The sequence below is a fragment of the Callithrix jacchus genome, chromosome 5, assembly GCF_049354715.1.
Source record: "Callithrix jacchus isolate 240 chromosome 5, calJac240_pri, whole genome shotgun sequence".
Taxonomy (NCBI): domain Eukaryota; kingdom Metazoa; phylum Chordata; class Mammalia; order Primates; family Cebidae; genus Callithrix; species Callithrix jacchus.
In genome coordinates this window covers 6046262-6116406 of record NC_133506.1, presented here as the reverse complement: position 1 = coordinate 6116406, position 70145 = coordinate 6046262, and the positions used below count along the sequence as shown (strand labels likewise).

General features: G+C 47.4%; 4 protein-coding genes across 6 annotated transcripts in view; all 4 read left to right on the top strand.

Annotated features, from left to right (window-relative positions):
* The window catches only part of BPIFA2 (BPI fold containing family A member 2), a 12248-nt gene extending 6277 nt beyond the window's left edge, over positions 1-5971 (top strand). Inside the window, exons 4-8 of the mRNA XM_054255130.2 lie at positions 25-177; positions 2631-2712; positions 4304-4367; positions 5089-5166; positions 5788-5971. Of these exons, the coding sequence (XP_054111105.1) occupies positions 25-177; positions 2631-2712; positions 4304-4367; positions 5089-5129 (340 nt within the window). The 3' untranslated portion in view covers positions 5130-5166; positions 5788-5971. The remainder of the gene's footprint in view (positions 1-24; positions 178-2630; positions 2713-4303; positions 4368-5088; positions 5167-5787) is intronic.
* Positions 5972-16059: 10088 nt separating this feature from the next.
* LOC100407292 (putative BPIFA4P protein) lies at positions 16060-26605 on the top strand. The gene is made up of 7 exons (XM_035303453.3): positions 16060-16156; positions 17164-17311; positions 19831-19935; positions 21123-21272; positions 24014-24095; positions 24700-24763; positions 26565-26605. The coding sequence occupies exons 1-7, from the start codon at positions 16060-16062 to the stop codon at positions 26603-26605; spliced, it is 687 nt and encodes a 228-aa protein (XP_035159344.3).
* Positions 26606-36022: 9417 nt separating this feature from the next.
* Positions 36023-47588, top strand: BPIFA3 (BPI fold containing family A member 3). Of its 2 annotated transcripts, XM_035298090.3 has the most exons (8): positions 36023-36060; positions 36165-36384; positions 43265-43415; positions 43794-43901; positions 44533-44682; positions 45936-46020; positions 46763-46883; positions 47378-47588. In XM_035298090.3, the coding sequence occupies exons 2-7, from the start codon at positions 36258-36260 to the stop codon at positions 46859-46861; spliced, it is 720 nt and encodes a 239-aa protein (XP_035153981.2). In that variant the 5' UTR covers positions 36023-36060; positions 36165-36257; the 3' UTR covers positions 46862-46883; positions 47378-47588. The 2 variants fall into 2 exon arrangements, with proteins under 2 accessions (XP_035153981.2, XP_035153982.2); XM_035298091.3 differs by lacking the exons at positions 45936-46020; positions 46763-46883; positions 47378-47588 and adding an exon at positions 45434-45602.
* A 9224-nt stretch (positions 47589-56812) lies between these two features.
* On the top strand, positions 56813-63969 carry BPIFA1 (BPI fold containing family A member 1). Of its 2 annotated transcripts, none has more exons than XM_002747277.6 (9): positions 56813-56867; positions 58498-58672; positions 58849-59005; positions 60566-60673; positions 60996-61148; positions 62119-62203; positions 62794-62857; positions 63208-63283; positions 63821-63969. In XM_002747277.6, the coding sequence occupies exons 2-8, from the start codon at positions 58513-58515 to the stop codon at positions 63246-63248; spliced, it is 768 nt and encodes a 255-aa protein (XP_002747323.2). In that variant the 5' UTR covers positions 56813-56867; positions 58498-58512; the 3' UTR covers positions 63249-63283; positions 63821-63969. The 2 variants fall into 2 exon arrangements, with proteins under 2 accessions (XP_002747323.2, XP_017827329.2); XM_017971840.4 differs by having other exon boundaries at positions 63783-63969.
* The last annotated feature ends 6176 nt before the right edge of the window (positions 63970-70145 follow it).

Sequence of the window (70145 nt, the reverse complement as noted above, 5' to 3'; positions counted from 1 at the left end):
CACGGTGCATCTTATTTCCTGCAGGCCCATCATTGGCCAGGTTGTCAAGCTGAATGCCTCCTTGGACCTCCTGACTGCAGTCAAAATTGAAATTGACCCCCAGACCCACAAGCCTGTTGCTGTCCTGGGAGAATGTGCCAATGACCCAACCAGCATCTCACTTTCCTTGCTGAACGCGTAAGGTCCCATTCATCTTAGCAGAGCTGGGCTCTAAGGAAACCTGGGGACCCCTCATTTCAGCTCTAGTCCTACACTAGGAGGAGGCCTAGTGGTGAAAGTGTTCCAGCTCTGGAGTCAGGTTGGCCTTGGTTCAAACGTCAGCTCTGCCACTAACTTGTAAGTTTATCAGCAACTTGATTTCTCTAAGCCTGTTTTCGCATCTGTAAACTAGGGGTGTTAATAATAACTACTCATAGGCTTCTAAGATGACCAGATGAGAAAATACAAATATTTAGCTTACAGCCTGGAACACGCTGCCTCTCTGCCTCCTGGTTCTCTCTGTTACTGTGACTGCAGTGTTGAGCTCGCCCACCATAATCATGAATTTGCTCATTTCGCCTTTTGACTCTGTCAGTTTCTGCTTCATACCTTTTGAAGATCTGTTGTTAGGTGCATGCACGTTAGGCTTGCTGTGACTTCTTGGAGAACTGACCCCTTTATTGTTACTTAATGTCCCTCAATAATAATAATAACGATATAATTACATTTACCTTCATGCCTCCAGCTGGGAGGGAGAGGGGAGAGTAAGTGCCTGCCATGGGCTCTAATTTCAGATCGTCCCCAGATCATCCTCCACCCAGTGGAAATTTCTGGAAAGGAGATCTTGAAAACTTAATCCTCTCCATTTAAATCATTCATCTCTTTTAATCCACAAAATCTACATCTTAAGCTCTGTGTTTGAAAGAATAGGTTTGACTCAGGCCAGAGGGTGGAGGGAGAAAGAGTGACGCTGGCTGCTGGCTGGGGGAAGATGAGTGATCCAGGTGCCAAGGGCTGGGGCTGCTCGGCCTTTGGCCAGGAACAAGGCTGGGTCCTCAGCTCTCAGCCCCGTTGGCCATGAGCAGAGGACGCTCCCCTCACCCTGCACTGAGGGAGCTGAACACAGGTTTCCCAAAGACCCCTGAAAACCAAAGAAAAGCTCTGTGGTCAGATGTGAGTTGCGAAGGCCAGGATGTAAATTCAGAGCCCGGAGCCTGCTGGGTGCTGTCTTCCCAAGCAGCCTCAGGGACTCCATCCTGCGGCTCTGGGTCCATGCCCACATCTGTGAGAGGGCACCACTCTGTGGCTCCAGATACTTCCAGGGCCTTTCTTTGCACTTGTGGTCCAGCCCCAAGTGCTCCTCCCCATGGTCGTGTAGGCTCTGTTTGATCTGGCCCACCCTTGTATCCCCGCACCCTCCCCTCACTCACTGTGCCCAGATACAGTGGCCTTTGTTCTATGCCTCAAATACGCTCTTTCCCAGCTCAAGACCTTTGCGTGGGTGGCTCTGGCTACCTAGAGCTCCTTCTTCTCACTGCACCATGGTAGATTTCTGCATCTTTCAGGGTCTTCACAGGGCTCCTCCTATTCTCTCTCCTACATGTCTACTCTCTTGCCTTTTAAACACTTTCACAAGTTCTCAATATATGTTTAACTGTATGTTCATTTCATTCATGCTTTCAGCCAAAAATGTGTTGAGGCCAGGCACGGTGGCTCACACCTGTAATCCCAGCACTTTGGGAAGCTGAGGTGGGCAGATCACTTGAGGTCAGGAGTTCAAGACCAGCTTGGCCAACATGGCGAAAGCCCGTCTCTACTAAAAATACAAAAATTAGCCAGGGATGATGGTGGATGCCTGTAATCCCAGCTACTCAGAAGGCTGAGGCAGGAGAATCGCTTTAACTGAGGAGGCAGAGGTTGCAGCCGAGATTGTGCCATTGCTCTCCAGCCTGGGTGACAGAGCAAGATCTTGTCTAAAAACAAACAAATGGTGTATTGAGCATCTGCTATGTGCCAGGCAGGCACCGTTCTGGGCTCTGGAGAACTAATTGCTGATGGCACACAAGGAACCTGTTCTCGTGGAGCTTACCTAAGGGAAAGCTAAGCTGCCCTGGATCTGCGTTCACATCTGTGAGCATTACCTTTAATGGGGCACTGGGATAGCAAAGCTCTTAGCTAAGTAGTCAGGAAGGGCTGCCCTGAGGAGGTGGCAATTATGCTGAAAGCTGAAGGTGGGAGGAGCCAACCTTGGCAAGATTTGTTTAGGTCCCACATTAAGGTATGTTTGGACCCTTAATGTTTAGGTACCAGGTTAGGGGATGTTTGTATTTTGCTCATTCGGCATCCTCAGGGCCCAGCTAGGTTTCTGGTGCATAGCTAGTACTCTGTAAATATGGGTTGAATGAATAAATGAATGAATGAATGAATGAATGAAAAGGTCTCTGTGCTGAGACTCTCATGAGGCACTGGGCGAACCACTGTCAGATGTGGGATTCTAAGGGATGATCCATGTGGATGGGAGGCACTGTCTGTAGTTAGAAAGGCATCTCCATGTCCCTGGCGTTTACCTGACTCTGACTCCCCAGCTTCTTGCCAGTCCCCCTGCCTCTTGCCCACTTGACCAGGCTTTAACAATTCCCTGTGTTTTCCAGGCAAAGCCAAGTCATCAACAGGTTAGTGAACACTGTGATCAACACGGTGAAAAGCACTGTGTCCCTCCTGCTGCTGAAGGAGGTGAGTCTCCCCCTCCTTGGGGTCCAGATCCAGGCCTGGCGGGGCAGGTGGGGGAATTTGCAGGCCTGGCTGTATCCTTTGGGCACTCTTCCTTTGGAGGTGAAAACTTCTCCTTGGGAGGTCAGCTGGATCCTCCTCCTCTACTAATCAGCCTGGTGGGTAGCCGGGGAGGGCAGAGGCCTGACATTGGCTGAAATTGCCAGGTCCCAAACTTGGACCAGTCACCATATCCATGTACTACCAATATGTTTTTGTAGCTAACATCTTCAACACAATTGTACTTAAATATGTTTCCTTAGAAGCACTTATTTTTAAAATAAACTTTATATCTCCATCATAAATAGAAAATTAATAACACATATCATATAATCAATGAAAAAAATTAACCCAGAGTACCATGTGCAGGATTCCTAGGCCCAAAGTTCCAGAGACTCTAACTCAGTCATTGTGGAAGAGTACCCAGGAATGTGGGTTTATAAAAGAAGAAATCCTCCAGGTGGATCTGTGACCCACTGAACCGGAGGTTAGTTATATTCCACGTGCGGTCCTCCACCAGCTTCAGCCTCACCTGGGCGCTTGATAGGAATCTCAGACCCTACCCCAGACCTGCTGAATTGCAATCTGCAGGGAACCGTGTACACACAAGAGCATGAGATATTTGACCCTTTAGATTCCAGGGTTCCAAAGTTCAAGGTTTCTAAGCATATGGGGATGTTAACACTAGATTGTAGATTTTTGAGGTCCTAGAGTTCTAGTGTTCTAAAGTTTTGGGATTCTAACACACTAGCATTTCCAGATTTAAGACTGCTGGGATCCCGTTGTTCTAAAATCCTAAGGTTCAGGTCAGGTATGGTGGCTCATACCTGTTATCTCAGCTCTTTGAGAGGTTGAGGTGGGCAGATCACTTGAGGTCAGGAGTTCGAGATCACCCTGGACAGCATGGTTAAAACCCTGACTCTACTAAAAATACAAAAATTAGCCAGGCGTGGTGGCACGTGCCTGTAACCCCAGTTTCTTGAGAGGCCAAGGCAGAAGAATCACTTGAACCTGGGAGAGATTGAGCAGAGATTGCACCACTGCACTCCAGCCTTGGCAACAGAGTGAGATTCTGTCTCAAAAAAAAAAAAAAAAAAAAAGGCCAAGGATGGTGGCTCATGCCTGTAATCCCAGCACTTTGGGAAGCTGAGGCAGGTAAATCATGAGGTCAGGAGACTGAGACCATCCTGGCCAACATGGTGAAACCCCATCTACTAAAAATGCAAAAATTAGCTGGGTATGGTGGCATGTGCCTGTAATCCCAGCTACTCAGGAGGCTGAGGCAGGAGAATCACTTGAGCCTGGGAGGCGGAGGTTGCAGTGAGCTGAGATTGCACCACGCACTCCAGCCTGGAGACAGAGCAAGACTCCGTCTCAAAAAAAAAAAAAAAGAAAAAGAAAAAGAAAAAATACAATACAATACAATCCTAAGGTGCAAAGGTTTTAAGATTCCTAGAAATGAGCCTCTCTGTGAGTGGCAAACAATTTGTTCCCAGCTGAGGAGAATGATCTGTTCGTCCTCCTTCTCCTGACCGTCCTCTTCCTCCTCTCTCAGATATGCCCACTCATCCACATCTTCCTCCACAGCCTGGATGTAAATTTCATTCAGCAAGTCATTGGTAAGTCACAACCTGGGGAAGTGGGGGTCTTCTGAGGCAGGCATGGAGCTCTGTGCCCACCCCATAAGCAGTTCTCATCAGGGGACCCTGGAGAAGTAGAAGGACCCACCGTCCTAAGCAAATTGGGAGCTGTGGCTTCCCCTCCACAGACATCTGGGGGTTCTCTTTGGTTTTGGGGTCTCCAGGCATGGCTGGGGTTGCTGGGGCAAAATGGGATAAGTAAAGGTGTCGAGACCCTGGAGGTGACCCTTCTATGAAAATAGCCACAAGTCAGCCAGGCATTCACACCTATAATCCCAGCACTTTGCGGGGCTGAGGTGGGCAGATCACTTGAGTTCAGGAGTTTGAAACCAGCCTAGGTGACATGGTGAAACCCCATCTCAAAAAAAAAAAAAAAAAAAAAGGAGAAGAAGAAAGAAAATAGCCACAACTCTAAAAGAAGAAAGAAAATAGCCACAACTCTAGTCCCTAGTCCTTCAGGCAGTCACCCTGCGCTATGTGCACGCTCTCACTGGATCCTTCCAACAGCCCTGTAGGGGGGGTACTGTCATTGTACCCACTTTCCAGAAGAACAAACTGAAGCTCAGAGAGGTGGAGTGACATCCCTGGGGTCCCACAACTGTCAGGTGACCTGCTGGAGAGTGGCAGCTATTGGAGTCTGGTCTCGATTCAATTTTTCAGCGGCAGAGACTAAGGACTCCTACTGATTTTGTTTCTTTAGATAAACTTCAGCAGGAAACCCAGCTGCAAACCCACCTCTGAAGAGGATGAATGATGAGGACCACTGTGATGCTTGCTGGTGAGGAGCGAGGCTCTGTGCCCCAATGCGCTGGGGCCTATGGTGAAGCAAAAGCCAGGCATGGCTTCCCTTCTTTCTGTGTTAGCAGACTGCGCCTTCATCTCAGTCATAGACTGAGCCCTGGCCCCAGTCCCAGGCTAGGCCCTGACTCTGGTCACACTCTGAACACTGAGCCTTTATCACTGAACTCTGATTCTGGCCACTGACTGAGCCTGGACCCTAGTCACAGACTGAGCTTTGTTGCCAGTTATTGACTGAGCCTTAATCTTGGTCACAGACTGAGCCCCAACCTTGGTGTCAAATGGATCCATGATTCTGATCACATATTGAGCCCTGAACCTGGCTCCAGTGGTGGCCTCCAATCAATCCTTTTACATCTGCCATTGTTCCGAAGGAAGGTGAGGGGAGTGAAGATGGGTCAGTGCCAGGTGCCAATGAAAGACCCCAAACCACAGGTGCCAGTTCCTCCTTCCAGGACTTAAACGACATGGGATATTGTGGGAAAGAGCTGGGACTCTGGATCCAGGTCAACTTGGGTCTCATCAAGCGCCCCGTGGATGCTAGCTGTGTGTAAGGGTAGCCTGGCTGCGAACGTCCTAACCTCCTGTGGTCTCATTCTAGATTGGTTCCCAGTGGTTTGCCCCACCCCCTTATAGCATCTACCTCTGGGAAGCTGCTGCCACCATCCAACCAGCATGAAAGCCTGAGTCCCGCAAGAAGGACCTTCCCAGATGCCCCTTCTCCTCTCAGTCAGAACAGCAGCCTCTACACATGTTCTCCTGCCCTTGGCAATAAAGGCCCATTTCTGCACCCTTCTGTGTGGCTTCTTGCCTTCCCTCCATTTGGGATTTGTTGGTGGGAATTGGGGAGGGAGGTTGGGGGCTGCAACTGGGGTAGGAGAGACCTGGATCAAGAGCTAGAAGCCTCAGTGGGAATATCCAGCCCCATCTCCTGGTTCTATTAATGGGACCACTGAGACACAGAGAGGGCAAGAAACTAGCCCAAGTCACATAGCCAGTCTGTGGCAATAGAGACCCCTGATCTATCCCTTCACACATTCAACAGGTATGTAGTGAGCACCTACTCTGTGCCAGACAGGCAGTGGGAACTGGAAAGTCACATTCTGAGGACAGCCCCACCAGCACTTTCTTCCATTCCTCTCCAGGTGCCCTGAGGATTCTTGGAGAATTAGGAGACACCAAGCATAACTGGAGTCAGGAGTATAAGGCAGAGCAACACAGGGTTGGAGGTCTGTTAGCCGCCCCCGCTGCCCTCTAGGGGTCCCACTGAGCTGAGATGTCTTTTTCCAGGTGGTGCTGAGAGCCCTCGGTTTGTAGCACCCAGGATTCACCCACCTCTCCCATCGCCTGAGAGCCTGTGCACCCACCTGCCAGCCTCCCTAGTGAGGCTGAGGACCCTGGAATGCTCACCTATCCTATGGAGATCAGCTTCTCCCTCCACCCAAAGCCCCTCCATCCACACTCCAGAATGCAACTCGGCCCATACTGTACCAGGCTATGGCAGAGAGAGCATCACACCGCTCATGGCAACACATCATAGGGGCTGCCATGCACGACACGTGGGCTCCACTGATTCCTTATCACATCCATGCACCAGAAGAGCCATTATCATACTCATTTGACAGAGGAGGACTCTGAGGCTGATGGAAGCAAAGTGACTCCGCCAGGTCACACAGTGAGCAAGGGGCAGAGCTGGGCTTGGAATCCACAGCTGTAGGGCCCCTGAATTTACTACAAATGGGGACACTGAAGCACAAAGAGGGCCCAGGCTCAGAAAGGTGACATCCTGGCTTCCAGGCACTTTGGCCGCTACTCTCGCCAGCCTCCAGCAGGCTTCACTTTCCTGGCCCAGGACAGATGAGGTGCTCTGGGTGCTGTTCTTCTCCCCCATGTGTGGACCCTTGGCTCTCCCTTTGCTGCAGAAGGGGCAAGTCACTGCCCATTCCCTGCAATCGCGTTGGCCTCAATGCATGCCGTCGCCTCATGGTCCCAGCAGCCCCTCCTTTCCAGAAGGGACACCGGCACCAGGAACCTTTGCCAACTTTGCCAAGCAGCCATCTCATTATTGTGCACAACCCTGTGAGGGAGGGACTGCTCTTGTCCCCAAGAAAACTCATACTCGGAGAGACCAAGGCCACACAGAAGACTGAACCCAGCTGCTGATTCACTCGAGGGCCTCCTCTCTGATGAAGGCAGCCTCACAGAGTCAGGTGACCGACAGGGGCCCTTTGATTCCCTGGAGTGACCTAGAGACCTTGGACCAGCAAGCTGAATCCTCTCCTGAGCCCCTCTGCTGAAGACCTCATCTCTGTTGGTGACTGTGAGTTGCTTGGCACAGGGTGAAACTGAGGACTTGGGCAGATCTGAGCTCGACTAGTCCCTGCCACTTCCTAGCAGTGTGATCTCGGGCAAGTTACTTAACCTCAGCTTTCCCACCTGTCAAATGGAATTAGTAGTAAAGTCTCCCTCACTGGGCTTGTGAGGAGTAAATGAGGAGTCAGTGAGTGGAAAGTGTTTAACCAGGGTCTCAAACGTTGGCCTCTACACACTGAAACTACTGTTATGACTGCCATGCTCAGGTTTGTTGACTGACTGATAAAAACACTAATATGGTAGAAGAATCTTGGTCCAAGGAGATCTTGAGTTTCTACCTTGTCTCTATGAGGGAGGACTACTAACTAACTCCCAATATGCATTCTTCTCTCCCCAAGTTTTGGCAGGACACATGGCCCCCAGCCAGAGACCACATCTCCCAGCCTCCCTGGCAGTTAACTGTGGCCATGTGACTAAGGTCTGGCCAATGGCATATAAGCAAAACTGATCACGCAAATTTCACTCCGTGCTTTAAAAGGAAGGGGATTCCCTCCACTTGCTTCTAGCATTCCTCCTTCTCTGCAGTTAGAAATGGAAACAACTGGAGCAACTGCCCTGGACCCAGAGGTGGAAGCCCTGTGTTGAGAACAGCACAGCTGCTCCAGGAGCCCCAGACCACTCACCCCTGGTGTGTGAAGGGAGAAAGGAATGAACTTGCTTATTTAAACCACGATGTTGGGGTCTTTTTGCTAAGTTGGCTTTGCATGTCTGGCAAACCTGCAGGAGCTCCGACAGGATGGTACTGGGGAAATACGCTCGTGGAGCCAGAGATACATGAAAAGATGCACCAGAAGAAACGCTCTTGATTAGAGATAGCTCTTATTCAGACAAACAATATCTGTTAAAACACCAGCTGGACTAGCTAATCTTCCAATCAAATACCAAGATGGGAAATTCAGATTGCATTGTGTCTTGTGTCAAATGTGGCTTCATCTGATTGACTGCTATGTTCAGATGTGCAAGGACAAGCAGCCAGGTGGGACAGCCCAGAACGGTACTGCTCACCTTTACCTGACCAAAGCACTCTGCCCATCAGCACTGATGAGGCAGGAAAACAGGGTCTGGAGGCAGGGAACAGAAGTTTCGCCATGTTGGCCAGGCTGGTCTTGAACTCCTGACCTCAAGTGATCCGCCTGCCTTGGCCTCCCAAAGTGCTGGGATTATAGCCACGAGCCACTGTGTCTGGCCATGTTTCTCTTTTTCTAAACATGCCTCATGTAGAGTATCTCTGAATGCAGCTATGTAAAAGAGAACCAAACTTGAGTGACTTCTCCAAATAACTATGTGGAATTTTTTGTAAGAAAAGCTGAAATCAATCTGATTTAAATGTGCGAAGAGGCAGCTACGTGTTTAGAGTTCCCCCAGATATTTTCACCTAACTGATGCTTTCCTTCCTAAGGTTGACCAAGGCCAGTTGATTCTTTTAAATTAAAAATAAAGGCCAGGTGCAGTGGCTCACGCTTGTAATCCCAGCACTTTGGGAGGCCGAGGCGGGCAGATCACGAGGTCAGGAGGTCGAGACCATCCTGGCTAATACAGTGAAACCCCATCTCTACTAAAAATACAAACAATTAGCCAGGTATGGTGGCACTGCCTGCAGCCCCAGCTACTCGGGAGGCTGAGGCAGGAGAATTGCTTGAACCCAGGAGGCAGAGGTTCCAGTGAGCCAAGATCACACTGTTGCACTCCAGCCCAGGTGACAGAGCGAGACTTTATCTAAAAAAAATAAATAAATAATAATAATAATAAATAAAATGTCCCATGTAAAGGATGGAGGAGTGTTTTATCAGCTGCCTTGCCTTTCTGAGGTTCCTTGCTATGAGGTTGAAGATCTAGGCTCCAGTAGGAGAGAAAGACCGCCTCATAGGAAAGCTGAAGAGATGGCAGGAACCAAGCCAACCCCAGGCTTCACTGCAATTTTACGTGCCTGTTGATCAGTCTCTTTTAGGGCATTCTATATTTTGCGTTCTGATGAACCTAGAAGTTAAAACAGTTGTTAAACAGATCACGCTTGTGAGTATTTATCTCTCATTTTGTACAATTAACCAAAGAAACAAAGAAACAAAAAACACCATGAAGTCCTGTGTTTGTCTTTTTAATAGACAGATGAACTCTGTCATATGAATAAGTACTGAACTAATCCATTTAAAGGGAGTCTTACATTGGAAATATTTCAAATTGGTGCAGATGGAAAAGACTTTTTTTCTTTTAAGGCCAAAGACAAGAATGTCATGCTATCCAGGTACAATTTGCTCTCTGTTCAAAAAAACCAACATAGATATAGACATTTTACCCTTCTAAGTAGCTGTGTCTCAACCCGTTGCCATTGATTTCTTTGGAAATGGCTTTAGAAATTTCCAAGTTGCGCTGGGCGCCATGGCTCACGCCTGTAATCCCAGTACTTTGGGAGGCTGAGGCAGGCAGATCACTTGAGGCCAGTAGTTTGAGACCAGCCTAGCCAACATGGTGAAACTCCAACTCTACTAAAAATACAAAAACTAGCCAGGTGTGGCAGTGTGTGCCTGTAACGGCAGCTACTTGGGAGGCTGAGGCAGGAGGACCGCTGGAACCCTGGAGGTGGAGGTTGCAGTGAGCTGAGATTGTGCCACTGCACTCCAGCCTGGGTGACAGACTGAGACTATGTCTCAAAAATAAAAGAAAAGAAAGAAATTTTCAAGATGTCCTTGAGTTGTCTAACCATGGACATCAGCAGTTGTCTCCCCTCTACCATGTAGAATACCTGACCTTAATAATCTTCCAGATACAGGAGGATACTTGCTTGTTTTTCAAAGTGTTTATTTACTGCTGCTGCTGTTTGATTAGAATGTATTACATTTTAAAATCTGCTGGAGTGGTGGGGGAGCGGGGAGAAATCCTGTAATGGACCTCATACACATTTATCTCGTTGAATTCAGATTTTCACTGAGTGATGCAGTGAATGAGTCTTTGGATAGGTGTGGCAACTGAGGGTCCGAAAGGTGACATGACTTGCCTGAGGTCGCATGGCTGGTCAGAGGCAAAATTGGATTTAATCCGAAGTTCATCTCCTCCATAGCTTTCCCTGGTAGCCAAAGATGAATGAGAATTTTCCTTGCTGACTGTATTTTGTGGCAATCCCACCTCCCACAGAAAATACACAAAGAGGTACTCAAAATTCAGGGTTTCTTTTGGGCAGTAACTAACTTGGGTCGGTGCCAAGCCTTAGTCCATGCTGTTCCAACCACCTAGGACACCTTTCCTTCTCCCTCACCTGTTGGTTAAATCCTCCTCAGCCTTCCAGACTCTCTGCTCAGGAGTCACTTCCCAGGTGAGTGGGGACTGCTCCTTAATGTTTCCAAAAAAGAGTCACTGTATTTCTCAACTTGAAGGTCTAATCGAGCTTGCTGTCACCAGCGTCCAATGCAGAGAGGACACTCAAAAAGCATCAGATCTCAATGGCATGGCTTCCAGTCTCCTCATTCACCTCTCTGCCCCTTTGCCTCAAGGCAGGTGCTTCACATTCAGCAGCCCCAGTGCCCAGCAAAGGCACAAGCAAATAATCCATGATGAATTCATGAATTAGCGAACAAATGAATGAAACTCTTTTTGACTGTACACAGACCCCATCTCTGGGGTAGCTGAATGGGTGAATAAGCAGGAAAATCCTAGCAAACGAGGATTAGGGGGTATAGGATACCTGCATTATTTTCTGTTAACCAGAGACAGATAATGGAGGACAAAATTGATGGATTATGACCAAATGCATGGCTCCTAGGTGCACGATGCCAGGCTGGGGGGGGCAGGGCCAAGGCCACCAGGCCCCACTGGTGACTGATATGGCCAATGAGGGGGGTTCCCCTCTGTGAGCCTCTCTGGGACCAGCTCTGGCTTCTTTCTCACCAAGCCCAGACCTTAAAGTAGGGGTGTGGTGAGGGCTTCCTGGAGGTAGTGGTGTTCCATGAAGGAGGCTTTGGGGAGGAGGAGGATGCTTTGAGAGGTTGAGGGTCATCTGCCATCAGGGGATATGTGAGAAGAATGAAGGCAAAATCTAACTAGACATGAAGTTATCCAGAGAGTAAAGCACTCAGCTCTCATGCAGCCTCTTTTGAAGCCTTTATTTCATCAAATCAATGCTGCCCATTCATATGGACCTTTTCAATGTTTGCATGATTTATACAGGATAATATCTCTGGATCCAAATTGCTGACTCTATGCCTTGGAACATTGTATGACCCCAGGAACATATCATGGAATATTTACCGAACTGGATCTTTCTGTTTACACTACGATGACAGAGTGTACATATTTCACTCCATCTTTGTCAGCAAATGGAAATTTTTATTTTAAATATTTGCTCTGTGAATGGGAGTAGAATAAATTTCATCACACTGGAAAAGCCAAAGTCCTCAAATTTGGGGAGCCCATTGTTACGCCAACTCGACAGACTGTTTTCTGAGCATTTTTTTTTTTAAACTGAAAAATAACTGTAGTTTCCAGCTGGGTGGAAATACAGATCTAAGAATTTGCTCAGCTAGAATCACAATGATGCAAAAAAGTGGAACTGAGAAAAAAGCTGAAAAAGGATGTCAAAATTTGATAGATGTTTATTTGTTAGACGTGACTCTTATTTCTGTGCTAGCACATGCAAGAAATAAAATGCATTTTCAAAGAAATAGGAAGGTTGTTGAGTATCTAACTGAGCCAAGCGTGTGTGGGGCAATTCAGAGGTGACCTAAGCAGTACCTCTCCCACCTCAGCATGCAAGGAATGTGCTCCTGCTACACCTGTTGTAGGAGATGGAGGGACTGAGAGGGGAAGAGGGCATGACCTGTCCCTGCCGTCAAGAAGGTACACAATCTCCTGTGGAGTATGAGTTTATGAAGAGTCAATCCGGTGCTGAGAAAAAGCACTTAGAGGAGGGGCTTCTGTCCCAGTCTGGAGGTGTTGTCCTTGCTGTTTGAGACTGGACAGCTCCCAAGCCCCTTTTGGGTCTCTCTCTCTCCATCTGTGATAATAGTAGCTCACTCTCACCAACAGTGTAAAAGGGTTCCTATTTCTCCACATCAAAATGTGACACATGTACACCATGGAATACTATGCAGCCATAAAAAGGGATGAGTTCATGTCCTCTGCAGGGACATGGATGAAGCTGGAAACCATCATTCTCAGCAAACTGACACCTTTTATGGCTGCATAGTATTCAGAGCAGGCCTGAATGTGAATGTGACAGCTGCCCACCGTCTTCCCACTTGCAGCCCCTCTCGGTCCTCCCCACGCTCTCTGCACCTCTCCATCTGATGCCATTCGTGATGTACAGACTCAAATATGTTGTTGACATTCCCCCAGAGCCTTCCAGGCAGGAGTGTTTGCTTTGAATGTATTGGATAGATGTGGTAAAATCAAGGGCTTTCCATCAGCTTCCTAGCTGTCTATCACCCAGTGCCACGTCTCCCCCAGCAATGCGATCACTTGCCATTTATAGAGTCTGCCCTTCTACAGAGTCATCGGGAATGAACCGAGAGAGGCCAGAGGGTCTTGACAGCACACCAGAGAAATCCAGGTAAGCACAAGGCAAGGACACCCTCCCTCCTGCCTTTTCATCAGATGCTGAGCCAGACTAAAGCTTCTGATACATGTCACCAGTTACAAATTGTGTTTGGTTCTAGCATAGAACATGAAAAATAGTGGCTTCATCTCCTTCTTCAGCCACCCCTAGGCTGTGGCTTTCGTCTTCCTGCTAGTAATACAACTACTGGTCTCCAGTCATCACGTCTTCTATGTGATCAGGAAAAAGCAGGAGAACTTTTTAAGAAGCCCTGACCTACAATTTCCATTTACATCTTATTGACCATGCCTGGTTGCAAAAAAAGTTTGGAAAAGAAAATTTCTTTGTTAAGCACATTTCCTCCCTCAAAAATAAAAGGATTCTGTAAATAAAGAGGGAAGAATGGGCATATGCCCTCAGCTCTCCAAGCTTCCGTTTCCTGCTCCGTAAAGGAAGCATGTCAATATCTGTCTCATGGAATTGGGATGTTGTAAGGAATTGGGGCATTCCCCCAGCACCCAGCAGGAAAGATGCTCCCCGGCCACCCTCCCCTCCTTCAGACTGTCCATCTGTGAGTCTTCCAAGGTTACTTACTCTCAAAACCAGGGAATGATAAATAGAAACTTTAATTTTCAAATCCAAAATTAACTTTCATTTAGTGGCACCAAGCTAAACAATTTTCAGAATGCTTGCTGAATTCTCCTAGTGACCTTTTTGAGTGAGATGCAGAGTAAAGCATATAAAACTAAGAGGTGGGAGAGCCAGGTGCTGGTCACTAACTACAGCCGGCCTTGGGAACCCTAACCCTGATAAAAGGTGGGAGAGCCAGGTGCTGGTCACTAACTACAGCCGGCCTTGGGAACCCTAACCCTGATAAAAGGTGGGAGAGCCAGGTGCTGGTCACTAACTACAGCCGGCCTTGGGAAAACCTTAACCCTATCCGAGACTCAGTGTCCCAACTGTAAAATGAGTGTTGGGCCAGGTGCGGTGCTTCACACCTTTAATCCCAGCACTTTGGGAGTCCGAGGTGGGTGGATCACAAGGTCAGGAGTTCGAGACCAGCCTGGCCAACATGGTGAAACCCCATCTCTACTAAAACACAGAAATTAGCTGGGCATGGTGTTGCACATTTGTAATTCCAGCTCCTTGGGAGGCTGAGGCAGGAGAATCGCTTGAACCCAGGAGGCAGAAGTTGCAGTGAGCCGAGATCAAGCCGCTGACTCCAGCCTGGGCAACAGAAGGAGACTCTGTCTAAAAAAAAAAAAAAAAAAATGGGTGTTGGGTGTGTAGGAATGAGTCCAAATGATCCTTTACTTCCCCCCGAATCTTCCTTAGCTCCATAGAAATCGTCTCAGAGTCACCCTGAGGCTGACTCTACTTACCCGGTAGCCGGAGGGTACTGCCCGAAGATGCTGAAGGGCTAGGCCTCCTCATCCTCTATTGGCTTCTTGCCCTGTTGTCTACTCAATATTTGAATATTTGACCTGCCTGTGTGTTTATTATGTTGCATATTTTAATTTCTTGGCCTTTAGTCCCTTGGTCATTTTTTAAGCAGGAATCATAGGGTTTCAAATTGTACCTGTTCAGTTGCTCATGGATGTCCTTCTTTATTTTTATAGATTTCTATCTTTTATAGTTGACTTTAGTTGGGAGGGTTAGTCTGACGCAGGATACTCTCATGATCAAAACCAGAACTCTGCAGATGGAACTTGAGCTTAGATTCCACAAGGACTGTGCAACCACTCATTTGGGGTTCGGGGATAGGGTGAGAAGGGTGAACACAGAGAATGCTTTCATACTTAGAAAACATCCCAGGCACGGTGGCTCATGCCTGTAATCTCAGCACTTCGGGAGGCTGAAGTGGGTAGATTGCCTGCGCTCAGGAGTTCACCACCAACCTAGGCAACACAGCGAAACCCCATCTCCCCTAAAATAAAAATTAAAAGCAACAATTAACTGGGTGTGGTGGTGGGCGCCTGTAGTCCCAGCTAGTTGGGAGGCAGAGGCAGAATTGCTTGAACCAGGGAGGTGGAGGTTGCCGTGAGCAAAGATTGCACCACTGCACTTCACACTTCAGCCTGGATGACAGAGCACAAATCAGTCTAAAAAAAAAAAAAAAAAGCCAGACCTTCAGGACTGGTTATTCCCAGAAAACGTTTCATGGGTCATAATGTGGCGGGTAAGTGCAGAAAAACACCTAAGGATATTCCTGCTGCCGGAAATAAATGTCAGGTGAAAATCTTGATCATGATGATCATGATTCTCATGATCATAAAGATGCATCAACACAGTGGTGACCATTTGTGGAGCACTTACAATGTGCAAGGTGCTGTGCTAAGTGCTTACCACAAAGGCGAGAGGAAGGTGTGAGTCTGTATCCTTTGCATTTTCCAGATGAAGAAAGCAAGGCGCCAGGAGTCTGGGTTGCCTACGGTATCCAACAAGTAGATGGCAGAGCTGAGATTCCATCCCAGGTCTGTCTGCTCTGAAGCCAGGACATACCGCTACCACCATTTTGCTGTAAAATGAGGGTAGTGTATCCTGCATCACATTGTGTGGTGAAGCAACTTGCCCTAAATCCCAGAACCCCACAGCTGGCAACAGGTGGGGGACTTCAGAGACCTTCATCATAACTCTAACGTTATGCAGCCTCTTGCAGCAGCCGTGGGCAGCCCTGCTGGGGAAGGCCATGTCCCTGCGAAAAAAAACTGTGTTCAGCTTTTGGGCCTAAATACAGGTTGTGTGGCCTTGGGCAAGTGACTTCATCTCTTGGACCCTCCATTTCTTGCTCTAAACTATAAGGAAAAGCATGTCCTTCTCTGAGCCTCAGTAGACCCATCTGTAAAATGGACATAGGTGAACAGATCCACATGAGTTCTGTGGCCACCTCAGACATAAGCTCTGGGCAGACTCTTTCAGAAAGTGTCCTCGCAACTGACCTCTTTGCCCTGATCCCCCGCAGGGACCTGACCCAAGATGCTGAATATCTTCAGCCTCTTCATTCTCTGTGGGTTGCTTGCCTCATCCTCTGCCCAGGAGGTCCTGCCTGGAGTTTCTTCCCAGCTCCTTAATGGTGAGACTATCCTACCTCGGGTCATGCAGTGCCCTGAGCCAATGCCAATTAAGCTCTCGTTAGCATAGTGCCTGGGACACAATTAACACCATGAATTGTTAGCTGTCCTACTGTAACATCATTTAATCCTCATTTCCTGAGAGCCCCCTCTCTCCCATCTCCTTGCTGTGCTTTATCTATTAAGACCCACCATCAAAGCACCCAGCTCTGCAAGGACTGGTCCCTGTCCCAGCCTTTGCACCTGCTGTTCCCTCTCCCTACCTGTCAACATGGCTGCCACTCTTCCTTCAGATCTCTGCTCAAATGTCACCTTTACAGAAAGCCCTTCCTTGACCTCCCTGCATAAATTAATCCCTCACCCTGCCTTTTATTTTACCCTCATAGGCTGAACGGTTATTCAGTGGCACAGTCAAAGTGGTTAAAACATTGAAATTTGGGGGTATACTATTTGGGAAATGTTTCCTGCTCAGAGAATCTCCAGGTGCCCCCATTACCCCAAACCACCCCAGCTTCACCCCCAGAATTCTAACTTCCCCATGAACCAAACAACTATGGAGTGAACACCTGGCACAGCCCAGCGAGCCCAGGACTGGCTCCAGAGCTCTGGCTGCTGTCCTTCCTGATTGGCCAGTGCCCCTGCTGAGCTCGCTGCTAAATACTTTGAAACTAACCCCTTCAGAGCACTTGTTTACGCTTGAATTCTGCCTGTCCCTTTATTCTCCGCTTTTTCATCTGTCTCTCCTCAGCCCCATGAGAATGCCAGCTCCATCAGGGTGGTGCCCATGGTGAACAGACTGGGTGCACGGCCTGGGTGCATGGTAGGCCCCTGTGAATATTCGCTGGATGATTATGTCTGGAATGAACTTGGCCCAGAGCCCAGCAAGCCAGAAATAGCTGAACGACAAGTCAGAGCCACATATAGGACATGCTTAGAGGTCAAGGTTGTGTCTGAGGATCTTTAGCATCTGAATGTCTGCGTGGGTTTGGGGGTGGGGCATTCTTTACAGATTTAACTCAAGGACTCCTCAGGGCAGACTTTCTTCCCAGCCTGCAGACAATTGGCCTCCAGAAATCATTGAGTAGTGCCTTCGACGGCATATCAGGCCTCCTGGGCATCTTGGGGACTCCACTCACCAGTGAGATCGGCACTGTTAGGTGAGTGGCCTCTGATCACCAACCGCCCCTAGTCCAGACTGTCCTTGTCCTCTGTGGATTGTTAGAGCTCTCCCCACATTTCCTGACCTCGCAGAGGCCCTTCCCTTGCAAAGAGCCCTTCTAGCTCTGATGGCCTGAGATCTCCTGGTTGAAAGAAACTCCCACTGAGCGGGGAGGCAGGAGGCTCAGGCAGGGAACAAGGACACAGGGGTTCAGTCCCCTTGTCTGGGAAGAGGATGGCTGCTCACCAGCTGTAAGCATCTCCAATCTTCCCCTTTCTCTGAGCCTCAATATCTGCCATGTTCAATGGGGAATAATTGCATCTATCCTCATGGGGCTGTTGTGAGCATTGAATGAAATAATAAGTGTAAAATGGGTCCAAAGGGGCTCTGGCCTGATGTCGTGGCGCTTGCGAAGGCGAGGTCATGAGTTCAAGGCTAACCTGAGCAAACTTACAAGCTCACACTGATTGGCAAAAAAAAAAAAAAAAAAAAAAAAAACCTATAAAATGTTTGCACAGCTCCCTGTCCTCAGTAAGCGTCCAATCACAGGTAATAAACAACAACAAGAATATGGTCATCATAATACTAGATGATGCTGGTTTTAGGGTTAGACTGGCCACTGCAGTGTAGAAGACCTGGGTCCCTTGTCTCACAAGCATCTTCAACTCAACAAGTCCAAAAACTCATCTGATGACTCCCACCCTAATCCCCTGCCCCAACCTGTGCCTCCCTGCCCAGCCCATCTCACCTAATGATGACTCCAACCATCCAGTTGCTCTGGCCAAAAATTGTGATGTCCTCCCTGGCTCCTCTGTCTCCCTTGTACCTGCTTCCAGCCTGTCGCCAAAGTATCCTTCCTTCAAATCATACCCAGGCAGCATCTCACTTCTTTTTTATGTTTATTTTATTCTTTTTTTCGAGACAGAGTCTTGTTCTGTCACCAGGCTGGAGTGCAATGGCGTGATCTCGGCTCACTGCAACCTCCGCCTCCTGGGTTCAAGTGATTCCCTTGCCTCAGCCTGTACTCCCTCCCTTAGCTGGGACTACAGGCATGCACCACAACACCCAGCTAATTTTTTGTATTTTAGTAGAGACAGGGTTTCACCATGTTGGCCAGGAGGGTCGTGATCTCCTGACCTTGTGATCTGCCTGCCTCGGCCTCCCATAGTGCTAGGATTACAGGCATGAGTCACCACTCCAGGCCCTCACCACAATTTTTCCACCTCCAACTATCTGAGCCATCATCTCCTCCCTTGACTTATAGCCCCAGTTTCCCCCATTTTCACCCACCAACCCTCATCTCCTCCATTCTGTTCTGCCAGTATCCAGAGAAATCTTTCTAAGAAGTGGAGCCAACCCTGTAACTCCCTTGTCCAAACCCTCCAATGTCTTCTCTTAGCCCTCAGAACCAAACCCAAAGTTCTTACCACTGGCCCTCAAGGCTCCATGCAATCTGGCCCTGACTACCTCTCCCACCTCTTTTGCTATTCACACCTCACTCACTGCTTGCCTGCCAGCCACTCGCAGCCTGTTGCCGTTCCTCATACACCAGCCACATTTAAGCCTCAGGGCCTTTGCACTTGCTCTGTCTTCTTTATTACTTTTATTATTATTATTAGTTTGAAATAGGGTCTCAGTCTGTCTCCCAGGCTTGAGTTCAGTGAGTGGTGTGACCACAGCTCACTGTAGCTTCAACCTCCTGGGCTCAAGTCATCCTCCTACCTCAGCCTTCTGAGTAGCTAGGACCGCAGACACTTGCCACCATGCCCAGCTAATTTTTTGTTTGGTTGGTTGATTTTTCGTTTTGCTTTGTTTTGTCTTTGAGACAGGGTCTTGCTCTGTCACCCAGACTGGAGTGCAGTGGCACAATCATGGCTCACTGCAGCCTTGACTTCTCAGGCTCAATTGATCCTCCTGCCTTGGCTTCCCAAAGTGCTGGGATTACAAGCATGAGCCACAGCACCCAGCCTTGCTCTGTCTTAGGCCTGTCCCTTTCTTCTCCTGCCTATCTGCATGGTTCATTCTCACTCCATTCATGACTCTGCCCAAATATCACCTCCTATGATAAAGCTTCCCTGACTACCCTGTCTAAAATTCCACTCTTCCCAATATTACCTTCCATATTCCTGATCCTGTAGGGCCTTCTCTTCACTGTGCCTACCACTTTCTGTATGTATTCATTTACTGGATTTATGCTCTTACACATACATACCTTCCCCAAGCATCTGCTATATATGGCTTTCAGTCTTACTGATTCCAGCCTGCTTGGTGCTGGCCAAAGTGCTGAACGTGCTTATTCTGAGATACATTAAGGTAAGAGCTTCTTTTTGCTCAGGGATGTATTCCCAGTGCTTGTAACACATAGTAGCTGTGCAATAAACTACCTGGTTGATGAATGAGTAGCCATCTTTGCATGTATTCAGCTTCTTCTCTGCAAGGGACCTGCCACTGCACAAAGTGAGGTCCACCTGCAGCAGAAGCCACAGCATCCCTGTGTTGTGCTGTTTCTTCACCCAGGATACAGGTGAAAAATCCTCAACTCTTCCAAGTCTCCATCGAGAGCACCCCTCAAAGAAATGAGGCCACTGTACGAATACCATTCACATCTGAGTTGATTGTGCAGTAAGTAACATCTCTGAGTCCCACAGGCCCCATTGGCTTTTGCACAGGAATGGGGAGATGTGGGAAGGGGCCCTAAGCAAAAGTCTCAGCAACAGACTCGAGTCATCCCATGTGTAGAATGAGAAGCCTGTAGAATACTTGAGTGCTCCCAGCTTGGGGCCTCTCTGGGGAAAGCAGGAATGTTGAGATGATTTCCTCTCTGTACCTCCTCCAGACAGCCCCCACCTTCACGTATTTGGATTTCATGAGTCCACTTAGTTCTGATTGAATGTAACTGAAGACACGAACACAGAATCACCTCTGGACCCCAATTCATTGGCACCATTGCCTAGAGATCACCCCACGGGCTGCGTCTGGCCCACTGGTATATTTTGTCTGGTTTGCATGGTGCATCTGCAGAGGCCAGGCATTCCCCAGTTCACCACAGCCTTTACCACTCCCTGTGAAACTAACTGCCCGTCTACTTCATTCATTTCCATTTCAAGCCTGGCCATCAAGGCAATGGAGTCTGAGACCTAGACCTCTAGAAGAGGACTTTCTGACGTCAGGTGCAGTTTCTCAGTTTTGATAAGATGCCAAACTTAGGGCCGGGCGCGGTTGCTCACGCCTGTAATCCCAGCACTTTGGGAGGCCGAGGCGGGTGGATCACAAAGTCAAGAGATTGAGACCATCCTGGTCAACATGGTGAAACCCCGTCTCTACTAAAAATACAAAAAATAGCTGGGCATGGTGGCGCGTGCCTGTAATCCCAGCTACTCGGGAGGCTGAGGCAGGAGAATTGCCTGAACCCAGGAGGCTGAGGTTGCGGTGAGCCGAGATCACACCATTGCACTCCAGCCTGGGTAACAAGAGCGAAACTCTGTCTCAAAAACTAAAAAAAAAAGATGCCAAACTTAGAATCAACATTTTCCTTCCTAACTGTCCCCAGAGCCAGAGGTAGCAGATATGAGTTAGACTCCTGGAGCGCAGAACCCTCTGACTTAGCCACTGGCTGGATGCGTGATTTGAGGAAAGCCATTCTCATTCTCCAGCACTGAATGGCCTCTTTGGAAAAATGAGAAAATAACCTTAACAGGCTGGTTTTGAAGATTCTGTGGCAACATGGGGAACCCCAGTTCTAGAAGCAAACGAGAATGTAGTAAGCTCTGAGCTTCTCTCCCACCTGCCTTCCCTCTTCCCCTCTACAGGCTCCTGACCATGAAGCCCTTCACAGCTAATATGCAGTCAGATATAAAAGTCCAGATTCGTTTGGAGAAGAATTTAGGTGGCAGATATGAACTCACCTTTGGGAACTGCAGGCTCTTGCCTGAGGCTATGTGGGTCCAAACGGGAGTCCCGTGAGTTCTTGATCTCTTTTCCTCTGTGTCCAGCTGGTTATGATGATGCCTCTAGTGAGGTTTCACCTGAAAGATATTACCAGAAAAACAATACCCTACAAAATTAGGCTTTGGTGTGTATGAGGATGTGTGTATAATAAACAGGACTTTATGTGCCTTTAAAATTTTGTTTTTTACAAAAGTAATAATTCTATCGACATGAAAAAGAGACTTACCAAATAGTACTGAGGAAAAAAAAGGATCGCTTGGCCATTTGTTTATAGTTAGGTTATTTCTAAACTTTTTGGGCCTAGCAAGATGGCTTTTGCCTGTAATCTCGGCACTTTAGGAGGCTGAGGCAGGAGGATCGCTTGAGCCCAGGAGCTCATGACCAGCCTGGGCAACATGGCAAAACCCTGTCTATACAAAAATTAGCCAGGTGTGGTGGTGGGTGCCTGTAGTCCCAGCTACTAGGGAGGCTGAGGTGGGAGGATCACTGGAGCCCAGGAGGTTGAGGCTGCAGTGAGCCATAAGCATGCCACTGTACTCTAGCTGGGGCAACAATCAATACCCTGTCTCAAAAAAATTAAATTAATTTAAAAAATAAACATTTTGGGCCAGGTGCAGTGGCTCATGCCTATAATACCAGCACTTTCGGAGGCTGAGGCAGGTGGATCACGAGGTCAGGAGATCGAGCCAGCCTGGCCAATATGGTGAAACCACATCTCTACTAACGCTACAAAAAATTACTGAGTGTGGTGGAATGCACCTTTAGTGCCAGCCGCTCAGATGGCTGAGGTAGGAGAATTACTTGAACCAGGAGGCAGAGGTTGCAGTGAGCCGAGATCGTGCCACTGCTCTCCAGCCTGGGTGACAGAGCAAGACTCCATCTCAAAAACAAACAAACATTTTGCTATCATGAATAACCCTGAACATTTTGATACAGGAAACTTTTCTAAAAACAGAATTATTTTCTTATTGTAGATTTTTAAGATTATTCCAAAAGTATAGACATTTCTACAACTTCTAAGTTTTAAGGCACTGCCAAACTGCTCACCAAATACCTTACCAATGGAACTGACCCAGGTGGCATGTCTCTAGCTGACATTGCTCAGTTTTGTCCTATACACAATCAATCCCAATTATTCTCCTTTTCACAACTTCTTAAATACATACATACCTTCCCCACACATCTGCTATGATGGCTTTCAGTCTTATCTACTCATTTGTTTCAGCCTGCTTTGTGCTGGGAAAAGTGCGGAATATGATTATTCTGAGGCACATTAGGACAAGATCTTCTTTTCTCTTGGAGGAAAATCTCTTGGAGGAAAACTGCTATTATTTTCATTACCTTGATTGCCAGTAGGAAAGCATTTCACAATTTCTTCGTCTCTGACATTTCCTCTTCAGAGAAACTATCTTCAGAGGTTTTGCCCTTTCATCCACTAGAATTTAGTGTTTACTTCTAAATGTATAATCCCTTTTTTAAAAACTTCTTTTTACATTTTTTTTTTTTTTGAAACGTGGTCTCACTCAGTTGCCCAGGCTGAAGTGCAGTGGCGGTGCAATCTCGGCTCACTGCAAGCCACCCTCCCGTCTAGGCCTCCTGAATAGCTGAGACTACAGGGGCAGGCCATCATCCTCGGCTACTTTTTGTGTTTTCTGTAGAAACAGAGTTTCACAATGTCTCCCAGGCTGGTCTCAAACTCCTAGACCAAAGGGATCCACCTGCCTCAGCCTCTCAGAGTGCTGGGATTACGGGCATGAGCCACCACACACAGCCCTTTTTAAATATATATTTTTTAAAACTAAGGCTGAATCCACATTTACCTGAATCCAGTGGTCATCACCAGTCCAATTTCTATCCTGTCTTCTTCTTTCATGAATTCTCTATTTTGATTCATCTCCATTGCTCACTGTTTCAGAAAATATCTGGGTGTGGAATGCTTTCCGCACCCTTGCACACCTGGTCCAGTCCCCCTGACATGCTCAGACATAAGCGAGAACCAGGCCAGATTCACAGCCCATCTCCCCTTCTGAAACCTCTGCAAATGCCTCTCTCTCTCCTGATATACTAAAGAAAACAAGTCCCTCCTTTGTGAGGAATCTGCGACCCCAGGCTGGAAGTAGTAGATCATGGCTGATTTCTATGCAAACTCTTCAAGAAATAAAGACATAAACTCTTTGTCTGAGAATAAGACAGATTTACCCTCACATGTTAAGGAATAGGGACTGAGTCAGGAACACAGAATACAAGGACGCTTTTACGCTATTTCCTGCTTCTTTCTCCTTTCTAAAGAACGATATTATACTGTTCCTTCCATGAAGGCATCGGCCCTCTGGCAGAGGAGAGAAGTCCTACTGTAGCATCAGATAAGCAGAGAAATGGGAAAGTGAGCAGGAAGGAGAGAACTCAGAACTGGTCAGGATGGTCAGGAAGAGCTTTTGGAGGAAACCAGTTGGCTGGGCCTACGAGGGGCTAGAATTTGAAGAAGGCATTTCCAGAGAGAGAGGCAAAATAGTCACGGAGAAGATAATGGCGGGTAACAATGATGAGGGCAAGGTGCCTTAAATTGGAAGATTAATTTTAAGGAGCCCTGGAGTGTGGATTGGAGCAGTAGGACCCAGCTGGGTGATGGAATGTCATGGAAACAAGGAGCAGGCTTGACGAAGTTCATGGTCATTGAGCAAAGAAGTGATGCGGAGAAAGGAGGGTCCGAGGGAAGTTAATCTGTTGGCATATTTTCTGCATCTTCATTTAGACTCACCCCAGCAGCAAAACTTGTTGTGGAAAACATAGAGAGGAACCTGAAAACCATAGCGGCCCGTGATCTGGGACGACAAGTAAGTTTGCAAACCCAGATTACTTCCGTTTTTGAGCTGAGACTCAGAGCGCGAGGGGTTGGATCTTCTTAATGAAGTGGGAGGAAATCTTTCAGGAAAGAGAGTTAGGGAGAGATGGACTGGCATCTGTTAAGCTCCCATTCTGCAGTCGGGCGCTGGTGAAATGTTTTACAGACACTGTTCAATTCTTCTGGTCAAAACCGGCACCCGTGTGATCAGAAGTGAGTTGATAAATCTCTCCAAAACTCAGTTCCGTTATCTGTAAAACGGGGATAAGTCATCACAAAATTAAAATTCACTAAGCACGCAAACACTGTGCTGAGAATCTGAAATGAATTTTCTTATCTCATCCCCCAAACAATCTCATGCTCCAGGTAACAGTATCATCTTCATTTTCCAGATTTAAGAAAAAGTTCCAGAGACGGCCAATTACTTACTCAAGTCATACAGCTGCCAAGTGGCTGAGCTGGCTTGTGACCCCAAACCCATCCACCTGGTTGTCCCCAGAATGGGTTGACTGAGGAGAACTTGGCTTGGTCACTCCCACTGAGGCTTCATTGGTGGAGCCCTCCTCCTGACTCTTGCCTATTTCCTTGTCTTTCAGGTGTGTCCTGTGATTAACAAATGGCTCTACAACCTGGATCAGTATGTGGTTAAGGAGCTGATTAGTAAGTGCTGGAGGTGGGAAGGGACAGGAACATTCCAGAAGAAAGCTCAGAGCCCTCCCTCACCCTTTGTATCTCATTTCCCCTTACCTCACTCTGGCACTTCTCCTAGACCAAAAATCTCTTTCCTGCTGAAGTAGAATGGTCCTTAATAATAACAACCTCGATAAACTCAGCTGACATTTACTGAGGGAGCCCGGTGTGCCAAGGCCAACATGAAGCACTGTGCCTGCAGTAGTGATTGAATGCTCACCTTTAGCTAAGGACATCCTGATTTTAATTCTATTCTTCTCCCCAAAGCCTAGAGCAGCTGAGATATGAATGGAAGCCCTTTATCCTCCTCTAAAATTGTATGATGTTGAATGATGGGCAGAAAATTAATCTGGTTTCAGCCCAGACAAAGACTGCTTCCTTTCAGTAGTCTCTACCTCAAGCATCCAAAGTTTTCATATCTGCCAGAACTCAAAGCAAAAAAATGCAAGATTGAATCTCAGCAGTTCAGGCCCCCAGAAGGACTCCAAACCTCCCCCACCAAGAAAAAAAAAAAGCAAAAAAACCCTGTGGAATTGAAAGGTGTACACCTTCATTCACTAAATATTCACTAGTCCTGCCAAGTGCTAGATGCTGGAGTTTCTAAAGTTCCCTTGGGTGGCTCTTCTGACCTCAGCTTATAAACCTTCATTGACTGGGAACTCACTACTTTTTTTTTTTTTTTTTTTTTTTTTTTTGAGATGGAGTGTTGCTCTGTCCCCCAGGCTGGAGTGCAGTGGTGCGATCTCGGCTCACTGCAACCTCCGCTGCCAGAGTTCAAGCAATTCTTCTACCTCAGCCTCCCAAGTAGTTGGGATTACAGGCATGCATCACTACACCCAGCTAATTTTGTATTTTTACTAGAGATGGGATTTCACTGTGTTGGCCAGGCTGGTCTTGCACTCCTGACCTCAAGTGATGTGCCCACCTCAGCCTCTCAAATGGATGGGATTACAAGCATGAGCCACCCACGGCACGCCACCAGAACGCACTACCTATGAGGTAGAAAGCTTGAGGCAACTAATCTGGATGAGCCTAAAAGCTCCCAAAGCTTGTGTTCACAGGTCCACTCAAATGAATGGGACAGCTCAACCAACACCTTCACTCTGCTATTGGGCCATCACTTCAGAGAGATGGGCAGGTGAATGGAGACTCCTGCTGCAATGATGGCAGCTTCCTCCACTGTCTTATTCCAATGTAGGAGCTCTTGGGTGATTAACTTAGGAGGTAGTGGTTGTTCCTAATCTATAGATAAGAAAACCAAGATCCAAGAACTTTAAGCAATTTATCCAAGATTACTTGGTAAAAAATAATAACAATAAAAGCTAAGTGTATATTAAGTGCTTTACTATGTGCCAGGCTCTTTGTGGACTTTACATGTAACTTGATCAGTCCACACAACTCTATGAGCTAGGTATTATCACTATCTGCATTTTAAAGATGAGGAAACAGAAGCAAAGGAAGATTAAAATGTTTGCCCATATTTCCATGGAAGAAAGTGTCGGAACCAGAGTGAACCCACATTCTCCAGCTACAGAGTCCACACTGGTAGTCATTGTACTGCATGGATAAGAACTCTCAGTGAAGTCATCCAAGACAGCCAGTGGCAAATCAGAGCTTCACTTCAGACAGAGCCTTCAGACAGAAGGCTCCACTCCTTGGGCTCATTCCCCATCCCCATTCTGCTCCCAGTGCTGCTCCAAGGGGGAAACCTCCCTGGCCTTTCTGATCCTCCTCCACCTCCACTGTCTGACATATCTGTGTTACATTCTAGATCTGGTCCTGCTGCAGGAAAAGTACCAAGTCACCATCTAAATGTCCCCAAAGTGAAGGAGCTATGTGTGTACCAATTCGGTGAGCAACCAGAGCATGTTTCCATTCCCTAGTGATGACCTTTGGGCTTTAGGATCATTATAGGTGTGTTATTCATTTGTTAAATTTCAGTTAAGCCTCTACTATACGCTAGACTCCACTCTACATGTTAGGAATGCAGCAGTCAATGAGATGGACAAGGAATCTGATTTCCTGGAGCTTGCATTCTAGTTGGCAATACTAACAGTGAACAATGAAATAAACATATAATCAACTAAATTCCAGAGGATGATGGGTATTCAGAAGAAAACAAAGCAAGAGGATGTGAGCAAATGTAACTGGGGTGGGGACAGAGAGAGAGGCATCAAATTAATATAGTCAGATTCTAATATAGAGGCTCTTTAGGAAACAAACATTTTGGCTGAGCCCTGAATGATAAGGCAGAAGGAGCTGTGCCGAGACCCAGGAGGAAAGTATCACAAGCAAGAGGATGAACCTGTGCAAAGTCCCTGAGGCAGGAATGAATGAACTTGCCTTTTCGAAGTAAAGAAAGGAGGCCGATGTGGGCTGGAGTGTGTAGGGAGCTCAGTTTTAGGAGACATCTTTATAAGAGTGATATTTGGCAGAGAAAAGGAAGGGAGTTTCTATAAAAGGAGATGTCATTGTTCATTCATTTATCATGTATGTATTTGCAGCTCTTTGGTGCCACCATCTCAAGTCTCTCAAAAATGGCACATCCAGCACTCTCTTTCCTGCTTTATTTTCCTTCATAACGCTAATTATTATCTAACTTTCTACTATATTACCTGTATCTTTTCTCTCCCTCTCCAAAAGAACGTAGATCTCATGAAGTCAGGGACTTCATCTTATTCCCTGTTTTATTCCAAGTTCCAGGATTACAAAAATGAATCGCACATGGCCCCTACCTAGCAAGAGATAAAACAAATAATTAGGCAATTTCATGTGGGTTGAGGTGCTTAGCTGAGGTTCTATGGAAGTAGAGAGGCGAGACCCAGTAGCCTTGCCAGGGGACTTCCAGGAGTCTTTGCAGAAGAGGCAAGATTTAAACCGGGCATTGAAAAATGATAGACTCTCTTTGTGGGAAAAGACACTATAAGCAGAGGATACAGCATGTGCAAGTACACAGAAGTAGGAAAGGGTCTGATGCTCTGGGCAATGGCAGGGAGTTCTGGGTTGCTGCTCATAGGAGTCATGGGGGATAGAGGTATCCTTCTCTGAGGAGTAAGGATAAGCTTGTAATAAGCTGTGCAGTACACGTGCTTTGTTAGAACAAGGTAACGTGATGAATTGAGCTGTAAGAAAGCATAGTCCATGACAGGGGGTATAAAAAATTAAGTGGCCAGTACCATAATATAATCTACATCCTTGAGTTGACTAACTTAGTTATGTAATACTCTAAACCAATGCTGCCCAGTAGAAATATAACAGGAGACACACATGTAAGTTTGAATTTTATAGCAAAGCCATCTTTAAAGGGAAAAAGAAACAGGTGTTATTCACCTTACTAGTTTTTTATTTACCCACCGTATCCAAATATTGTTATTTTAACATGGAATCATTGTAAAAGTAATAAAATACTTTACATTCAATGTTTTCACTAAGTCTTTGGTCTGATGTGTATTTTATACTTAACAGCACATTTCAGTGTGGACTAATTGCTTTTCAAATGCTGATATCCATGCGTGACTAGCAGCTACCATGTCGGACGGTGCAGCTCTCTCTAAGCTAATTAGCTGGCAGTTGCAAAACGTTGAAAGGTCTAGGGCATCTCATGTGTTCCTGCCAATATATCTAGGCTGCCACTTAGCACAGAAGTCCCAAATCTGTGACCCCCATATTATATTCAGCTCACAGGCATATTTGGTTTTGCCTATAAAGTGTTTTATAAATGTGACTGAGTTGCCAATATTAAAAATAATAAATATGTCTTTTGATTAACTAAGGACACCTGGCGATATTTTTGCATTATTGTTCTGTGAAGTAGACCCAGGCGATGAAGCAGAGCCACCTTTATTGATGAGAGGAAGTCCAGGGAAACAATGAGAAAACTATCCAGATAGAGGCAGTGGTTAGGTGTCCCCACAGGAATAGACTTCAGCACCGTGGACAGCAGTCACACCAGCGCGGAGGGAGAGTGCAGGAGTGGAAAGGGCTGTCAGTTCTGACCCACAGAAAGGGTGTGAAATTTACTAATACCTCGATTATCTCACACAGAATCAGCTCCTGCATCCTAGCCTCCTCCATGGAATGTCCTCCACACTCCAGGCCCCCACCTGTGTAGATCGTGTTGATTATTCAGCTGATGCTTGGAATTGCATGACCCTCCCTGGACCCAAAGATTCCCTACTTCTCCTGGCATGGAGGTCATTTCCCTGTACATCCTCACCAAGAACCCATGTGCTGATTCCCTGTGATCTTCCCGCAATAAATTTTAGCAGCTCTAATCTGCAAACTGTCCAGCTTCCACAGGGCTTTGTGGATGGGGGCAACAGTAGCCAGAGGTGGTGGCGGGTCTGGTCATGATAACAAAAGTCTGGAAAGCAGCGGGGGGAATACTTGGGTTAATTTATTCATTATCTCATGAACTTATGAACACTCTGGAATGATTTTTCCCAAAGTAAAGCTAATTATATTTTTAAAAGGCTTCTCACCTTGTCTGGGATGTTTTCCGAACTGATTTTGTGACCTTAGATGGCTCCATCCTTGGCCACAGTCTCCTCACTGTGCAGTGAGAATTTTGGTCTCATCTTACCAGTCCCCTCAGGCAAGAATAGCCTACAAAGTTGTGGCTCACGACAGAAATCTTTTCCTGGCCCTGGTAATCCCATTTTTCTTCACTGTATAACCAAACTTCTCAAAAGATACCCTGCTATTCACTGCCTCTCCTTCCTCACCTTCATCCACTGCTCACTTTTTTTAAAGATGGAGTTTTGCTCTGTCACTCAGGCTGTAGTGCAGTAGTGTGATCTCAGTTCACTGCAACCTCTGCCTCCTGGGTTCAAGAGATTTTCCTGCCTCAGCCTCCCAAGTAGCTCAGACTACAGGTGTGTGCCACCATGCCATCAGATTTAGGAATCTGCAGCAAATTTTTGTATTTTTAGTAGAGATGGAGTTTCACCATGTTGGCCAGCCTGGTCTTGAACTCTTGGACTCAAGTGATCCACCCATCTCAGCCTCCCAAAGTGCTGGGATTACAGGCATGAGCCACTGCACCCGGCCATCTTTTTTTTTTTTAAAACAATCTGGCTTTCTCCTCCAAAGTATTTTTCTAATTTAATTATCACAATAAACCTAGGAAGTAACTGTTGTTTTCTCTTGACTAGGTGAGAAAACTGATGCTCAGAGAGGTGCAGTGACATGTGTAAGCTGCACCTCTAAGAATAAGAGAGTCAGGACTCAAATCTATGTCTGCCTTAGAATGAAAGTCTGGGTCCTCACCGGGCCTGTGGGCACATTGGATGTGTCCATATGCACGTTCCTGACCCCATCCGCACCACTCTCCCCTTGTCTCACTTGCTCTGGTCACACTGGCTTTCTTGTGCTGCCCGCTCAGCTTGTTCCAACCTCAGGGCTGAAAACTGAACTGGACTTTTATCTGTCCTGTTCACTGCTTGGGACATGGAGAGGCTCAATGAAACCTGCCAACTCCCTGATAAATTAATGTTCCCTCCTGGGAGCTGTCACACACTGCACAATAGCATGGAGAATGTCATCCTGAGAGGTACACAATCCCTCTCCCAAAGACGGTTCCCCAATTCCAAGAGGATCCAGATGAAGAAATTTAGTGCTACATCTATCTCCAGCAACCACGAGAAGTTAGGATCAGCTAAAGCAAAATGAGCAAATATTCAGTGACACATGTTTGAGAAAATTCATAAAGGTGGGGGATTGGGATCCAAAAGTTGAAAATGGAAGAACAGAGAAAGCAGTTTGGTCCCTTTGAGAAAGGCAACAGGAAGCAGAAGAGAAGCCAAGTTGCTTGAAGAAAAAAATTAATCATCAAACAGGTTGGATGTGCATTTTTAAAAGAAGGGCTCATGCCCATTTCATCTTCCCTACTGGCTGACATTTAAGGTCACGCGAGGCTCTGCCTGGCTGGTTATCCTTAATGACCTGCTTTCCTCCTTTCCCCCTGAGGACATCCCTGCTAGATAAGCCCTGGGGCTTGGCAGGTCGGTTCCTGCCCCCTTGCGGTCCAGAGTGTTCATGGTTATGGTGAGACCTGCAGCCTTCAGCCTATCTAGTGGATCAACTCACTGAAAATTTTGCTGTTTGCCATGTGTGTCCCACGGAGTCTTAGTGGCCTCTGCAGAATATAAGAGGAAATGCATCTGGACAGAATGGGGCTGCAGACCCCAGGAGGAAGGGCAAGGGCTGTAAGTGAATTTATCCAAAAACAAGGTAGAGCCTATCACATCCAGGTGGCCCAAATTCAAATCCTAACTCAACATTTATCAGCTGTGTGTCCCTGGACAAGTGACTCCAGAGTCAGGGCTCAACATGTGTCTGCCCTTATCATTCTTCCTGCCTTTCCTTGCAATGCCTATGGCTGGGAAAGGGGGGCTGAGGATCATGTTGGGCAGCAGAATGGGGTGTGGAATGGAGCAAGTGGTGGGGAATGAGCAACAGCTCCTCTGAGCTTCCTCCTGTAGGCTTAGCAACCTGGTTCCCATCCCATCCACACTGCTCCCAGCTGAGTGGATCTGGGGATTTTACTTAGCATCCGTGTGCCTCTGCAAAAGGAGGCCAATAATAACAGTACCTAGTGCAAAGGGTTGTGTTGAGAATTCAGTAAGTCACTACAGGTGAAGCACTTAGCTTGCCCCTGGAGCTCAGTCAGCACTCAATAACTGTTAGCCGGTATCACTGTTATTATTACAGCTAAGTGGTCTTCACACGTTGTGTGTATCAGAACCATCCAGATGCTTATTCCCAGGATAAGCATCTGGGAGCCCCTCCAGAGACTGACTCAATTCATCAGAGGTGACATAAGAATCTGCATTTTTACAAGCCCATCTCTCCCTCCAAAATTCGGTGATGCTCCCCTGGAAATTCCAGCTTTTCCATTTTCCCTTTGCCCTCTCCAGGCCACCCTCAGAATGCAGGAGAGGTGAGCTCTTCCTTTGTCAAACTTAATATCCCATTCACAAATGGTCCCCACTCTCTCCTCCCCTGACATTTTAAGGAAATTCACCTTTGGGTTAAAGTTCCAGCCCCTAGTCCTCTATACCTATTAAGCAAACATATATATGTTTATATATATACACACATATACATATATAAATATATCTATAAAGAATGGAATGAATGAATGACTAGATGAATAATGAATTCCATTCCTTAGAAGAGTAATTCTCAAAGTATGGACTGAACCCCCTGCATCATCTCCCTAGGATGTTCATCCTGAAGGCAGCTCCCAGCACCTCCCCCTACCCCCTACTAAATCAGATTCAGGAATCTGCATTTAATGCCTCTGCTTCCTCTGCTGTCCCCTGGAGTTTGGGGACCTCTGCTTTTGCTAGGGGCCTGGAGTTTTCTTAGAGCCCCAAGGAAGGGAAGTGGCCACCCCAATTGGCCATTGGAGATCACAGGTGTGCCTAAGCCTGCTTGGCCCAGCGTTCTGTCAGGGGAGGTTCCTGCCACCTTGTCCCATTGGACAGCCCCTTCCTGCAGCCGGGGATATGAGCCAGGGCCTCTCCCTGGGGACATGGGTACAGACTTCTCATCCTGTTGATCCAGCCACTACTGTCTTCCTTTCTTCCTCCAACCCGCCGAGCCCTTTCCCACCCGAGGGCCTTTGCCCTCATGCTTCCCTCTGCCTGGCTCCCCTTCCACAAGTTTATACTCAAGCCTGGCTCCATCTCCTCCTCTCCTCCTGAGCTCTGCTCAAATGTCACCTGAGACCTTCCCTGGCCCTGATCTAACGTGGCCTCCTTGCTATTTCCAATCTCACACTATGCTTTTTTCCCCTTAATACAATTTGTAGTTATTTGGTTTCTTGTTTATTTCACCTTGCTCTGATTCCCTCGTCAGATGGTAAGGTGCTGGGGAGTGAAGTGACTGTTACTCCCTACAGTCAAGCACAGTGCCTGGAACATAGTCGGTCCACAAGCAATAATGGTTGGGTAGATGGACAAATGAATTTTTTTTCAAAGTCAAACTTCTTGAAGGCAATTTCCCAGGAAAGCGAGGGTTTTAGCACTGAACCCATGGGCATGCCTTAAGAAGTTCATGGCAATCCTGGTACCGTGTGCAACATTTTTAGCCAAGTGCACTTTTTTTTTTTTTCTAAAAGACAAACCAAAGCTTCCAATGCATTTTCAAAATGTCAACCAAGAAGTAAAAAAGCTTGTTTTAAGGAAATCTATCTGGACTAGTGAAGGAGGCTGCTAACGTGTGAGGCTCTGTTGTGTCCTACAGCGCCAGTGTCTAAGGAAAACAGTGTCTGAGGCAGTTTTGGGGAAGGCAAGAGAGCCTGCTGGGATGCCAGCTCAGCCTCTTCCTGGCTGGGAGCTCGGGCAGCCACTGGGTTTCCCTGGGTCCCCGTCTCCTCACCTGTGTGGCGTGAGAATGGAATGAGACCACAGAGCAGGCTTAGCACAGGGAACGGGTCCCAGAGAGAAACGCCAGCCCCGCCAACCTCCAGGTAGTTGCTTATGAAGGAGCGGTTCTCACTCCACCATCGTCCTCCCTGAGAACGCCAGGGTGGGGTGCCCAGCCAACTCGGGCCTTCTCTGTTGAATGTCAGCTCAAACTCCACCTCCTCAGGGAGCTCTTTTCTCTGACATCCCTTTTTCCCCATTGGCCAGGGGGCCTCACTGTGCCCTCCCGCGGCACCTCCCACCTCCTTCACCACTGGGCCATACTTCATAATCCTACCCTCGATTGCAAGGATGGTTGAAGCTGTCTGTCTCCCCACTGGTATGTGAGCTCCAGGAGGATAAGGACCCTGCCTGACCACTCTCTGTGGGATCCCCAGAGCCCACGGCTGCTGGCACTCAGCCACGTTCAAGCTCACTCCAGGACCCCTGCTGCCATCTCAGCCTCCCTGTCTTTCCTGCCTGTCTTCTGATGCATTTCATTCATGAAAGTACTCGATAGAGGTGGTTCCTGCATTCACTCACACGTATCCCAGGAACGGTCTCGGGGGCTCTCATGCTCCATGTCACTGACACCATCAGCTTCCCTGGTTCACAGGTGAGGAAGGCTCAGAGGGGCAAGGACAAGGAGGAGGATCATGATAACAAGGTTTTGAGCGCTGGGCTAAGCACGATTTGCTTTCATCCTCACTACAGCTCTGAGGTGTGCACTGTGATCCTTTTACAGACCTGGGAGCTGAATTTGCCAAGAGGCAGAGTCAGGAATTGAACCCTTGTCTTCATGACCCTGAAGCACATGCTCTGGAACAGTATGTGACCCTGTGCCAAGTTGGCTCCAAATCCAGTCCCCAGCCCCTGAGCAGGGCCCTCTCATCCTTCCAAATCTGTTCTCTCTGATCATGCATCAAGCTCTAAAAATCCACACCCTCCGTGTTGTCCTTTCATTAGGCTCTGCTGCCCTGAGAATCACAGCATGTCATGCGGCAGGACCGACAGCCCCCACCCCGTGTTAAGGGACACGGGGGAAGCTGATGGTGTCAGTGACATGGAGCACGAGCCAAGGACAACAGATTTGTTCCCCCTGACAAGGCCCACTCTTCTCTGTTTTCTTGACCAAAAAAAAAAAAATACCAAAATTCCAATCATTTACATAAGACCAGGAAGCATAGAAAGATACATTTCTAAGTAAGTAATATTCTACAAACATCTCCAAAGGGAGCATGAACTGGGAGAAAGGACCTCAAATGGGGAAAGCCAACACCCTGAACCAAGGCTTTCTCAGTATAATCTCTTACAAAACCAGAATGAATTGCCCAAGATTGGCCCCAAGGCTTCTGTGAAATTTGAAAAGGACATGCCCATTCTTCATTCACGTGGGACCCTCCATGTCCCCCAAAGCATGGGGAAACAGCACAGGGACAGTGACAAATGCCTTTGTCTCAGAGCTCACTGCAATGGAATGGTAGGGTCCAGACCCCCGAGACCTGTGCCACTGCAGTGGAGTGGGCAAGAGAGTGGGGCAGGGAGTGTGGTCTAAGAGGATGCAGGAGTCCTCCTGGACCTGGGAGGCATTGCATGGAATGTGGCTTTTGCTCTGTGTGCGGGAGGAAACTCTGGAGGGTTTTCAGCAGAGAAGTGGCATGGTCTACCTTACATCTTAAAATGACTGTTCAGGCTGCTGTGTGGAAGAGATTGCAGGTGGACATGGTTAAAAGCTGGGAAACCTGTAATCCCAGCACTTTGGGAGGCTGAGGTGGGTGGATCACAAGGTCAGGAGTTCGAGACCAGCCTGGTCAATATGGTGAAACCCTGTCTCTACTAAAAACACAAAAATTAGCTGGGTGTGGTGGCACAGGCCTGTAGTCCCAGCTACTTGGGAGGCTGAGGCAGAAGAATTGCCTAAACCCAGGAGGCAGATATTGCAGTAAGCTGAGATCATGCCATTGCACTCCAGTGTGGGCAACAGAGAGACTCTGTCTCAAAAAAAAAAAAAAAAAAAAAGCTGGGAAAGTAGTCGGGACACACTGGCAATAATTTGACCAAGCCGATGGTGGCTGAGGACTGGTTGTTAGACGTGATCGTGTTCTGTCAGTGTCAGCAGGACCTCCTGACAGGTGGGCTGTGGGAGATGGGAAAAGCGGGGGCAAGGGCCACTCCGTGGGCTGGGTCTGGAACTACTAGATGGACTTGTCACCATTTCCTGCGATGGTGAGGACAGGGGACTTAAACCGAATTCTCTCTGAATCCCAACCCCAGGGCTCCAAGGTCAACCTGATGCCTTGGCTTCAAGACTCTGTTTCTCTCTTGTAAATCTTATCCAGAAAGATAGGCCCCATCCACCCAGCCATTCATTCATTTGTACTATTAACGAATGTTCGTTAGTACTTACCATGTGGCAAACATGGGAGGCACCACAGACATGAGGATGAATTAGTCTCACACCCTGCCCTCAAGAAACTCATAATTTGGAGGAGATTCAGAGATCAGCCATCTCCACTCATCAATTCAGTCGTTTAACCATTCAATAACATTCATTAGCACTCAGTTTCTGGCAAGCAAGTATCGTGGTAGGGATTGAAGTGGTTGGTTTTGCCCTTAAGAAAGTCCTAGTCCAATTGGAGAGCCTGGGGTTAGCCATCCTCACTCATGTGTCATAAATTCATTGGTTCACTAAAGAATCCCCAACATCCAGCTTGTGCCAGGGCCTGGGAGAGCACTCCTGTTGGATGACCCAACAGTAGACTCTGGTGAGCGTCTCCAAGCAACAAGGCCTCCCTCTGGAGCCCCAGCCTCCCCACAGGATTCCACTTGCTGCTCTCCCTATATGAGCAGGCCCTGGTATGACCCCTGCTCTCCCGATATGACCCAGCCAGCTGCCAGGGTCCAGGGCACCACCTCCCTGCAGCATGCTGGGGGCTAACTCTGATATCATCTTCCTACAGAAAACCATGAGCCCATCCTTCCAGACTGCCACTCTCAAAGCCATCTACCCAGGCCCCATCTGACACTCTTGACATCTGCAGGTCCCAGACTCTATGATGCGTCCCCTCCAGAGGCTCCTCATCCTCCTCGGGTTGCTGGCCTTGCCCTTGGCCCTGAACAAGCAGCCTTGGTCCGGCCTGGCCCAGGCCCACACAGAGAGCAAATCCACCCTGGCAAGAAGTAAGCTAAGCCCCAGGCTCTGCCTGCTGCCCACAAGGTTGGGGAGGTGGGAAGGCATCATCTGGGGTCACCACTAACCTGCTGGGTGACTTCAGGTTAGTCAGTTACCCTCTCCTTTTTTTCTCAGACCTGAAGTACAGAAAATTCAGGTTGTGTTGATCATATGCCAAGTTAGAGGACACCATCATTGGCACAAATGCCAAGTTAGAGCACACCATCATTGGCACAAATGCCAAGTTAGAGCTCACCATCATTGGTACAAATGCCAAGTTAGAGCTCACCATCATTGGTACAAATGCCAAGTTAGAGCACACCATCATTGGCACAAATGCCAAGTTAGAGCACACCATCATTGGCACAAATGCCAAGTTAGAGCTCATCATATTGGTACAAATGCCAAGTTAGAGCTCACCATCGTTGGTACAAATGCCAAGTTAGAGCTCACCATCGTTGGTACAAATGCCAAGTTAGAGCTCATCATATTGGTACAAATGCCAAGTTAGAGCGCACCATCGTTGGTACAAATGCCAAGTTAGAGCTCATCATATTGGTACAAATGCCAAGTTAGAGTGCACCATCATTGGCACAGAGGACTGCAAAGTCCCCTCTTTGTTTTATTTTCTTATTTTCCCCCTTTATCCCTTTTTCTCACTCCCAAACCCTTACTGCCTTGGCAGGCACTACAGTGTGTTTAATAGGTGTATTTAAATATGCCTGTGTCCTTGTGTGTACAGCATTTTAGTTCACATTAATTATATTGCCATATATATTCCATTCTGTTTTGTTTTAATGATTTCACTCAACACTATGCTGTTGATACCTATGTTGCTTCAGCTGGTGCAGAAAGAGCCATAAGGTTCATCCACCTCAGTAAATTTGGCTGTTCTCCTATGGACGGACATTCAGGTTGCCTCTCACTCTCCATGATTATAAACTACACTGAGATGAACTTCCTTGCACATGTCCCTGTCACGCCTCTGGGAGAATTTCTCTGGGATATACCCAGAAAGAGAGTGGCTGGGTCCTAAGGTACAGGTAAACTCAATTAACCGAAACTGCCAGAATCCTCTCTAGAATGGCTGTGTGGTCTACACATGCTCCAGTAAGAAATGAGCATACCTGTCTCCCCATGTCCCCCAGCACTGCGGAGTACTCAGCTGTATCAGTCAGCTAGGGCTGCCCTCACAAGATACCACAGACTGGAAATTAAACAACACACATTCATTTTCTTGCCATTCTGGAGGCTGGAAGTCCAAGATCGAGATGCAAATAGGGTTGGTTTCTGGTGAGGACTCTTGCTGGCTTGCAGAAGGACACCTTCTCAGTGTTTCCACACAGCCTTTTCTCCACCCATGCAAAGACAGAGATCTCTTCTGTTTCTTCTTCTGAGAAGGACACCAATCTCACCAGTTTAGGGCCAAACCCTAATGACCTCGTTTAACCTTAATTAGCTCCTTAAAGACCCTGTCTCCAAAGACATTGCACTGGGGAAGGAGAGGAGGCAATCTGGTCTATGAAACTTTTTTCTTTTTTGCCATTTTGATGTGTGGTTGAATGATAACTACTTGTTTTAGTTTGACTTTATCTGATGAGTGGGAAGTTTGAGCGCCTTACAATTTTGTTGACCATTTTGACTTTTTTTTTGAGGCAGAGTCTTGCTCTGTCACCCAGGCTGCAGTACAGTGGCACCATCTTGGCTCACTGCAACGTCTGCCTCCCAGGTTCAAGAGATTCTCCTGCCTCAGCCTCCTGAGTAGCTGAGATTACAGGTGCATGCCACCATGCCCGGCTAATTTTTGCATTTTTAGTGGAGATGGGGTTTCATCTTGTTGGCCAGGTGGTCTCAAACCCCTGACCTCAAGTGCTGTACCCACCTTGGCCTCCCAAAGTGCTGGGATTACAGGTGTGAGCCACTATGCCTGGCCCCGTTTTGACTTATTTGAATTCCATATTCTTACCTTTTGTCCATTGTTTAAATTTGCTTTTCTGTTCTTTAATCCTCTTTGATTTGAAGAGACATTAGTTAATTCTTGACATTAGCCCTTTGTCAGATTTACACATTGTGAGTATTTCTCCCAAACTGTCATCTACTAACTTTATAGGTCCTTCACTGAACAGGAATATTTTCAAGCTCATCAATATTTTTTTTACAGTTTGTGTTTGGAGAGTCTTAAGACCTTGCTCCTACCCCAGACATATTCTACTTTGTTTTTTTCTAAGAGCTTTATGGTTTTACCTTTCACATTTAAGATTTTAACCCATCGAGAGGCCATCTTTTTGTATGTCTGTGTATGTAAGGCAGAGCTTCATCTTCACTTCTCTCCATATGAGTCAGTTTCCCAAACTCATGTATCAAATAATCAAATTCTAAAAAATGAGGACTCACTTCTGAGCTCCTTATGCTGTATCTGTACATCTGTTCAATGCCAGTAACACAATACTGTACATACAACATCTCTGTGAAATGCTATTTTATCTTACATACCTGTATTCTTCCAAATGAATTTTAGAGTGTGTACATTCCTTTAAAAAATTCATCCGGACAGGGCGCAGTGGCTCATGTCTGTAATCCCAGCACTTTGGAGGCCAAGGTGGATGGAATATGAGGTCGGGATTTCAAGATCAGCCTGGCCAAGATGGTGAAATACAAAAATGAGCCAGGCATGGTGGTAGATGCCTGTAATCCCAGCTACTTAGGAAGCTGAAGTGGGAGAATTGCTTGAACCTGGTAGGCAGAGGCTGCAGTGAGCTGAGATCGCACCACTGCACTCCAGCCTGGGCGACAGAGTGAGACTCCCTCTAAAAAAAAAAAAAAAAAAATTCAGGGCATGGTGGCTCCCTAGCACTTTAAGAGGCTGAGGTAGGAGATCACTTGAGCCTAGGAGTTTAAGACCAGCCTGGGCAATATATCAAGACCTTGTCTCTACAAAAATAAAATTAGAAAATTAGCCAGGCATGGTGGTACATGCCTTTTGTCCCGGCTACTTGGGAGGCTGAGGTGACAGGATCACTTGTGCCCAGGAGTTTGAGACTGCAATGAGTTATAATCGTACCACTGCACTCCAGCCTGGGCAACCAAGTAAGACCCTGCCTCTTAGAAAAATTATCTGGCAGTTTGATTGGGGTTAAAATTAATTTGTTAATTTAAAGACAGTTGATATTTCAGACTTCCCAATCATAAATTTCGTGTATCTTTACATTTATTCAGATTTTACTATACATCCCGTAATTTCAAAGTCTTATCAATGTATTGAGCATAATTTGTTAACATGATTCCTAGAGAATTTATAGTTTTCATTGCCATAGTAAATGCTACCTAATTTTCTATTATATTTTCTAATCGGAATTGCAGGTACAGCTGGAAGGAAAGCTGTTGACTTTTTCTGATATTCAAAAGTCTTGCTGACCTCTTACAGTTTTAATCGTTATACTTATTCTGCAGTTTTTTCTATCTACAGGATTATATTGTCTGTAAATAGTGATAGCTTAATCTCTTCTCTTCTAAACCTTACACTTCCCATGCCCTTTTCTTATCTTGCATTGTAGCCAGAGCCTTCAATAGGAATGGAAATGAATCTAGGATTCTCCTCCAAGTATATTTTCTGTAGGTTTTGGAATATAGTTTTTATCACATTAAGCCTGTTCCTTATGTCTGTAGTTTTATAAATTTTTCTTAATCATATTGACCTTCAACAAATGTTTCTCTGCATCTAAAAGTTAATCACTTTTTTCCTCAAATCTACTAAATGATAAATTGTATTAGCAGGTTTTCTGCTGTTGAACTTTCCTAACACTTCTAAAATAAACATTTTTATAACGTACTATTAGATTTCTTCTTCTTCTTCTTCTCCTCCTTCTCCTCGTCCTCCTCCTCCTCCTCCTCCTTCTTCTTCTTCTGAAATGGAATCGTCTTCTCCTTCTCCTCCTCCTCCTCCTGCTCCTCCTCCTTCTGAGATGGAATAATCTTGCTCTGTCACCCATGCTGGAGTCACCCACGCTGGAGTGCAGTGGCGTGATCTATTGGATTTCTTCTTCTTCTTCTTCTTCTTCTTCATCATCTTCTTTTCTTCTTCTTCTGAGATGGAATCGTCTTGCTCTGTCACCCACACTGGAGTGAAGTGGCGTAATCTCAGCTCACTGCAATCTCCTCTCCTGGGTTCAAATAATTCTACTGCCTCAACCTCCTGAGTAGCTGAGATTACAGGTGCCCCCACCAGCATGCTCAGGTGGTTTATGTATTTTTAGTAGAGACAGGGTTTTGCCATGTTGGCCAGGCTGGTCTGGAACTCCTGACCTCAGATGATCCACCTGCCTCGGCCTCCCATAGTGTTGGGATTACAGGTGTGAGCCACTGTGCCTGGCAAGATTTCATTAGTTAATAATTTGTTTAGGATCTCGGCAAACTTTTCATACATAAAACTAATATGTAACTTTCTTTTCTTGCTACTGTCCTTGAGGCTAAGAAAGTTATACTAACCTCAGAGAATGAATTTAACATCTTTCTGTTTTCCTATTTTCTTTCACAGTTTTCTCTTTATAAAAGTTTGATAAAAACTCTTGCATAAAACCTTCTAGGTCAGAAGCTCTTGGGGAATGAGATCTTCAATCACCATTTTTATTTATTAAGAAATTTCTTAATTTCTTTGGTTATGAATGTTTTCCATTTTCCTCATCAAAACTTGGCATTTGGTGGTTTGTCATAAATGTATCTGTTTCAATGAGATTATTGAATATATTGGAGTATAATTCTGAGCTCAGGTGACCTCATTTATGCAATGAGTGCAGTTAGAATATTAGTTCATGAAGCTGCTTTTCAAACTTAAATGATGGAAACTATGTGAAAAGTGCTTTGACTGTGTGTATGTTTATTGTTATGACCCATAGCAGCTGCTCGGCAGTAACCCAGGTTCTCGGCGTAGGGCCTGATCTCAGGTAGAGTCAAGGCAGTGAAATTATAATATCAGTTAGAGTGCTTCGCTGCAGGCAACAGAAAAGCCAACTCAGCCTGGCTTACACAATAAAAGAGTCATCATTTTACATAACTGAAAGTCAGAGGTAGGACAAGCTCCAGGTTTGGTTCAGTCATGAGTTCAAAGCTCACATCCAGACTAGATTTTGTCCATTTCTCAGCTCTGCTGTCATCACAGTTTCATCCTCATGCTGGTTCCCAGTGTGGTAGGAAAATGGTGACCCATGGCCATTGGCACTATAGGCTGTCTTGCCCTTTTCCAATAGGAAAAAGAGAAAGGAATTTTCCCTGAAACATGAAAGATGAGATCTCCTGTTTGGTCTGATAGAGCCAACATGGGTCATGTGCCAACTTTGAACCCAAAAGAGTCAGTGAGGGTGAGGTACACATGATGATTCAGATAACAACAGCCTCATCTAGACCAGGAATTCAAGGGAGTACTTGAATCAAATCAGGGTTCAGACGAGGAGGTTAGAATGAACACATGGATAAATGGATGGATGGATGGATGGATGGATGGATGGATGGATGGATGAACAGAGGGATGAGTAGACAGACGGATCATGGATGAATGGATGGATGGATGAACAGAGGGATGAGTAGACAGACGGATCATGAATGAATGGATGGATGGATGGATGGATGAGTGGATGGATGGATGAGTGGATGGATGGATGGATGAACAGAGGGATGAGTAGACAGACGGATCATGAATGAATGGATGGATGGACGGATGGATGAGTGGCTGGATGGATGAGTGGCTGGATGAGTGGATGAATATTGGATTGGCAACCACTGGTGTCTGCTACTCACCAATTCCCAAGCACCACTATGACCATGAACCAAGAACTACTGAGAGTTCTGGGCATACCTAGAGGTTCACTCTATCCTCAGAACTATTTGTTTAATAGTTGTTTAAACTATTTATTTTTAACTAGTTGTTTTAACTATTTGTTTAATACCTCTCCTAGTAGACATAAAACTGGTTTGTGTCCTCAGTGCCCAGCTTGGGACCTGACACCCAGTAGATGCTCAAAAAATATTTGTTGGATGCATGAATGCACTAATAAATGAATGGTTTTAATATTCCTCATAAAAACCCTGTGAGGTACTGCCCCTGTTATACAGATCAAGAAACCAAGACCCAGGGAGATGACAGAGCCAGGATTTGAATCAAGATCTGCCACTCCAGACACATTCTTGTTTGTAGGCAACAGAAACAAACATTGCTGAAACAAACAACTCCAAGGTGCTGTCTTGCAGGAGGAGGATGGGGTACGACAATGGTTTCTGCTGCTCTTCAGCAACCCAGAATTCTCAGTGTGGAATCTCATCTCAGGGCAGGTCAAACCAGTGAAATAATGTGCCCTGTGGTCAGGGCTGGGTCCTCATCCCAGGCAGGGGGGTCTAGAGATGAAATATGCAGGACTTAAGCATCTCCATAGCCTTAGAAACTCCCTTCCTTTGGTAGGTTTATTCTTTTCTGGTGGGAGCTCCACTGGGTCCTGCAGTTTATTCTAGACACGTTGTGGAGCAATTTACATCTATTCTCTCCGTACTTACCCACCTATTTTTCTCTTCAACCAACATTGACTGCGATCTACATCCCATATATTAGCTCTGTGCTCCAGACTGAGATACAGTGTTGGGGGGACTTTCAACCAGAACACCCCCTTTGAGCAGCTGTTTCCTGCTAGACCCTCTGCGGGTGTTTTTCTTTATTTCTCACATCAATCTTGCAAAGCATAATTTCATAAGTGAAGAAGGTGGATCTCCAGGGGGAGGTGGTGACATGCGCTGCTCACTAAGCAATCGGAGCTTGCACGAGCCCGCAACCCAGGTCTCCGAATCCCAAGCCCCCGACCTTTTCCATGACATTGTGCAAAGTCAGTGGTCCCTGTGCATTTCCAGTTATTGCCCAAGGCCTCATAAAGCACAACGCAGAGAGCCGAATCCAGAACATCCACCTTGGGGGCAGACTGAATGCCTCGGCACAAGTAGCCCCAGGGATGGTGGGCTGGCTAATCCACGGCACAAAACTCCAGCAGCAGCAAGAGAGCAGGTGAGACCCTGAGTTCCATCCCTGGCCCTGGGACTCATTATAGAGATCTAGGTTGAATGGTAGAGCTGATGCGGGGAGGGGAGGTGCAAGGTCTGTGAAAAGGGAAGGTAGGAGGGTTGAAAGAAGAGAAGGTGGAAGACCCACAGGAAAAAAGAGTGGGGACCCAGTTGTACAAATCAAAACTGTGTGGCGCTGTCAGGGCCGCTGTGGAGCAGCTCGCAGGGCTGCTGCACCTGGCTCTTGCCTTCAGAGCATCTGTAAAAGAATCACATTCCAAATGCCACTGCCAGGCCCTCTTTATGGATAGGCCAGCCTTGTCTCCCAGCAGGAAGCCTTACCTGTTCTGAGGTCCCTCACCTTTGCACTTCCCTTGTGCAGCATCAACATCACCAACATTCGGCTGGACTATGATGGGATCCAGATGTCTTTCCATAAGGAGTGGTTCTTGGCAAACATCTCATTTGAACTTGACCTTGAACTGAGACTGTGAGTCATACAGAAGCAGCATCTGAGAGGTGCTGGCCTTCCTTGCAGGGAACCTGGGAGCTGGGGGGAATTTTGGCAGCTTGGGAAATCTAGATCTTTCTGATCCCAACCTAAATTCAAATCCTGGCTTCCGAAGCCACTTGCTGTGTGTGTGACCTTGGGCAAGTCATTTCACCTCTCTGAGCCTTGGTTTCTTCACCTGAAATATGGATGGCAATCATTTGTCAGCGGAGGGAAGTCATTTGCTCATTCAAATCTATGAGAGTTCACTAGACTGGGCTCTGTTAAAGAAAGAAAGGGAGAACTGCCATAATCATCTCAAGCCCCTGCTCACTACCCTCCTCTTCAGACTGTCCTTTGACAACGGGAAAGATTTTTAAAGCAGAGATTAACTCTCAATGTTTAAATTTCCAGAGGCCTATTTAAGGGATTTTCAAAGTCAGTCTGGCTACAGCCATTTTCTCGTTCATCATTGGCTTCAGGATTTAACTGTGCCTAGTTTGTTGAAAGGACTCAGGGTGCCAGGGGAAGCCCTGACAGTGGACAATGCCCGTCTTTGCCAACATGGAGATTTTGCCTTTTTCTCTCCCTTCTCCCCTTGCCCTTCCTCCTCCCTCTTTTTCATCTGCAGGCCCTTTGATAACAACATCATAAAGGCGTATGCACACGTGAGCATCGTTGTGGAGTTCTGGCTGGAGAAAGACGAGTTTGGCCGGAGGGATCTCATGATAGGCAAATGCCATGCAGAGCCCAGCAGTGTCCACATGACTATCCTCACCGAGTAAGGCCCCGGCTGCCCCTCCCCAGAGCTGGGCCTCCTTCCTGACAAGCCCTAGCTGCAGCGTCACTTCCCCACCATCTCCTAGATGAGTCCAAAACAGATCTCATCCTTCCCCCAGGATCTGTTTCTCCTCCTCTGTCCCCATCTGTGACGGCCCTGCCACCCTCCCAGAAGCCAGATTCTTCTTCCTCCTCGCTTCTCAGGCCCGTTGTCACCAGTTCCCATCAATGACTTCCCAGCAGCCCTCAGCTTCTCACTTTCATCTCCATCCCTACAGCCACTGCTCCAGCTTCTACTCCACTACCTGGAGCACTGCAAGAGCCTCCTCCTGGCTTTTTCTTGGCTCAGATCTCCCCTCCTGCACTCCATTCTCCACCTGCGGCAGAAATAACTTTCCTCCTGGCCTTTTCTGGCTCAGATCTCCCCTCCTACACTCCGTTCTCCACCCTGCAGCAGAAATAAACAAATTTCTAACCCAGAAACCTGGCCATGCCCAAGCCCCTGCTCCAAAGCCTCCAGTGGTTCCCAGTGCCCTCTGGATAAAGAGCAAGTCCCAAATCTCACTCAAGGCCCTGCTTGTCCTCTCCCCTGCCAACTCTGCAGCCCCTTACCCTCCACCACACACCATACGTTTTCACACCACTCTGCCTTTGCACACGCTGATCTTCTTGCCTGGAATGCCCTTCCCATCTTCTCTGAAGCTCCTCCTTATCCCTCATTCATTCATATATTTCCCAAAAACCTACTGTAGGCAGGTACCATGCCTGATGCTGGGATACAATGGTGAACAAGACACAACCTGCAGCTTTAATAGAACTGCATAGACTGGCTGACCCAGTCCTTCAATTTTGACTGACTACAACTTCCTTGAAGGCAAGATTTGTGCCTGATTCAACTCTGTAATTCCAGAATGTCAGAAGCAATGAAGACCTCAGTGGATGTCTATTCATTTGTTCATCAGATATTCACTGAGTACCTAGATTGTACCAGACGCTCATGGGGGAAAATTGTAGGGGAAAGACTGTGGAACCTGGTGCTCTATTGCCATGGTTCTAGTATAACCAGCACTTATTAGCTGTGTGACCTTGGGCAAGGTCCAAGCTACCCCTTTGCGTATCACTGACAATGATACTTCTGGCATAGGACTGAGTGACGATTAAAAGACTGTGGAAGGTGTGCTGAATATATCCTTCCTGGCCTTCATATTGCCTGCATTGCTCTGTTCTGTTCTGCACATCTACCTTTCTTTCTAGGGCTATCCCACCAAAGATGAAACATTTTCTCCACAACTTCATAGAGAACCTGGAAAAAGTTCTCCCACACCTGGTAGAGAGTCAGGTAAGTTGAGAAAAAACTTGGCATCATGAGCATCCTTGAGTCTGAGGGTAAGGGCATATCCACTGGCAATTTAGAGAAGGATTTTCAACATTGGGTTTTAGAGTTTGAAAAATCTCAATTTAAAGTTTCAGTTTGGCTGGCTAGCCATGTGCAGAAAGCAGAAACTGGACCCCTTCCTGACACCTTACACTAAAATTAACTCCAGATGGATTAAAGACTTAAACATAAGACCTAACACCGTAAAAACCCTAGAAGAAAACCTGGGCCAAACCATTCAGGACATAGGCATAGGCAAGGACTTCATGACTAAAACACCAAAAGCATTGGCAACAAAATAGACAAACGGAATCTAATTAAGCTCCAAAGCTTCTGCACAGCAAAAGAAACAATCATTCAAGTGAAAAATAAATAAATAAATAAATAAATAAATAAATAAAGTTTGGCCATGAGTTTTACCAGCCTATCCTTGAGCATGAGACTTCACCTCCCTGAGCCTCAGTGTTCCCACCTATAGCATGGGAACCACCACAGTCCTTATCTTACACGGTGAGGATTTGGGGGGCAGAGCATGGAAGCATTGTGCATGACATTGAACAGGTAGTTGGCACTCACTACAAGGGAGCCGCTCTGGCCATGCTCCCTACTGGAAAAGTCCCATGGAGTTGAAGCTTCCAGCCACAGGCACATCAGTGTTCCTTTTCCAGTTCCGGGTCTGATCCTTCTCTCTGTGCTGATGGTCCAGGTATGTCCTCTGATCAGGGAAATCCTTGAGCAGCTGGATGTGAAACTGTTGAAAAGCCTCATGGATGAGTGTCTGGTGCATCCAGTGAGAACTCCTTAGGACTGGCAACTGGCTGAAAGAGGTACCCCCGGCCCTGGAGCCCCCAGGGAGGCCTACTAAGGGGCGTGTCTGCATATGCTATGAGAATACTTTAGAGGTGACCATGTTACGATGGCCACACTGTCCCCCAAGAGAGCTAGGACAGCAGAAGGCACCCCTACCAAGCAGGCTGTGACCTGCCAAGTCACTGCAGTCTTCAGGTTATCAGAGCTTCTAGCTTCTCCCAAGATCTCCACCCAATCAAGTAGGGAGCACCGGCCTCACCCCAAACCTGAGACCACCTCTACTCCAGTTACAGATAAACAGTTGCAGTTCCTGCCCATATAGAGTTCATAGACTAGTGAAGTGAAGACACCGATAAGCAAATAAATTCAGCATCATTTGGGGAGGGTTTTCACATGAATGCTTCTGGCAGCTGCCCTTGGTCACCATGGATGGATGGAAAAGGGTTTCCCTTCAGTGCAGGAGTTGGGAGGTGGGCACGCTGGTGACAGATGCTACCTCTCCTCTTTACAGGACAGGAGGCTGCTCATGAACCAACCCACCATGAATCCAGCCAACCCTCCATATGCCAGGCTGGAGAGTCCCCCAGCTGAATACTGCTGATCAGGAGAGTTCACATCTTGGGACCTCAAGTCTCCCTTAGAGTGGGGCTTCTGCTACCCTAAAGCCTTTACCCCAGGCTCTGTGAACATCCCATTCTTTCCCCCAATAAACTCTTATCTCTGAAGGGTGTAGAGGTCCCTCCTGCCCCGGCCCTGAGTCTTAGGTCTAGAAGTCAGACCTGATGAAGTATTCTCCTGAGAGCGAATATCCCTACAGTTGCTCATCAGCCCAGAAATACCAGGGAAAAAAACCAAAACACGCTTGGCCTCTATTTTGCAGCCAGAAGCCCATCTACGGCTTTGCTCTTTATGCAGAGAGGGGCCTATTGAGATTTCTCATTCTCTCATTTATCCATTCAACATTTACTGAGCACCCAATATATGTCAAGAATATTGCTGGGCTCCAGGGGTTGTGGAGAGTGGAAAAGCAAAAATGTGGGCACCAAACACATCTGAGCTCACCTTCAATTCAACCCAACCAGCAGTTCCATGAGGGTTTAAGTGCCACGCAGCATGGAGACCCATGAATCCCAGCCCCAGCATACAGCTGGCACAGAGTGCGCGTTTAGTAAATATTTGTGGCCCAATGAGTGGATGAAGTCTAGTCTTAGGATTCACTAGCTGTGTTTGGGACAAAGCATGTTGCCTTTCGGTCTTCATTATTTGCAAAATGGGAATAGAAGCCTTGTGAAATGTGGAGCGACAGGAGCTCTTCCAGGCTGCTGGTGGGAGATTAATTCTACCACCACTTTAAAAAGCATCTCCTAAAGTTAAATATAGGCTTGCTTCACAGCTCAGCAATTCCACTACCTACTGTATTCTCAGCAGGTTAGGGTTTTAGATCACTGTGTGTTCTAAATTATATTTATGCCCTTATAAAGCTGGGCAACATGTTTCCTTGCATAAGAAATCTTTAAACCACATGTGCTGGCAGGGAACTGCTGATATTTACTTCCAAATTTTGATTTGGTTGCATTAGGTATTTCACAGTGACCTTCAAAAGAATCAATTTTTAAGATACTTACTTGTATTATAAGTCATCACTGGCTTATATCTTATTACGATAATTTTGAAACAGTTACCTTATTTCATCCGATAAGAAAACATGTCTTTTGATACCTAAGGTTTTTGGACTTAATTTTAGAACATAAATCTCCATAAAGTATGACAATTGTATTTTTTAAAAATTCCCCATCATTGAAACTGACATACCAAAGTTGCATCAAGATATAAAGTTGAATGATGTAGGTAATTATGACATACAAGTTATTTTCATCTGAAGTATCCACATAATTGAAGCAAATGTGATTTCTCCTTGTGGGAATTACCTCAATTTTCCACTTCAGTTGGCTAGTGTAAAGGTAAAGAATATTAACACTTTATGTCCTCAAACAATTAATACTTAAGCACAAATATCATAGTAGTGTTGATTTTCCATGGCCTTCTGTTGCATTGAAATTTATGCTACTTAAATGGTTAAATAAAATTGTTGAAACCTTTTACTTGTTGACATTCAGAATGTATCTTAAACTACTTCATTATGAAAGTTGAGAACTTAACATTTCACCACTATTTGTTCTCTTACACATTTTGTGTAATAAAAAAATAGGTAAAAATATATTAAAAAAAAAAAAATAAAACAGGGCCGGGCGCGGTGGCTCATGCCTGTAATCCCAGCACTTTGGGAGGCCGAGGTGGGTGGATCACGAGGTCAAGAGATCGAGACCATCCTGGTCAACAAGGTGAAACCCCGTCTCAACTAAAAATACAAAAAATTAGCTGGGCATGGTGGCGCGTGCCTGTAATCCCAGCTACTCGGGAGGCTGAGGCAGGAGAATTGCCTGAACCCAGGAGGCAGAGGTTGCGGTGAGCCAAGATCATGCCATTGCACTCCAGCCTGGGTAACGAGAGCGAAACTTCGTCTTAAAAAAAAAAAAAAAATACATGCACATATGTGGCAAAAGGCAAGGAAGCTCATAGCAGCAACGTTCATCAGAACCCCAAACTCAACATCCCCCCAGTGCCCATCAAAGAATGAAAAATAGAATGGGAAGATATCTTGTGGGCTGCGCACCCACTGGAATCTCCATAGTGATGGAAATGGCCTACAATTATACATAGCCAAATGGATGAATCTCATAAACAGAGTGTTCCATGAAAGAAAAAGGGCACATGTTGCATCTCCCATTTATGTGAGTTCAAAAATAGCAAAACTAATCCGTGCTGCTAGAAATAAGAGAGTGGTTACCTTGGGGCAAGGGTTAGATGCTAAGAGGGCATTGAAGGAGGCTTCTGGAGAGCTCATAGCATTCTGTGTCCTGATCTGGGTGCTGGTTATGGGAAGGGATGTTTGGTTTCTAAAAGCTCATTGAGATATTTACATATGTGCATTTTTCTTATGTATAATGTATTTTAACAATTTTGACAATAAAAATATTGGCTGGTTGTGATAGCTCATGCCTGTGATCCCAACACTTTGGGAGGCTGAGGCTGGAGGATTGCTTGAGGCCAGGAGTTCGAGATCGGCTGGGACAACACACCAAGACCCTATGTGTATAACAAACTTGAAAAATTAGCTAGAGGTAGTGGCACACATCTGCAGTCCCAGCTACTTGGACGGCTGAGGCAGGAAGATTGCTTGAACCTAGGAGTTCAAGGTTATATTGAGCCATGATTGTAACATGACACTCCAGCCTGAGTGACAGAGCAAGACCCTGTCTCTCCAAAAAGTACATGGACGTATTTACAAGGCAGGATGCTTAAAAGGAGAAAAGCCATGAGAAACCATTTGCAATATATTTCACACGCGATGGGTTTATGAGAAATGCGCATTAAATGTAATTGAATCCAGCCAGGCACAGTACTCACACCTGTAATCTCAGCACTTTGGGAGGCCAAGGCAGGTGGATCATTTGAGCTCAGGAGTTTGAGACCAGACTGGCCAACATGGTGAAACCCCGTCTCTACTAAAAGTATAAAAATCAGCCAGGCATGGTGGCAGGTGTCTGTAATTCCAGCTACTTGGGAAGCTGAGGCAGGAGAATCACTTGAACCTGGGAGGCAGAGGTTCAGTGAGCCAAGATAGTTCCACCACACTCCACTCTGAGCAACAGAGTGAAACTCTGTCTCAAAAAAATAAAAATAAAAATAAAATGTCATTTAATCCATTGTTAACTATTTGACTGTTGACTATTCAATTATTAAATATGGATTTCCACTCTCCTCCAACCAAGAGTTGAGAAAGCATCCTGAGAAATCAAGGGGAAATAACACACACGTGTTAATCACAGTCATACACACGCTAAGCACTTGGTATACACAGAGCTTCTTGGTGCTCGGAGCTTACATTCAGCATCTTATCAATGCCTCCCAGCAACCCCACCAGACACAAAATTTCAGCCCACTTTATACATGAGAATCCTGAGGCTCGGAGAAATAAAGTCACTTATCTGAGGTCACACGGCACGGAAATGGCCACACTGACTGCACTCAGGCAGCCAGCTGTAGCGCTCACACGCTCAACCACTGAATCCTCCCTCCCAGTCTTCCCTTCATTCCTTCCAACACCCCCCCACCACACACACACACACACACACACACACACACACACACACACACACACGGGAACTGATGAAATATGAGACAAGCTCAAATAAGGAAATGTCAACAGCTCAGAGATGAGAATAGGGCAGGAGAATCTCACGTCTCCATCTTTCAATTCAAGCTCCCTAATCCGAAATGCTTCACCGGGGATTTGCAACCCTAAACGCTAGCATTTTTCTTGCCAGCCTTGAGCTCGTGGGGTTCTTCCTGCTCATGATTCAAAGAGCAAACACAGGAGGGCCAGGCCTGGTCCCCAACAAGGCTGCCTGGTTCGTGGGTGAAGGCGGCTTTTGTCTGCCTTCCTCCTAACCCCTCCTGTGCTGACACAGGGCTTCCCGTAGGGACCTCCTTGGGTTTCTGGCCTTCTGTTTTCATTTTAAGGTTCACGGAACATGGACTCCTGACATTTCCGTCTGGAAGGGCTTGTTGGATAATGGACTTCTATTAGGATACTGGGGTCGACACTAGGGTTTAAGGCCCAAATTCAGCCCCAAATGTTCAGAACCTCAGTCCAGGCTCTGACCTTCTGTGCCTTATAACTTCCATGGCCTCCCACTACTAGCCATGGGCTGGGAGCTACATGTGTTTCCCCAAATTGCAGCCCTCCCACAGCCCTGGGAGGTGGATGTCATTAGCTCTGTGACGTAAGCAAGGAAACTGAGGCTCAAAGAGGGGGTGCAGCAAATCAGTCCTGGAGATCTGTCATACACATCATGCTTAGAGTTAACAGTGCTGTATTGTACACTTAAAACTTTGTTAAGGCCGGGTGCAGTGGCTCATGCCTGTAATCCCAGCACTTTGGGGAGGCTGAGGTGGGCGGATCACCTGAGGTCAGGAGTTTGAGACCAGTCTGATCAACATGGTGAAATCCTGTCTCTACTAAAAATATTAATACAAAAATTAGCTGGGCGTGATGGCACACACCTATAATCCCAGCTACCCGGGAGGCTGAGGCATGAGAATCACTTGAGCCTGGGAGGCAGAAGTTGCACTGAGCTGAGATCATGCCACTGCACTCCAGCCTGGGAGACAGAGCAAGACTCTTTGTTGGAAGGAAGGAAGGAAGGAGGCAGGGAAGGAAGGAAGGAAGCAGGGAAGGAAGGAAGGAAGCAGGGAAGGAAGGAAGGAAGGAAGCAGGGAAGGAAGGAAGGAGGCATGGAAGGAAGGAAGGAAGGAAGCAGGGAAGGAAGGAAGGAGGCATGGAAGGAAGGAAGGAAGGAAGGAAGCAGGGAAGGAAGGAAGGAGGCATGGAAGGAAGGAAGGAGGCAAGGAAGGAAGGAAGGAGAGAGGGAAGGAAGGAAGGAAGGAGAGAGGGAAGGAAGGAAGGAGGGAGGGAGGGAAGGAAGGGAGAGAAAAAGGAAGGAAAGAAGGGGGAGAGAGAAAGAAGGAGAGAAAGGGAAAGAGACTGTTAAAAAAAGAAAGAAAGAAACTGTGGATCTCATTTGAAGTGTTCTTACTACGATAAAACATTTTTAAGGCTGTGCATGGTGGCTCACGCCTGTAATTCCAGCACTTTGGGAGGCCAAGACAGATCACTCTAGCCCAGGAGTTCAGGCCAGCCTATGCAACATGGCAAACCTGTCTCTAGAGAAAACATGAAAATTAGTTGGGTGTGGTTGTGCACACCTATAGTCCCATCTACCCAGAAGGCTGAAGCGAAAGGATCCCCGAGCTCGGGAGATTGGGGCTATAGTGAACTGTGATGGCGCCACCACACTTCAGCCTGGGCAACAGAGTGAGACTATGTCAAAAGGAAAAAAAAAGAGTTGGGGGGAAGCACTCTGCCAACAGGAGGGCTCCAGGGAAGATGAGCAGGTGCTTGCAGAACTGAAAACTGTGTTGCAAACTTGCACTTGAAGTAAGCACTGAAGCCCAGATGACAGTCTGACTTCACCTCTTCCCCCCTGAGGTGACCTTAGGCAGGTCACTGCCCTCCCTGACCTCAGTTTCCCCACAGGCTTGTTACAAATGGCATAAAGCTTTACTGTCTCACAAAAGGTTGTTTATCATTAGTAGTAGTTTGTTTGTTTGTTTGTTTGTTTTTTTGAGACAGGGTCTTACTCTGTCACCCAGACTGTAGGGCAGTGGCATAATCTCGGCTCACTGCAACCTCCACCTCCCAGGTTTAAGCAATTCTCCTGCCTCAGCCCCTCGAGTTGCTGAGATTACAGGTGCAAGCCACTACCACTGAGCTAATTATTGTATTTTTAGTAGAGACAGGTTTTCACCATGTTGCCAGGCTATTCTTGAACTCCTGACCTCAAATGATCCACCCGCCTTGGCCTCCTAAAGTGCTGGGATTCCAGGCTTGAGCCAACACGCCTGGCCAGAAATGATCTCTTGATTGACAAAACAACCTGAGCAAATGCTCCCAAACACAGTTGCAACCTGAGAAGTAGGAAGGAAAGGAACCACCTAGAGTTTCTGAGAAACACGTGGAGAGGGCATTGACGTCACCAGTGTGGGAAATCCTCTTAAAGTGTTCATGGTGTGTCCTTCCACCTGTTTCCAGGTGCCCTGAGACCCTCCCCCTCTTCAGGGCATGGAGCCTGTAGTCCCTGTGGCCTCAAGGAAAGGTGGTTTCCACAGAAGGAGAAAGGAGGGTCTTGAGTTTCAAGAGCTTGGGTTTTTGATAAAGTGGGAGTGACAGAGAACAAAATCAGGTGGTTGCCAGTGGGTGGGGGCAGGGCGTGACCATAAGGGGACCCATGAGAGTGCTTTTTGGGAGGATGGAACTGTTCTGTACCCTGATTATGATGGTGGCTGACTATATATGTGGTAAGACTCAAAGGACCATACCACTAAACGAAGACATCAATTTTACCGTAATTTTTTTTTGTTTCTATAATCTTGGCTTTTGACTTGTTAAACTCAGGGCATAGGAGAGTCTGAGAATAGCACACACGTAATGTGTTGAAGCAAAGCTTCCTGCCCCCAAGACCAGAAAATGCGCCATGTTGGGTTGGTGAAGTGTGAGGGTCCAGGAGAACCAGAAGGAGTGTAGTTCTGGTGGGTTCTGATGGTGCCTCAGGCCCTTGCTGCTCCCAGGAAGACCTGGCCATGGAAGGAGGGGAACAGAAGCCCAGGCACCTGTATGGGATCCAGGGACAGAGGGTGTCCATGTCCACACTCCCTCCCAGAGCTGGGAGAGGGATGAGACCCCAGGGAGAGAGGGTCACAGGAGAGGTTAGATGGATCCAGGCAGGTGGGCTTGGGCAGTCCCCACAGTCCTGGGTCAGGCCCGAGGAGATGGTGAACAGCAGAATGATTCTGTGTCTTACAAACGAGTCGAAAGTAAATAAATGCTGAATCCAAAGGGAACTTCCACCAGGAGGGAAGTATGGCATCTCTGCAATCTAGGGGCAGATGGCACGTGGCTGTCTCTGTATTGCCAGCGAAAAACAGCGACAGGCAGCCTCCTTGGCACAAACAAAGCCCATGGCGCAGACATGAAACCCCAGGGGAAATGGGGACATTTCTGTTACTGAGCAAAATGGCATTTGAAATGGTGAAGTATAGATAAATCAGAAAGCTGTGTGGATGCCCGAGTTTGTGAACTGTGAGGCAGATTTTATTCCCCCCATTTTACAGGTGAGAAAACTGAAGTCCAGGGGACTGAAGTGACTTGCCCAGGTTGGAGGATTTGAACCAGGGCTGTTTGAGCCCAAATTCACCTGCTTCCTGCTGCAATTCAGACACAGCCTCCCGACCTCAAACCAGAGGGTGTAAGCTTTCACTAACTGGCTGCACAAACTCAACTACCTCCTTGCCTTGTCTGCCTCAGTTTCCCCACAAGGATAGTAGCAACCTGACCCAACCCACAAGAGTTATACGATGGGACCACTGTGAGGATGACTGCCATGTACAAGACATGGGCAGAGTCCAGCAAGGACTGTGAATGGTGACTAAGTTCCAAGCCCCAAACCCTTGGAGGCACCACCCAGACTCTGGAGAGCAGTGGAGCAGGCCGGCAAAGGCTTAGTGTGAGGGAGGCAGTGTGGCCGCTGATGGCCAGGGACTCAGACAGACACAGAGGGCGGCAGGGTCGACTGACTCCAACACTCACTCATTGTGTGTCCCTGGGAAGCAGTCACCCTTTCTGACCATGAGTCTCCTCATCCAACATGTGAGAGACAACAATACCAACCACTCCTGAAGAAGATGAGGTTCAACTATGGAGAGCACCTGACATGCAGCCAGTGCTTAATAAATGCACATTTCTTCCTTCTCTCTCCACTTTTGCTTATAAGGTGTTAGGTTTTGCAGGGGATCCTTGGCCCTCCTGTGTCTTCATTTTTTCATCTGCTAAACAGACTCCAAAGGCCCCAGTGGTGGGGATAAGTGCTGATTACTCCATTTCGGGAAGGGTAGAAGAAAGGGTAGGACAGAGATCCGGATGCCACAGGATCCCTCAGGCCTGGGAACCTGGAAAGACTTTTCCAGGATATAAAAAGGGAAGTGACCAGGCACAGTGGCTCATGCCTGCAATCCCAGCATTTTGGGAGGCCAGGGCAGGCAGATCACCTGAAGTCAGAAGTTTGAGACCAGCCTGGCCAACATGTTGAAACCCTGTCTCTACTAAAAATACAAAAACTTTGCTGGGCGTGGTGTCACTCACCTGTAGTTCCAGCTACTCAGGAGGTTGAAGCGAGAGCATCACTTGAACCCAGGAGGCCCAGGTTGTAGTAAGCAGAGATCGCACCACTGCACTCCAACCTGGGTGGCAGAGCAAGACTCCATCTCAAAAAAAAATAAAATTAAAATTAAATGTAAATTTAAAAAATAAAAAGGGAAGCATGAAAGCATGAAGTTCACAGGTGGGGAGATCAAAACCGCCAGCAAGCGTGGAGAGGCACCTCCGTCTCTCAGCATAGTGATTCGGGGAAAGGACCCGCGTGTGGATGTCTCACCCCAGGCCGGCAGTGCATCTCTGGACAGCTCGCCTCACACTCAGCCTCAGTTTCCCCCTTGTAGAACAGGAGTACTCATTCCCACCTCACACGGGGCTGGGAGCATTTTGTGAGATGCTGCCTGTGAACGCCGCAGCAGGCCAGGCGCACAGCAGGAGCTCGGCAAGTGTGTGCTACCAGCCTTGTTTTTGTTGTTTTCATTCTCCAGTGACTTGCGTTCTAACTCTGCCGCATCCTCTCTGGGTCTTTGGGCACTTGTCTCCACTGGGTTTCAGTGTCCTCCTCTGTAAAAGAGGAGCAGTAACCTCTCCCTTCCCAGGGTTCTCGTGAGGATGGAGAGCTCCTGACCTGCAGTAAGGGCTCTGGAGCAGGAGACCCATGCCCTGGAATTGAGACACAGCCCAGATGTAGGATGCAGTGTGACCCTTTTGACACTATAGGAGAACGAATCCTCCCACTGGAGAAAAAATAGAAAAAAAAAGACCAGAAGAGGAAAGGGAACAAGAGATGAGACCAAGGTCCCTTCCTGGGCTTTGATTGGCTGCTCCTTTCAATGCTCCAAGCTACCTTGGGAGCGTGGGTCCCCAACCTTGGCTCCGCTCAGGAAACCATGAAGTCTTGAGTAACATCCCATCTCGGGTTTTTCTCTGTTTGTCTTGTCGACCAAATAGCTTAACGGTCCCACCTGCTAATGTGATTGGCAATTATTTACTTTGGAGAGCCCTGAAAGACACCACCGGATTGCAGAATTCTCAATTATCTAGAAGCCCATCACCCATTCACATGCTTCCTGGCCCCCACACTATAAAAGAGGCTGCCTCCTCGACAGAAGTGAGTCAGGGAGAGAAGGGAGACTGGGACAGCTGCTGAGACCTCTAAGAAGTCCAGGTAAGATCCATCCATTCTTCGGCCCCTCTGCTATCCTTGACGGCAGGGATCTCAGGCTCCTCCCTGTGGGGCAGGCAGACTGTATTCAAGATCACTCCCTGGGGGCTGTGCAAGAGAAACAGACCCAGCCAATGTCAGGAATGTGGGGGTGGCCATTCACTCTGCTGTCCTAAGAGACCAGTAACATTGATACAGAAATGAGCACTACTCATGCCCTAAATCAAAGCCCGTAAGGCAAAAGGTTTAACGTGGGGTTACCAATGTGGATACGGATGATCCAGAAACTTCCTAAAATTCTTCACCCAATGTTTTACACTTTGGTGCATTTTTCTGAGACTAGGATCTTCAGCTTCCATTGTATTCATAAAAGATCTGTTGTGCAAAAGAGATTCAGAGGCCCTGGTCAAAGTTACCTCCCTAAGACAGGCACGTTTGGCTCTTTGGACCAAAGACCTTTCATTTCCAGCCTTCCACCACAAGGATGGAGCTTTAGCTGAGTCAGCCAATAGATGGAATTTTGTCATCTATTGTCATCTATTTGGAGCCATCAGTTGTCTTCAAAGTGTAGCCAGACATCAGGGATTGCCCAGGATTCCATCCAGGGCGGCTTTAAGGAGAAGAGAATGGTGTCAAAACGATAGAATGCATGTTTGCGTGTTGGTGAGGGGAGGGTTGCCGGGAGACCTGCCTTCAACCACAGCTCTGCCATCAATTCGTTGTATGATCTTGGGAAAGTCATTACCCCTCTCTGGTCCCCTGGTTCTTTGCATGCAATGAAGACTTTGGATGGCCCTAGGAATTCCCCAACACAGGTCTGCATGAGATGGGTGGCTGTGGCCATGCGACCCCTGTATTGTATGACTTTCAAGGGCATCCACAAACCATCATGACGTGAGCTCAGGTCAAAGGACTGAACAGAGATGATGCAGAACAGCTCAGCTCTTCAGCACTTGCGCGTTTAGCCCTTCTTTGCTTTGTCTGAAAAGCAGCAATGATTCAAGGCACTGAGGCAAGTCCGATTGGAGAATAAATCTGATGGTTACTTAATTCAGCAGAGCGTTCACATGGCTCTAGCTTCTAATCCTCTCTCTACTGCGTACTTGTGAACTTGGGGAAAGTTACCCACACTCAGTAGCACGCAAGTGGGTTTCAAGAGGGGTTGGGAGTACATTTGAAACTTCTAACTGCAAATTCACTTGACATCTGTGAGCTTTGGTTTCTCTTACTGGAAAATGAAACAAGTGAACTGTGGGCAAGATGGAGTGAGGTGAGACTGGGATTCTTGGCAAGGAGAAAAAAAAAGACTCTTCCTTGGAATGTGGTGGAGCCAGATACCAGTGGGGCTGTCTCTTTTGTAGACCCCTGAGCAGTGGTCCTCACCTGTGCACTGGAGGTAACAAGTGCCTGTCTTAGGGTTGTCTTAGGGTTGTGATGAAGATGAAATTGTATAAAGCAGTCAGCCTGTTTCCTGGCAAAGAGAAATTGTTCGCAGTGTTAGCTAGGACTGGTCACCCCCTGGTGTTCTGGGGAGCAAACAAGTGACAGCCCCACCCCCAGGTGGCAGGGGTAGGTGGTGGATAAATTCCTCTCTGATATCCATGCCATGTTGGACTTGTCATTCTGTCCACAGATACCAAGAGCAAAGATGTTTCAAACCGGGGGCCTCCTTGTCTTCTACGGACTGTTAGCCCAGACCATGGCCCAGTATGGAGGCCTGCCCATACCCCTGGACCAGGCCCTGCCCTCGAATGTTAATCCAGCTCTGCCCTTGAATCCCACAGGTCTTGCAGGAATCTTGACAAATGGTGAGTCTGTGACAACCTCTTTCAGGTGTGTGTGTGTGTGTGTCTGTGTGTGTGTGTGTGTGTGTCTGTGTGTCCAACCCTGCAAAGGTGGGAGGCGCAGGGCTGGATAGGGGAGGGATCCTGAGGGTCTAGAATTGTCAGATCTGACCCCCGGAGACCCTTATGCCCATTTCCAGCCCTCAGCAATGGCCTGCTCTCTGGGGGCCTGTTGGGAATTCTGGAAAACCTCCCGCTCCTGGACATCCTGAAGCTTGGAGGAGGCACTTCCGGCGGCCTCCTTGGGGGATTGCTTGGGAAAGTGACGTCAGTGATCCCTGGCCTGAACATCATTGAGTGAGTTGTTCTAAAATAGAGCTTGGGCTTCTGCCAGGGAACCCGCCAGCCCCAGGCAGTGGTCTTGAAGCAGTGAGGGGGTGGCCTGAAGCTGGAACCAGGGTTCAGTTCTGAGACCATCTCCAGTCTGGCAGGGACACAAGTCCTCCCCAAACCAGCAATGCCCTCAGTTCTAGGCACATCCTGAGGCCCCAGCATCTTCTGTAATCCTCATGACAACCCTTTGAGGTCAATTTAATCATCTCCAGTTTGCAAATGGGAAAACCAAGGCACAGGGATGCCTGTGTTCATACTGCTAGAGTATGCCAAGTGAGTGAGGCTCTCACTCTACCTACCGAAGTCAAAGCCAAGGCTCTTCCCACTACACTGTGGTCATGTTGTTCTCCCCACCTGTGAAATCCCTTAGAACACAGATGACCTTTGATGTAAGCGAGAGTGTAACCTTTCCACCCTGATGATATCAGTGTGATGAAGAACAGTATGATGTCCATGGAAAGGTCTAACATTGTGTTTCCTATGAGACACCCAAGAGCTCTCAAAGCAAAAAGCAAGAATGGAAGCTTGATGCCAGTGAGCTGGGAGAGCCTGGGTCCTGCACAGGACTACATCAAAGCCATTTCCAAGACCCTACCCACCCAGGGTCTTCCTCCCTGACTTGGAGACAGATAAACAGACTTCTTGACTTTGATTTTCAGATGTACTTGATGGAAGACCTGGGACAGGACACTCTGTCTCTCTGTGCTTGGTTTCTCCATCTATAAAATAGAGGTGATAGAACCCACAGAGAAGTCTATTGGGAGGACTGGAAAAGGTGTGACTCATGTGGCACAGTGGTTGGCTCAGTGAATGGCCTCACCCATCAAATAGCCTCCCTGCTTGATGGGTGAGGCCAGAGGGCTGGCTTCTCCTGGAGACAATGGAGTGTGAAGAGGAATGGATGGCTGGGAAGTGAGGACAATGGGAGAATGGCTTCCTTCCATCCTTTCTGCATTCTCCCTGACTTCCTGCTCCTCAACCCCCAGGATAAACATTGGTGAGCAGCCACCTGACAGGTTGGGTGATTCTTACCCATAAATGTGTGTGCAGATTTACTTCAGTTGCACCCACATCTTCTAATCATCCACTGACCAATCCATCCATCCATTCATCCATCCTTCTACCTAATCACTTACTCTTCCATCCATCCACCCACATATCCACTTCCCACCTTCCCATTAATCCACAGCCAAATCATATGAAGTAGCCACTTTCTTTGTGAGGCTCTGAGCTGGCATACAGGACATAAATATAATCCAGACACAGTTGCTGTCCCGAATAGCTCATAGACTGGAGATGAGGAAAGGGCCATGTGTGTGTCAGATCAGTTCCAGAGAAGAGGATGTAAAAGAATGGTGTGTGACTCAGAACCCATGTGGCTTGGGCCACAAGACTCACCTCCTGTCTCCCTATCCTGAGTGGGGAGCTCTACTTCTGGGATGGGTACTGTTCGGTTAAAGATGATTTCTGGGTTTGGAGCTAGAGGAGCTAATGTTTCCCCCTTCAATGTTACTCCCTGGACAGTATAAAGGTCACTGACCCCCAGCTGCTGGAACTTGGCCTTGTGCAGAGCCCTGATGGCCACCGTCTCTATGTCACCATCCCTCTCGGCATCAAGCTCCAAGTGAATACGTGAGTGGGTCCCAAGAGGGGATGGGAGGATGGCTCACAAAGAAAGAGCCTGGTGACCATGGGTAGCCATAACGGGGGTATTGGAGTCTAACAGACCTGAGTCTCCAACTTCAGCTCATTTGCTGCTATGCTGAATGACCTCGGGTCACTTGGGAAACTCAGTTGACCTCTTGAGCCTTTGTTTCTCCTGATAGAAAATGACATAAATATAACTGTGGGCAAGATGGAGTGAGGTGAGGCTGGCATTCTTGGCAAGAAGAAAATAATATCCTTCCTTGGAATGTGGTGGAGACAGATATCAGTGGGGCTGTCTCCTTTGCAGGCCCCTGGTTGGTGCAAATCTGTTGAGGCTGGCTGTGAAGCTGAACATCACTGCAGAAATATTAGCCGTGAGAGATAAGCAGGAGAGGATCCACCTGGTCCTTGGTGACTGCACCCATTCCCCTGGAAGCCTGCAAATCTCTCTGCTTGATGGGTGAGGCCAGAGGAGCAGATTCTCCTGCCCAGAGATAACAGGGTGTGACGATGAATGGATGGTTGGAAAGATGAGACAATGACAGAATAGATGAGTGAGAGGCTGAAAGGGTGGAAGATGGATGGGAGGGAGGCAGGGTGAAAAGGACGGATGGATGGACAAATGGATGGATGTATGAGCTGACAGATGGTTAGATGGTTGAGTGGATAGAGAGAAGAATGAACAGATGGATGGATGGATGGAAAGATAGATGATTGATAAATAGATAGATAGATAGATAGTCACTTATCCTATCCCTTCTTAGACCAAGCTAACTAATTTTATGCTGGATCTAGCAATAAGAAATTGGAGTTTAAACACTGCATATTATAGGGGAATGGGGATATAGGGCTTCCTGTGTGAACCTGGGTAGTTCTTCTCCAATTTGGGTCTAAGCTTACTTAGCTGCAATATGGAACTGCATTGTGGTTATTGATAGAATCTACCAAAATAATAGGTGTGAAAGTGCTTTTCCCAGTAAGGGGTAAAATAGACATGGATCCTAACTAGGTTACTTATTTCAGTTACTTATTACCTGTCACATGGGGACACTATGTCATAACTAGTGCGCAAAAGTTGCCCACGTGGTTAGCTTTTAATGAACACACACATTAAGCTTCACCTGTGTCATCTCACCGGATTCTCATGACAACTACATACTAAGTAGCATTCATTCATTTATGGACTCTGCAAAGCCTTACTGACAGCTGCTTTTTCTGAAAACCATGTGTTTATGCTACACAGATCTGTCTGTGCACTGCTGTACACAAACGTAACTCCCTTTCAGTGGGACCCTTGCTGTCAGCCTGCACGCAGGTGTAGATGGACAAGGCTTGGCTTCAGTGACTGAGTGTTGAGACTGTGGGGTTCACAGTGGCCCCTCTGGAGCCTTCTCCACACCAACTCCAGGCCCATGACTTTTCTCTTTCAGCCTTAGCCCCCTCCCCATTCAAAGTCTTCTGGATAGCCTCACAGGGATCTTGAATAAAGTCCTGCCTGAACTGGTTCAGGGCAAGGTAAGTGGGCAAGGTGGGCATCCTCTGATCCTTGGGTCTGAGAGCTCTCGCACTAAAAGAAAGCCCTGGGCTGAGTAGGTTTGAGTCCCTGAATTTGATAAGTAACTTCCACTCATCAATCTATTTGTCCATTGATCCATCTGTCCATGTTTCTTTTTTACATCCTTCCAAATGCATTGATGAGTCTCTGCTCTAGGCAGGCCCTGCCTGTCCACACGGAAGCTGAAATGGATTGGCCCCGGTTCTGAGAAGTTGAGAAGTTCCCTGTCCAGCCTTCTATGACCACAGGCAGTCTTCCAGCCTACACTTGGGCGTCTCCGATAACCAGAGCCCTCTACTCTACTTAGAATCAGATGTGATGTCACAGAGGGGACACGGGGCTTGTTGTGTGATTTGGGGCCTTCATAACATCCCTCATGCCTCCAATTTCTCCTTCTGCCTGATGTCCATGTGTGGCCATTGATCTGTGGAACTGCTTAGAATCATTTTCACACAGAAAAATGACAGGAAATTTCCCCAGAGAACCCCCTCTGGGGATTCGGCTGCTCCAGGGAACCACCGTGCCTAACACCCCTCTCTGCCCTGGCCAGGTGTGCCCTCTGGTCAATGAGGTTCTCAGTGGCTTGGACATCACCCTGGTGCATGACATTGCCAGTAAGTACCTCCTTTCGATCCCTCTGTCCCCAGGACAGCAGCTGCCACTTCCCCGAAGGAGTTTTTTCCCTGCACGCCCTGGGATACTAGGTCCCTCTGGCCTCAACTCTTACCATTTTGGGTTCCTTTTCCACCAGAATTATCCAGATGGTTTTGAGATAGACACCTTGTCTCCTGCCTCAGCCTTGACACTGAGGACAGCTGGGCTGGTTGGTAGAGGAGGCCTCCTCCAAGTCTGCTGAACACACTCGGATCTCCAGAGGCCTCCATTCCCTGCCCCGCAACTCGAGGAATGTGGGGTCCTTCACGTTGAGATCATGACTCGTCTGTTTTCTTGTTTGTTTTTCTAGACATGCTGATCCACGGACTACAGTTTGTCATCAAGGTCTAAGCTTTCCGGGAAGGGGCCTGGCCTCCACTGAGCTGGTGAGTGCCGCTTCCCACTCCCCAGGATTTTGGGGGCTGGCTGTTATTCTCCTGGTAGAAAGCAGTGGGGGGCTTGGGACAATGACATCCAAAGGAAGAGACAAGCATCTACAGAGGCACACACAGGGCTGCACAGAGAAACCCGCAGAAAAGCTGGCAGAGGTGGAAGGAGGCAGGCAGTACAGTGGCACAGCTCCCAAGAGGAACACACATGCAACCACCCTGACACACGGCCGCTGATACAGACGCATGCACTCTCATGCCAGCACATCATTCACATGCACGCACACAGCGGCGGACTCACCACACACAAGTACACGTGTACACAGACACACACTCGCTCGCACACATGCACACAGAGCCCTGATCCTAGGCCTGATACCTTGCCCAGGGTTTCAGTCTTCTCCTGTGCCTTTGGGGCATGAATTTGATGATGAGCCAATACCAGTAACACTCACTGACTTCCAGTCTCCATCTTAATTGGGGTCTTCCCCAACAGAATCATTTCTTGCTGCTCAGTCCATTCTTTCTGCCCAGCTCCCCAGGGCTCACAGATGACTGGCCCATGAGCTGGAAGATGACACAGTTGCCTTCTTTCCGAGGAACCTGCTCCCCCTCCTTTCCCACCAGGCACGTGTAACATCCCATGTGCCTCACCTAATAAAATGGCTCTTCTTCTGCACTGAGGGCCTTGTCATCCTTCATCATCATTTGAGGGCTCCTGGGTTGGAAAGAACCTGGGTTGAGGGCTCCTGGGTGGTTGGGGCCATAGCACAGAGTTCGACTTCTATACAGATCTGAATAGTCTTGATCACATCAGGGAGATGTTCAAGTGTGTGTGGATGTCAGAAGGTTTGCCCAGGTGGCCTTAGGAAGGGGGGATGAGGAGTTCAGGGTAGATGTAACACTCCAGGTACGGTTAATGACACACAAGCTTGCCACACCAGGAGTGAAATGGCAGATTTGTATCAGGGAAATGCAAACTAAAACTGCAATGAAGGCTGGGTGCGGTGACTCATGTCTGTAATTCCAGCACTTTGGGAGGCCAAAGCAGGGAGATCACTTAAGGTCAGGAGTTCGAGACCAGCCTGGCTGACATAGCAAAACCCCATCTCTACTAAAAATACAAAAATTAGCTGGGCATGGTGGCATGTGCCTGTGGTCCCAGATACTCAGGAGGCTGAGGTGTGAGGGTTGCTTGAGCCCAGGAGGCAGAGATTGCAGTGAGCCAAGATCGCACCACTGCACTCCAGCCCGGGTGACAAAGTGAGACCCTGTCAAAAGAAATTAAAGTTTTAAAAAGTACAATGAGATACCATCTCATACCAGTCAGAACAGTTATTATTAAAAGGTCAAAAATAGCAGATGCCAACGAGGTTGCAGGAGAAAGGAATGCTTATACACTGCTAGTGGGATAAATGAGCTCAGTCACTGTGGAAAGCAGTCAGATTTCTTAAAGAACTTAAAACAGAGCTACCATTCGACCTGGCAATCCCACTGCTGGGTATGTACCCAAAGGAATATAAATCATTCTACCAAAAGACACACGCACATTCACTACAGCACTGTTCACAATAGCAAAGACATAGAATCAAACCTGGACGCCCATCAGTGGTGGACTGGATAAAGCAAGTATGGAACCTATACCCCAGAGAATACCGCACAGCTATTAAAAATGAGGTTGCGGCCTCTGCAGCAGCATGGGTGCAGCTGGAGGCCATTATTCTAAGTGAATCAATGCAGGAACAGAAAACCAAGTATCTCGTGTTCTCACTTAAAGTGGGAGCTAAACATTAAGCACACATGGACACAAAGAAAGAAAGAATGCACCCTGGACCTCTCTGAGGGTAGAAGTGGGAGGACAGTGAGGATTGAAAACTACCTATGGGATGCTATGCTGATTACCTGGACGACACAGTTATCTTACAACACACAGTTTACCCATATGACATGTATCCCTTGGACCTCAAATTAAAGTTGGAAAGAGAAGAAGAAAATGGCAGATTTGAGAGATGTTGAGGAGGTGGATCTGAAAGGGTGTGAGCGAGGGCGTGGGTGAAGTGTGTGTCCAGGTGTCAGGCTGAGGAGCCGAGGGTACCTGGGAATCTGGGAACCGATTCCAGCAGGCAAAGCATGCCCATAGCTGCAGCTACTCTGTGCGGAAATGCCTGGGACACCCAGAGAAGCCATGCGGGAAGCTGATGGTACACAAGTCACCTACCGCCCATCTTTTGCTCCCTTGGATGCAGTCATACTGACCTCTTTCCAGTTCTCCAAGTAAGAGGAAGACAAAAAAAATGACAAGGACGAAATGAAAAGGACAAACTGGTGCAAAGTGTTCAATGCTGAGCGTTTGAGAAAGGTAAGCAGAGAGAAGGGGTCGCTGGAGTTGTTGGTAAGCAGAAGATTCTTGATGTCCTGGGTGGATGTCATATTGTTGGAGGAAGAGGCCTGAGTTTAAGGAACGGAGGAGAGGAGGGGAGGTAAGGAAGTTGAGTCTGTGTATGCAGATAAGATTTATGAGGCCAGGCGCAGTGGCTCATGCCTGTAATCCCAGCACTTTGGGAAGCCGAAGAGGGTAAATCGCTTGCACTCAGGAGTTTGAGATCAGCCTGGGGAACATAGGGAAATTCCATCTCTACAAAAGAAATAATAATAATGGAAAAATTAGCCAGGCGTGGTGACATGTGACTGTAGTCCCAACTACTTGAGGGGCTGAGGCAGGAGAATTGCTTGAGCCCTGGAGGTCGAGGCTGCAGTGAGCCATGTTCATGCCACTGCACTCCAGCCTGACTGACAAAGGAAGACCCTGTCCACCTCCAAAAAAAGAAGAAAAGAAAAGATTTATGAAATATTGGCTGTGAGAAGGAAAAGGAATGGGGCTACGCAGGCTGAAGAACATTGACCTTCAAATAAAAAATACATATGCTCTCATTGTTGAGGTTTTTAGGGACTAGTCCAACCCTTTCATAACACAGACGAGATACTGAGGCCTTGGGGTTGTGTGAATGACTTGCCCAAGGCCACAGGGAGACCAAAGTTCCAATCAAAGATGGGAAACACCCCAGACTTTAGAGAAAACCATGTCCCTTGCTCTTTGGGAGATCTTGTTGACCTTGTGAGATTGAGCAGATTCAAGTTCATGTTTCTCAAACCTTTCTGATTCTAAGGGTAATAAACCAGGGACCTACCCATTCCCCAGCCCCTGCCAAACATCTATCATCAAATCCAGACCTGCCACTATCTCTACCCACTGTTGCTACCAATCAACATGGCATCATAGAAGGACAGTCCCATAGCTCAGATTTCAAGATTTATTGTGTGACACTATCATGTGTCTTCAGGGAGAATTTATGAAAGGAAGCAGGGCCCAGCGCAGTGGCCCATGCCTGTAATCCCAGCACTTTGGGAGGCTGAGGCAGGAGGATCACGAGGTCAAGAGATCGAAACCATCCTGACCAATATGGTGAAACCCCGTTTCTACTAAAAATACAAAAATTAGCCAGGCACGGTGATGCATGCCTGTAGTCCCAGCTACTTGGGAGGCTGAGGCAGGAGAATCACTTGAACACAGGAGGCGGAGGTTGCAGTGAGCCAAGTTCGCACCACTGCACTCCAGCCTGGGCAACAGAGCAAGACTCAATCTCAAAAAAAAAAAAAAAAAAGGAAGGAAACATATTCCACACCCACAAAGGATCTCTGAGCTCAGATGAGCAATTAAATCCCAGCAAGCAGCTGAATGAGCCTTGAGAATGTCCACCTAGGTGCTGAATGGAAGTGCAGGACCTTTTAAATAGGAAGCCAGCAACGGAGCCTGCTTGTGCTGGAGAGGCTCCAGGAATCAGCTACCTGCAGGTCCCCTCTGGGCAGTCACTGGGTCAGCACTGAGAGTCCCCTGTGGCTGACGCCCCAAGAACTAAGGTGGATGAGTACAGGGACACACACCTAGGACCATCTGCCCTGGGCCTGGTGCCCTCTGGCCGTGGTACTGAACTATGTTCCCGCCTCACACCCATCCCCTGGCCATCTCTGGATACAATTTTCCCCCTGCTCCCTCGACTTCTTCCTATAGCCCACAGAAGCGTCCTCCCTTACTTGACAAGTTCAATTTCTAACTAGCTAGTCTAGAATTCCCCTGGCTACAAGACACCCTGCCAGGTATCCAGGCTGGCCAAAACACAATTATGCCATTTAAAGAATGAAAACACTCACACTAAAAACTCTCTGGGACCAGGTGCTATATGACTCACGCCTATAATCCCAGAGCTTTGGGAGGCCGAGGTGGGTGGATCACGAGATCAGGAGATCGAGACCTCGTGATCCTGGTCAACATGGCGAAACTCATCTCTACTAAAAATACAAAAATTAGCTGCGTGTGGTTGTGCGCCCCTTTAGTCCCAGCTACTCGGGAGGCTGAGGCAGTAGAATTGCTTGAACCTGGGAGGAGGAGGTTACAGTAAGCCAAGATCGCACCACTGCACTCTAGCCTGGTGACAGAGTGAGACTTCATCTCAAAAAAAAAAAACACAAAAAAAACAAAACAAGACAAAAAAAACCTCTCTGGAATTATGTCAGTGAAAGTGGCAAAGGAACCGTCTTTGAAAATTTTTCTTACATAAAAGCAATGAGAAAACTGACAGAAATGGTTTTAACTAACATTTTCAGAGCTCTGGAAATTAACCAAAGCTTGCAGCAATCTGGGGAGAGTTTATTCAGTATAAATTGTGGAATATCAGCAAGAGCAGAGAGTTTTGTAACATTTTAATTTCTCCTAGTCCCATCTCCCCATGCCCAGCTCCACAGCCAACTTGAAAATGAAAGCCCACAATCTTGGTGAAAACCAACAGCCCAATAGCCACTGGAGAGGTGAGGAGGGAGTTAGAGCAACTCAGTCGCAGAGAATTGCCACTGTTTGATCTGCTCATTGTTTTCCCAGGAAGACCCACTCTCACGGTTGTCATTACTTGACCTGAGGCAGAGCAGCCTTTCCCCCCAAATACATTTGTCAAAAAACAACCTGAGGCAACTATTTAACATCAGAGCTGCCTGAGGGGGTGTAACATTTGGGACAAACAAAAGACTAACCCAAAAGCTGACAAGGAAAAGCTGGAGAATAAGATATCTATGTGAGCTTTGAAAATCTCCAACATACTCCTAGGACTCTGGGAGGTCTATGTTTGAGGTAAGCTTTATGCACAGGGTATTTGGTACCTGTGGATCTGAACCTGCACTGATCCCTCCCATTGGGACCCCCATCAGATTGGCAACGTGTCACAAGTGGACTATTCATGCCTGGGGAGGAAGCTCCAAGTACACAGGTGGCAGGTCCACGATGCTTCAAATCACCACCTGCTGCTCTGCTGTCAATCTAGGCACTACCAGCTACTCTAATGAAACAAAAAAGGGAAAGATTTGTTTCCTCACCCTCTGCCCACTTCTCCTACTTTGTGGCTGAAGGTGTTTCTGTTTATTACTTGGGATGCTGGTTGTTCAGGTATCACAACCCAGGCTGTGTGTCCCCATCCTGATGAAGCAGGAAAGGCCTCAAATCTCTCGAACACTGAACTGGAGGGCAGGGGTGATGTACTTGGCTGGAGGCGGCGGCGGTGGCGTGGTTGCCTAAGAGCCAAGCTCCCCAACAAAGAAAATCCTTGCCTTTTCAAGGCTTGAAACTCTAGAAAATGCGTGTGAAAGCGTCTTGATCCGTGAAGTAGGTGTGGGGCACTCGACTTAGGTGGGGGTTTGATCATGTTTAAGTAAAAACAATGCCTTCCAGAAAGATTCCCCCATACCAGATCTGTGATCTATAGGTGGGACTGTGGTCAGCAGTAGGGGTTCCTATCCTTATCCTGGCTGGTGGCACCAACCAGTCCCTCCTCTGGCTGACTTGTAAGTTCTCCTTTTGAGATACAATGGAGGAGGCTGAAGAGGGTTAAGGGTCTCCTTCCTCACTGAGACTGCCTCTGTGAGCACCCATTGCCCTTCCTACTTGACCCAGAACCTTCAGCCTCACTTGTCCAGTCGAGGGAGGCAGATCATGTCCTGAACAAATGCAACGTGTCTGATAATGTTGCCCATCTGAATGGAAGGATTGGATGTCCCTGAAGCCATTAATGGGACCCTAACATTCTGGTACTCCTCGGTTTCACCCACTACCTCTGCAGAGTCCCATAAAAGAGAGGTGCCCAGGGGAAGCATCACCACCAGAGTAAAGTCAGGGGCCCCATCTGGGGCATTATGACAGCCCAAACCACAAACTACCCCAGAGATGTGCACTCCACAGGGAGAAAGAAAAAAAGAATGGTTGAGAGCACTGAGACTGGAGTTTCAGAGGCACAGCCTCATCAAGCACTGCCCGGTCCATGTCCACCCCCAGCCCCACCAAGTGTTTCCCAGCACGTGCTGCAGCACTATGTTACTGCGTGGGCTGCTGTATTTACTGTGGGTGGCCCTAGTCAGGCAGGGGCACCTGCCCATTAGCAGACACCTGAACATCCTTTCTCCAGTTGCTACTTGAGTCAGCTGCTCCATCTCCCAGTGGCTCCATCGGCCTGCAGGTGATAGGGTGCATGTAAAGTTCATCATATTCTGTGAGTTTGAGCCCACTGTTGTGTTGCTTGGCCAGTAAAATATATTTTTTTCTCTCAGTGAAGTATCCAAAAACCTGACATCGTTCTTTTTGAGAGCAGCTACAGTAGTTTCAGACTTCACATGTTGGACTAGAATGGTAATACCACAGCCTGAGTAGGTGTCAATGGCAATGAGGACATGAATGCCCATGGCAGGAGGCCAGAGGCCTGCTGTGGTCAGTCAACCAGAGCAGGGCCGTTTCTAGCCCTCAGTTAATGCGTCCCAGTGCTTC

Coding starts and splice junctions, on each gene's coding strand:
- BPIFA3 (XM_035298090.3), top strand. CDS start 36,258: ATGATGCGTCCCCTCCAGAGGCTCCTCATCCTCCTCGGGTTGCTGGCC. Junction 36,385..43,264: donor CAAATCCACCCTGGCAAGAA/GTAAGCTAAGCC, acceptor GTGCATTTCCAG/TTATTGCCCAAGGCCTCATA. Junction 46,021..46,762: donor CACACCTGGTAGAGAGTCAG/GTAAGTTGAGAA, acceptor CTGATGGTCCAG/GTATGTCCTCTGATCAGGGA.
- BPIFA1 (XM_002747277.6), top strand. CDS start 58,513: ATGTTTCAAACCGGGGGCCTCCTTGTCTTCTACGGACTGTTAGCCCAG. Junction 58,673..58,848: donor TGCAGGAATCTTGACAAATG/GTGAGTCTGTGA, acceptor GCCCATTTCCAG/CCCTCAGCAATGGCCTGCTC. Junction 62,858..63,207: donor CCTGGTGCATGACATTGCCA/GTAAGTACCTCC, acceptor TTGTTTTTCTAG/ACATGCTGATCCACGGACTA.
- LOC100407292 (XM_035303453.3), top strand. CDS start 16,060: ATGCTGAATATCTTCAGCCTCTTCATTCTCTGTGGGTTGCTTGCCTCA. Junction 16,157..17,163: donor TTCTTCCCAGCTCCTTAATG/GTGAGACTATCC, acceptor CATTCTTTACAG/ATTTAACTCAAGGACTCCTC. Junction 24,096..24,699: donor CCCGTGATCTGGGACGACAA/GTAAGTTTGCAA, acceptor CTTGTCTTTCAG/GTGTGTCCTGTGATTAACAA.